A 71,383-nucleotide genomic window follows, 5' to 3' on the forward strand; every position below is an offset into this window, starting at 1 on the left:
CCACATTTCTTTACCGGTTCATAAGTCTGAACTTCGTTCCTATGGTTCTGTATCAGATTTTAAGGTTAACTTCCAAAAATCAGAAGCCTTAAATATTAACCTTCAACTGCGAGGACTGGCTCTTCTCAGTTCGAACTTCCCATTCAGATGGGCAGACCGGACTATCCGCTACCTGGGGACTGAAATACAGGCTAATATGATCTAATAGCTTGGCAAAACTTAGCAATATCTTGGTTCAGTAGATGCAATGTCCTAAAAATGAATGTAATGCCTCGCCTCTTGTACCTCTTGCAAGCCCTACTAGTTAAAATACCTTGAGCGTTCTTTCGTTAACTCCGATCAGCGTTTATCAGATACGTCTGGCAACACCTGCGCCTCAAACACTCATTCCTGCAGCTCCCCAAACTTGATGGAGGTGTTGGTCTCTCTGATCCTGCAAGATACTGTACAGCAGCACATATGACCAGAGTGGTTGACTGGTGTAGACGTGCTCCCCATAAATTATGGGTATCTCTAGAACAGGAGACAGTGGCAGCTCCACTAGTGGGCCTTCCCTGTGCAGGAACCTCACATACCCGATGGGTTCCCCCCTCATTTCTTAGTTGATACCACCTTAGCAGAAGTAACCAGGTACTTCAGGATAGCGGCGACGACCAAATTCACCTCCCCAATTACCCCGATCATAGGCCATCCAGATTTTGCCCCAGGACTCTCTGATAAGACTTTTACGCTTTCATACTGACGCGAATATCGTAAGGGCCTCACACTTTTTCAGCCCATCTGGCTGGCGAAAACCTTTGGAGATAATCCAATCATTTAACTCTTCAATACTGGGACACTGGAAATCATTCCAGCGCTCCTGCTTTCTCAGATCCCTTCCCGATCACTCCAAATTCCAAAGACAGTTAACACCGTTTGAAGACCTCTGCCTAGGTGAGGGAACGATCCAAAAATCACTTTCAATCTCATACTCCAAACTTCTCTAAACAACCAACCACCATGACCCTTCGTTCCTCCTTAAATGAGAAAGAGATCTAAATACCAAATTCACAAAGGATCAAAAAAAACAAGATACTTTTCTTTGCCCATAAATCCTCTCTTTGTAGCAAGTATCAATAAACCTCATATAAAATTCTGACATGATGGTATCGTACCCCCGTAGTCCTATGTTCCATCTTTCCAGGACATAACACTCTTTGTTGGCGTTGCAGTTTGCATGCTGGTACTCTTTTACATCACATATTGTACAAAAACTCTCAGAATAGTCTTTACTAGACGACCCTGCTGCTGTTCTCCTTAATTTGACACCCATGTCAAGCAAGAGGTGCCGTAAATCGCTACTGAAATACTTGCTGAACGCAGCCGGGGCCTGTATACCTAGCATGTGGAAACAGCGAACACCCCCTTTTTTTCTCAATGGTTTACCAGGGTGAATGATAATACAGCAAATGGAACATCTTACAGCAACTCTCAGGGATAGGACAGTGAACACAAAGGATGCTGGATTCATTGGGATCTGTTTCACTTGTCAGACTACTACCTGCCCTACTCTTAACCAGTTTGCTGGCGCGTAGGGGGGATGGAGCGGACCCCCACTTTACACCTTTCTATCTTTCTTTCTCTCCCTTCCCCCTCTCTTTTTTCCTTTTTTTTTCTCTTTCTCTTTCCTCCCTCAATCTCTCCCCTCTCCCCCCCCCCCCGCTCTCTTACCCTCTCTTTCATCTCTTCCCCCTCTTCCCTGCCTCAGGGCATTATAACTGCCCTTTCCCTCATATTAAGTTACAAAATCCCACTAGATGTGCTCCAAACGAAGGGTGGGAGGCTGGCCAGGAAGTCCTCCCCATTCCAAAACAAGAGCAAGAGGTCTGGTGGGCCCCCTTCCCAGCCAAATGATAGATGCCGGCAGGGATTCCTACCCCTCTTCGCCTGAATGGGTTGCAATGGACTACCTCCTACACAAAATCTCCTACAAGACAAAACCGCACATATATGCACAAAATCTCCTACAAGACAAAACCGCACATATATGACAAAGCACTGGAATAAAAACGACAAATGGGTCTAGGTTGCACTGAGAGTTTATGCTTTGTGATCTTTTGTCTTACACCATGTTGTTATTCGTACTGTATGACCATACTTAATGTCGCTACCTTACAGCTACTTTGTATTGTTATTGCCATTTTTACAAGGCATACCTTTAAATAAAGAATTTTTTAAAAAAAAGAAGAGCTTCAGTCAGGTTTCCAAAAAATAAAAGACATCAGCTATAAATACTGTAGCTTCTGACATTTATGAAACAGACACTTACCTGTTCAGGGATCCAGCATTGTTCTCACCTGGGCCTGTGATGGCGCTGAAACTTTTGCTTCGATTACCTAGGCGGTTGGAGTGGAAGTGGAAACGGGTACCTGTCAAAACTAGGTACCTGCTTCCCCCAAATATGAGTGGAGGAGAGGGTGGAGGAAGAAAAGCGGAACTTCTAGTTCCATTTTAAGGCCTAATGCACATAGATTTCAAAATACATGTGTTCAGGTGCATTTGGAGCTCATTTCTAAATGCATCTAGAAGCATGTGATGCTTTGTCTAGTTGCATTGCTTAGTTGCATTTACGTAAGCAAGAAATTTGTGAGTCCAGGAACCATTTAGCCTGTTTTTTGCATCTAAAAGCATGTAAATGCAGGCAAATTCAAATACATTAAAAGCAGAATAAATGCATCCGAGAAGTGTAAAATTTGATTATAATTACTGGAACAATTTTTCCTGGGTTAAATGTAGGAAACTGATGTGCATTAGACCTTAAGTTGGGCACCCAAAGATTCAAATAGTGCATTATTCCTGAAAAAACTCTGCTTGTAGCTAGTGCTGATTCAGTGTCTTAGGACAAACATACTACTTCATAAATAGAATGCTATGACAGTGATTGAAAGCTTACCCTGAGGACAATTTGTTTTCATGTGGGAGTCTGCTGACCATGTTTTCTATATAGGAATTGAGCGGTCATGAACGAGCCCAATCTGTTTTCACAGTTTCCTTCACCCAATGACAGGAAGTAGACAAAGGATTAATGTGTCTTACCCAGGCCTTCACATGCACAGCTGTTTTTTACTTTATGATTATTTTGGTGTGGAATGATAATTTTAGGGTTAATAGTTCATATTTATTTTTACAATTTCTCTAAAAAATAGGAAATAGGACGAAAATAGTAGTAGGTTTCATACAATATATGGGAAGAGCCACAAAGACAAACTTAACTACCTGACCTCTGGAAGATTTACCCTCGTTCATTACCAGGTAATTTTTTGCGATACGGCACTGCGTTATTTTAACTGACAATTGCGTGGTCCTGCGATGCTGTACTTAAATAAAATGTATGTTCTTTTTTCCCCACAACTAGAGCTTTCTTTTGGTGGTATTTGATTACCTCTGTGTTTTTTAATTTTTTTCCGCTATAAACAAAAAAGACCAACAATTATGGAAAAAAAAAAAAACTAAATGTTTTACTTTCGGCTATAAAACCTATCCAACAAAAATATTTTTAAAAAATCAAATTTCTTCATAAATTTAGGCTAATTCTGCTACATATTTATGGTAAAAAAAAATCCCAATAAGCTTATATTGATTTGTTTGTGCAAAAGTTATAGCGTTTACAAACTATTGGATATTTTTTTTTTTTTTTTTGCTTTTACTACTAATGGCGACGATCACTGTTTGGGGACCAGTGACACTAATATAGTGATCAGTGCTAAAAATATGCACTGTCACTATACTAATGCTACTGGCTGGGAAGGAGTTAACATCAGGGGCGATAAAGGGTTAACTTTGTGCCTAGCCAGTGTTTTACTATACTGTGTTAGGTGCTTTTACTAGGGGAAGAGATGGAATTTATTCCCTGCTTTGCAGGGACACAAATTCCATCCCTACCCTCCTGTCAGAACAGCGATCTGCCTTGTTTACATAGGCAGATCGCTGTTCTTTCTCTCTGCCTGATGATCGGTGGGTGCAATCGGAACCCACCGATCAGCTCCCTCGGTGTGAAATCCCAGCGGGATTGCACCCCCTACCTGGAAGAGTCAGATCACGTATATGTCTGGCACAGAGGTGCCGCCCTGTAGCAGTAAAATTGCTATAGGGCAGACCTTAAGTGGTTAAAGTGGTTCTAAAAGGTTTACCTTAATACATTCTCTGCATTAAGGTAAAAAACACTCAATTATCTTTCCTACCCCCCCCCCCCCCCAAACGCCTGGCTCCTGTAACTGTTCCAGCGATGTCTTGGCTGCAGCACCGCTTCCCTCACTTCTTGGTCTCACAGGAGACACTGAGGGCAGTGGGAGCCATAGGCTCTTACTGTTGTCAGTCAAGATGTGAGGAGGTAGCAGGTTTACCAATGCTGTGTGTTGCACACATCCAGCTCAGGAGCACGTACGCATCAGTGCCTCCATAGTGTGAAGAAGGTGACTTCTCCAGCAGGGCCTGCCAGAAAAGCAGAAAACTGTGCTTTCTGTGCAATATAATTGCACAGAGCAGGTAAGTATGACTTTTTTTTTTTATTAAAAAAAAGACCTTTTGATTATTTTAAAGGCAATCTGTCATAACTGATATAGGGGCCGCCCTTGCAGCCAAAATAAAAAACACAAAAATCAGCACAAGGGACATCATTTATAATGCACAGGATCTGTCCTGTGCTGTTGCCTCTTCTTTTAAGGTCAAACCTCTTCTGTCAATGCCCCCCCCATGCCCCCCCCAATCCTCATTGCTGTAATCTTGTGGTGCAGAGAGGGTTAATAGAACTGTGGTAGCTGTCACATGCTCTCGTCACATGCTATGTCACATGATCCCATCCTCAATTCGGAGAGCCCGGGGGATGCCGGGTGATTACCCTATTATCCACAGGGGACTCACAATACTCATCTTCCAAAGGGGCATATCTGTTATAAATAGGTATCCCCCCATTACGATTGGGCATATGGATGGAGCCCTGAAAGTTCCTGTTACTGGAGGGTCCCTGAGAATTCCAATTATTGGAAGGTGGAGCTCTCGACCATCCATACTGGTTGTTCTGAGGGTAGGGATGTTTGAATGTTCCACCCCCCTTCTTTGGAGGGTTAGAAGTTTCTGTTGATTTTACTTGATTAAGGGTATGCTAAGATGAATTTTGCATTATGTTTGATTGCCATTTGAATACAAGATTATTTTTATAACCATTGACATCGCTATTAAACATTTTTTTCTTGGCCCTTTGTTTGGCAACTTCCTTCTCAAGATGTTTTTTTGAAGATTTCCGATCTTTTTTAATAATCCTCATTATCCTTGTGTTCCAACAAAGAATTTTTGAGGGTACTAATTTCTGAGTCAATTTTAGTCAATTTGTTCCTTTTTTTAATAATGAGGAACTGTAAAAACTTGACCCCTGCCTCATTAAAATATAAGAACCAATCCTCCAAGTCTTGTTCATCACTCTTAGGGGTTAACTTCCCAACTTTGACTTCTGGATACCATCTTATCAGTAACATAGCATTCCAAAAAGGCTATGTCCCAATTCGCATGGACCTCCAAAGTCATAAGATTTTCTAATCGCATAAAGCAACTTGCTATATCATCAACTAATATAGGATGTGGTGTTTAGGGACCTTGTTCTTAATGATTTAGACCACATTAAAATCAGTCAATCTCCCAAGAATGACGTTTTTCAAGCAGGCTTACAACAGTTATGCGGTAAAAAAGATATAGTCATCCGCCCCATGGATAAAGGAGGTGAAATTGTTGTAATGGATAAAAAGGACTATACTATTGAGATGAATAACAACTTGGGCGACAGAAAGACATATAAAATTTTGAATGGAAAAACTATATTTAAATTCAAAAAAGCACTCCAGATTTTGATTAATAAAGCCTATGATGATGGTATTTTGAATAAAAAAGATAAAACATACCTCGTCCCCTCAGCCCCCCGTTTACCTGTTATTTACTTTCTCCCGAAAGTGTAAAAAAACCCGGTTAAGCCCCCTGGACGCCCCATCATTAGTGGCATCGACTCCCTTTGTTCACGTATTGGCAAATACGTTGATGAATTCTTGCAGCCTTTGTTATCAAAAATGCCATAATTTTTTAAAGATACCACTCACATGATTTACCATCCTGCCTATTCTACTTTCACCACTAGATGGCGTTATTTAAGTCAGCCGTTAGTATTTATTTTATCAATTATTTTTCCTTTTTTAGTTGCTATTTCCCCCTTTATGAAACCAGCAAGTGTAGACACTGACTTTGACTGGGGAGTTAAACAATCTCCTTGTTACTGTTATAACCCAGCATCTTGGGTATAACTCGGTATTCTGGTTTCCCCTCCTGTGATGCTGGTGTTGACATCACTTCCACCCTTCTTCCTGTATACACGATGCAGCACTTCCGCCCTCACTCTGATGCAGATGGGCGGCGTTACAGTCCGCCCTTCATTTCGCTTTGGGGATATAAATATGGTGTGGGGCACATCTGGTAGCCACGCTCCTGACGACGTCAATCCTATGAGGAAACACCGCGTCGGGCGGTACCAGACGTGTCGTGACCACGCCCCAGAGCCAGCTTTTATACGATTGAATGCTGCAGCCTGTGTTTTTCTCCACCGTGTATTTAAAGCAGAGTTCTAGCCACAGAATCGTTTTTTTTTTTATCAATACTTCCCAAACTGTCAACCCCCCCCCCCCCTTCATACATCAACTAATCTGTTTTTTTACAGTATAGTAATCGATTGGCAATTATAAAATCTTACTTTATAAAATGTGTCCTGAGCGCCGCCATCTTTGTCTGGGTTCCCCTGAAGCCGCTGTGTGTAAATGGATGCCCTGCTTCCTAGTTCGAGATGGAGGGGGGCCGGTGAATGCAGCGCGAAATCTCGCGCATGCCCAGTACTATGCGATCGGCATAGTATAGGGATGCCTATCATTGCGTTATTTCCTGTTTGCAAATAACGCGATGAGAGGAGCGGCCAGCCGCCTACGTCACTGCCCATTGCATCCTGGGAGTGATGAGTAAGAGCTCCCAGGGCACATTGTGGGACAGGAAGTGACGGTGCAGGCCGCGGCCGCAGAGGGAGGAAGTGGAAGGAGAGGTGAGTATATTTTCTTCAATAATAAGGTAAGTAAAAAAAAAAAAAATTGTAACTACCCATTTGTTTTTCAGGTAACAAATAGCAAGCGGATGGCCCCAAAATCGATTAGGTCGATTTTGTGGCCGGAACTCCGCTTTAAGATATGCCTGCTTGTCTCTACGAACATGTGAGTGTAATAACTTTTAATAAATTACCTTTGTTTTAAACTGTATCACGCTATGTGCCCTGTGTTCCCTTTTTACATCTATGTGGTTCCCATGTGTCTTCCTGAGAGTACATTTTGAAGGTCTTCTCTGATGATCTGCACCTGATGGGTTTAACCCCTTTATGCATATTTGGCTTTTCCATTAGTTTGGAAGCCAACATCATCTGGTAAGAAGCCATTTGTCTCTTTGCTTCACTGGAGGCTCCTATTTAATATTCAAAAGAATATCAATAAGCATTGGACCATTCATTTGCAAAATCCAAATGAAAGACAATACTTCCTGTTAGACCAGAAACAGTGTTTTGGAAAGCAAAGATTATCCTTTAAAAATCACAATTTGCCCCCAGTACAATGTCAGGCTTGCCCCCCCAGGTGACTTGGAATCATAATGTTTCCTGCCATTTTCTGACTAATCACAGTGAATATACACCTGTTTTAGTACTGTTTGCAATTAACACACTTGTATAAAGTACTCGAAACCCATACTTGAGTAAAAAGTACAAGTGCTCGATCAAAAAGTGACTTGAGTAGAAGTGGAAGTGCTCTATCGAAAAGTGACTTGAGTAGAAGTACTAAAGTATTCAACATTTTTTGTACTTGCAAGTAGTTTTTTTTTTTACATTTTGCTACTCAAGTCCTGAAAGTAAAAGTACCAGTAGTTTTAAAAAAAAATTGCTACTCAAGTACTGAAAGTAAAAGTACAAGTACTGTGTTATGTAGTTATTAAAGAAGGAAGTCAAAAGTTTGAACATCATATTGTTTTTTATTATTTCAAATGATTAAGTGCCGGTTCACACTTCCGCGTGTGCGGTGATCGCATGTAATATCGGAGCGCACTGCTCCTTCATTACATGCGATCGGATGTGCAGTGCGAATTCAGCCATACACTTTGTATGGCTAAATTCGCACTGCACCCGCACAAAAGTCGCACATGAGGCATTTTTTCAGCCGCATCAGGATCGGATCGTACAGTGGTTCACACTTGTGCGATCCGATCCTGTGCGAACTGTCAGATCGCACTGCGATATGCAATCAAACTGGGGGTGTCGTTAACATTTCATTGACACCCCCAGTGTATCGCATATGGCAGTGTGAACTGCCAGATGTGCGTTTGCGATGCGGGAACAGGCTGCGAATTCGCAGCTTTCCTGCATCTTACAAGTGTGACCCGGCACTAACCTAAAGGACAATCACAATTCCTTTGGCTGTAACTTTTTGTAAACAAAAACAGATAAAGTATGTCCCTCCCTTTCCCCTTTAAAGCATCCATCCTTCTCTTCCCTGCATGTTTTTTTTTTTCTCCACAGCTTATTGGTGCGCAAAATCATATATAAACCAATGTGATATTCAACAATATATTCCAATAATGAAATAAAAGAAGAGTGTATGAAATCAAAGTCAATAAAAAGTCCATATATATATATATATATATATATATATATATATAATGCCATAATACCATAATACCATATATATGTGACAAAACAAGATGAATATATTTTCAACAGTGCAGGAATCAAACAGGTGCTATTCCAAATAATAGGTGCAGACTCCCACCATCTTGTGGATTTCCCCCTTAACCGGCGGATGAAGGTAAGTGCAAAATAATATCCAAATAGACTCTTCCAGTGAAACAAAACTGCAAAACCTATGCTCTCAACTTCCAGTGAAAAAAGCAAAATCAGCCTCATACCAGAAAAAAGGTCTATGTACGCTTGTGACTCTCCTTGGTTGGGGGAGGTTCTCTTTCCCCTTAACAGCAGATATGTAGACCATTTTATTTATACATACAGTAGCATTTATTTTAGTATGCACTGATTTACACATGACATTATACACATTTTTTTGAACTTCATGAAACCTGCCATCTACTGTTCTGGCAGTGGTAATTTTTATAATTGTAACGAGTAACTATGCAGCACAAAAAAAAAATATCGGAGTAGAAGTATTGAAATCATCGAAAAAATGTAGTGAAGTAAAAGTGGAAGTAGGATAAAAAATATTTGACTCCAGGAAAGTACAGTTACCGCCTTTCGCTACTTAAGTACAGTAGTTAGGCAGTTCTACTTAGTTACTATACATCTCTGGCAATTAAAGCCATACCTGAAAATACCCCACATTATGAAAAGTTTGCAAAATTGTATTAATCTGAGACATATTGTATCTTTTCCTAAGATAGTATGGCCCCTAAGGCCATGAAGAACTGGAGACCTGTGCCTTCAGTTAGGCTCCTACTCTTTTAGGCCCCTTGCACGCTGCATGAGCGTCGCGTATTCTTCAGTAAGAACAAAATACAAAAATCTGCATTTTTGGACAGTAATTTACGCCTAATGCGCGCATTTGCTCGCAAATACATGCAAATACGCGCAAATGCGATCAAATGAACGCACATGATCACATACTGTTGATGTGAAAAAAATTTGCATATTCAGAGGCGCGAATTTGCGCGAATGCGCGCATTTCAATAAGACAAAAATTACGGCTGAAAAAGGAGATGCTCAAACAGGAGTATGGTGTGCAAGAGGCCTTAGAAATATATATATATATATATATATATAAAAAAAAGATAACTGATGGATGCTAATGCTGCTCCAGAAAAAAAGAGATAACATAGACAAGATACATGTACTCTGTTGCCATCTTTTGACACTTTCTTGATATAACATCTTGTGTGGTAATCACTGTGTGAATGCAGTTTTCCTGCATCAGGGATGATCTATTGTGTTTGTGTATGCAAATATAACTACACATTCGGATACGTACCTTCCATTTATATCATATATATACCTGAATACATATTTTTAAATGACATTGATAACCTCTTTTTATGAATACTAGATGATTCTTATAAACGTGATTATATTTAGTACACTACATCCAGACTTATATTGAATGTAGTGTTTTCTAATTCAGTTCTAATACATTTTTAGCTACATGCACTGAAATTAAAAAGTAGTTCATGAAATATTTAAGCACTGCATTTAAATAGACACTTATAGTACAGCATACATAGCTTGACAAAGGAAGAGTTTCCCCCAAACAGTACTGCCTGCTTAAAGCGGAGTTCCACCCTGGATTTTTTTTTTTTTTTTTTAATACCCCCGGGACAGTCAGGGCTAGTGCATTCCACAATGGCTAGCCTCTGATCTGTCCCGGGTTGCACTTACCTGTTAGGACAAATACTTACCTTGCAAACGTCTTGCCCAGCGCTGCCATCTCAGATGTGGGCAGCTTGAAGCCAGCGCGTCCTCTTCGGCGTCTTCTTCCGCCTTCTTTGGTCCCACGATGCTCTGCGCCGGCCCCGACGTCACTTCCGGGTCGCGCGCGTCATCCCTCCACAGCTTCTGGGCATGCCCAGAAGCTGTTTAGAAGGGGATGACGCGCGCGACCCGGAACTGACGTCGGGGCCGGTGCAGGCGCAATGATTCCTGGGAGCTATGACGTCCAGCTCCCAGGAATCATTGCAGAGCCAGGAAGTGACGACGGGCCGCGGCCGAGGAAGGAGGAAGAAGGAAGTAAGGTAAGTATATTTTCTTCGCTACGAGGTAAGTAAAAAAAAAAAAAATATGCGATTATCCATTTCTTTTTCAGGTGACCCGGAGCGAGAAGATGGAGGTAAGTATAAAAATAGGGTGGAACTCCACTTTAACATGACTTAGAAGGAATGGGTGTGTATGCCAACTGACATTGGATCTGAGCCCTGTGTGCACCAAGTTATCCTGATCTGGGACTCTCATACTTACCCTGGCCGATGAAGAGGCTCACTGAGGACAGCTCCAACTAGTGACACTACTGGCCATAGTTCTGACTTTGATGTTCTCTGTATAGTAAGGCTGTAAACAAGCCTACTAACCTCCTACTCCATGTGAGTGTATGTAACGCTATTTCCGTTGGAGTCACTAGAAAATTTGCCCAGGTTCTTCCCCAGTGGATTGCCCCACAGCCTGGCACATAAAACACAGTCACTCTTCTCCTCAATAACCATTCTAGGGGTGTTGTTTTTAATTTTGGAGAACTTGGATAGGAATGAAGGAATTGAGTGGGATACTCCAAAAACAGAAACGATGTACAATTTGAGAACAGTGAAATCCTTTCTGAAATGCTGAAACAGAAGTCCTTGCATATATCAAAATTAGATCACACCCCTTTAGCACCTGATAGTTTAAATACATATGTACAAGCTATTAGGATTTGAGCACAGGTATATCTTTTCTCTGTTGTAATGCAGGTCAGTGACAAGATCTGAACCTAGTTGCTCTCCCCCACCTTGGGTATTTATGCCCCATGTTGGCATGGTGTCCACCGTAGCATTTGCAGTGGCAAGGCAGTGTAGGATTGGCCAGAAGAAGGATTACTTTGACGCAGTTGGTCAGCGTAAACATGTATTGCAATATATGTGAACTAAATATCCCTGTTCTTCATTGCATAGTTTGCAGTGTGCATCCAGAATTTGTAGCCCCTCTTTCAGCTCTCCGTAACTTCAGCATCCAGGCCCTCAGGTCTCACCTGAAGCCTCACAAACAGCAAGCACATTGCAGCACTGCCCTGGAGGGCAGTAAGACCTCCTGGCTGGACTAAGCTTCTACAGTGAGCTCAGAGAATATATACAGTTACCCAGCATGCCACCAGGGCCCTCAGATTGGCCAGGGATGTATAAATATTCATGATGCTATCTGCATAGCTCCACACCTATGATCCAGAAGGTTCTCACAGATTTTCTAGAAAGCAGAGAGAGTAAACAGACTAGCAGGAGCTGAGAACACTGAGCAGACCTAAGTAGTCAAAGGCAGCTGCACTGAGTACAGCGAACAACTAAATTTACCTAACATAGCAATTGTAGCCACACCGCCTACAGTGAGAAAGCCTCAATTTACCTATCAAAAACACAGCTCAACAAAACACACTAAATCTATTTATCTAATCCTAGCACCTATCTAGGAGAGTTCTATATGTACGGTATATTATTGTTTTTAAAGAATAAACTATTGATAATGTGTTAAAGGTGCACTCTCTTTTCTATTTTGTGCAGTACTGCAGTAGTGAACAATCCCTATGTCTACCATGTCCAGAAACGTAATTATGGGAGTGGGTAGAAGAACTAATGGGCCAGGAGGATGTATTTCTATCATATAACTAAACTAATACTATAAATAAAAACAAACACAAATTAATTTTTTGGCATAAATAAATGGCCGCGCACTTTATTGGTTATAAATAAATTAAATAATTATTTATTCAAAATTCCATCAAATAAATTTCAAATCCAACAAAATTATAAAACATAAATCTGTATCGCTCGGTCCCAGAACTCGAGCGAAAATAAACATATTTAAAACCACCAAAGTCCCCCCTTGATCCAAGGGTGACTCTACCACATAAAGTGCCAGCGACGGGTGGGGGGGAGGGGAGCTCGCCAGGCAGTCACTTCCCAACTGAGGGGCTTACCTCAGGGACCCCCTATATAAAGCCTTGGGTCAGAATGTTCTAGAGGGGCGAGCGCTGCTGTGAAGCCCGCCAAAACTATGAGGGGCTACTTTATTACATTTAAAGGGCCAGTGTCCTATAAATTAAATAAATTCTGACACAAAATTTTTTTTTTTTTTTTAAAACATCCCCTGTCCCATGTGCGAGGGCACCTATTACTTGTGCCCTCTTACCATGGGCCAGGAGGATGTATTTCTATCATATAACTAAACTAATACTATAAATAAAAACAAACACAAATTAATTTTTTGGCATAAATAAATGGCCGCGGCACTTTATTGGTTATAAATAAATTAAATAATTATTTATTCAAAATTCCATCAAATAAATTTCAAATCCAACAAAATTATAAAACATAAATCTGTATCGCTCAGTCCCAGAACTCGAGCGAAAATAAACATATTTAAAACCACCAAAGTCCCCCAAACGCCGGGACTAGTTGCAAACTTGTGCCGGCCCCCCCCCCCACCACCGCGGCCATTTCCATGCTATTTTGAAACCCTAAATTGAGGATATCTAGGCCTATATCAGATAAATGGATTTCATCCTGCCTGTAAAGGCCAGGGAAACCACCTTCAAGGTCCACGTGTCGGAAAGCAAAACCACCTACCAATGGCATAAATTTTGCCATTGCGTGATTTACTCTCCTCCTGGTCCTTTCCAAAGGCTTAAATTCCATTGAGGACAACCATTTTAAACGAGGAACAATTTCCGAAAACACCATTGTACAATTCGGAAAAAGTAATTTGAAATTATATAAATCTTTTTTAATCTTAAATAATAAATCTAGTGACTTCAAAACTCCCACATCATTACCTCCCAAATGGAATATCAATATGGATGGTGCTGGCCAAACTTCCTTTAATCTATAAATTAAGTCACACAAATTAACCCAACTCAGACCTCTCACTCCTTTCCAAAATATATGCAAGTGATCAACATTAAAAGACAAATTTTCAGTATAACACCGGTGTGCAGCTCTTTTTCGTGCCCAATGAACAAAGGAGTGTCCAATGATCCATACAGAAACTTTGGCACCTATGGAATTAAACAGATAAATTAGGTCTGATATATAAATTAGGTCTGATATATAAATTAAAACTCTTCGATTCCCATCTTCCCAACTTTTTTATTATGGACTCATCTAATCCCATCCTAGCTGCTTCCGTGGCAGCTCCTATCCTAAACGAATGTGCAGTAATTCTAAGCTTATCCATACCTAAATACTTTAAACATTTTTTTAAAACGGCTGAAAATTGATATTTAGTGACTACTGAACCATCTAGATGTATAAAGAAATTATTTGAAAAGGGGAGGCCTAACATCCAAATACCTGCTAAGAACCGCACAACGACATATACCCTGATCACTACAGGCTGCCAGATCTAGCCAATGGCCTTTTCCAAACTGATCAGTTTTTGATTGGCTAATGAAAATATTAACCTTATCCTTTCCCACAATGACTTCATTAACTTTAAGGCCTGATTGGCCCGCCCTATTGTCTGAGACCAATTCGGAAACACGAAGCGCAGCGAAAAAACAAAGCACAAAGGCTGCTGAAAAAAGCTTTTCTTCATATTCTGAAAAACAGACAACAGGGGAGGCCAAGCACAATCTTCTAAGTAAATCAATTGATATAGGTCTGCGCGTGTCAGGGGTGAACATTCTCTTTTTATAACCTTTGAGGGCTTGTCTTACTGAGAAAAAACTCATAAACCCCCCGAAATTCTTCAATTTCAGAAAAAATGAAACCCCCGCTAAGATCTTGTTAATGTGACTATATGATAGCTGCTGATTCATCAATGCGCATAAGAAAGCTAGCATATCACCCTCCAAAGGTGGCCCAGTTGGAATACCCATCTCTTTACTAAATAATAACCATCTCTGTCAAGCAGAACAATACTCCGACCAAGTGTGAGGTGCCACCAAGCACTTTATCGCATCAAAGACCAGATCTAGATCAAGGTCCACAGGTGATCCGGGCAATGAAATCCCACTGGATCGGCATTCGGATGAAGTTCCCTGAAACGAGAGAACTGAAAACGGGATAGGGAATCAGCTATGCAATTTGACACTCCAGGAATATATTTGACCTTTATCCAGATGTTTAACTTCAAGCATAAGAAAACAAGATAGCGGAGAAGTTTTAATACCAATGTAGATTTTGATGACAAAGCATTTATTGCATACAAAACTCCTCTGTTATCTGAGTGTACCAAAATTCTCCTATCTCTAAAATTAGACCCCCAAAGTTCCAGGGCAACCAAAATCGAGAATAATTTTAATAAAACTATATTATTAGTAAACTTACTTTCCACCCATGAGGTAGGCCAAGACCCGCAACACCAATGCGTGTCCCAGACGGCCGCAAACCCTAAAGATCCTGCTGAGTCCGTAAATAACTTGAGGTCAGCAGCAAAAATCCAGTCCTTTTGAAAAAATGAACGGCCATTATAGTCATTTAAAAAATGTGACCAAACGCGCAGATCATCTTTTAAATCCACTGTTAGCCAGTGTGCCAAAGGAGACTTAAAACCAGACATTGCTAAAGCCAAACGTCTCGAACAAATTCTACCTACCGGCATAATACGTGAAGCGAAGGCTAACAGGCCTAGCAGAGACTGAAGCTCTTTTAAGAGAACTTTCTTCCGCCTCAAAAATTCACTTATTGTAGTCTGCATCCTAGAAATTTTTTCCCTCGGGAGCTGACACTCACCTATGACTGTATTAATAGAAATAGCCAGGAATTCAATCGAAGTGCTAGGTAAAACCATTTTATCCTCAGCCAATGGTATCCCAAAATGTTTACAAATAAGGGAAAATAGTTTCAGAAGTAACAGGCAGATGTTAGAGTCAGGGGGTCCCACAAAAAGGAAATCATCCAAATAATGTAAGATCCCCTGACAACCCGATTCATGAACCATCACCCATTGAAGAAAAGTCGCAAAGGATTCAAAATAGGCACAGGACAAGGAGCATCCCATAGGCAAGCAGCGGTCAAAAAAGAAATAGCCTTCAAAATAGAAACCTAAGGAATTGAAGGCTTCCGGAGCAATAGGTAATAATCTGAATGCAGATTGAACATCCGCCTTAGCCAATAGTGCACTAGGGCCATATTGCTTAATCATATCAACCGCCTCATCAAATGTAGTATATGAAACCGATGATATAATAGGGTCTATTTCGTCATTTAAAGAATCTCCTCTAGGAAATGACAGGTGATGTATTACTCGAAAGGAGTTGGGCTCCTTTTTAGGGACCAAACCTAGAGGAGATATGCGAAAATTCTTAAAAGGCGGGTCAGAGAATGGGCCTGCTACCTGTCCGGCCTCAATTTCTTTGCGAATCTTATCCCTGGCTATATCTATAAATTGATCCGTTGACTTTAAATTTCTTTCCACTTTACAACCCAATCCTTTAAAAGATGGAAGCTTAAAACCTGATTCAAAACCATTAATTAATAATTGGGCCTTCTCCTTGTTTGGATATGCCTGCAGCCACGGGAGCATTTTTTCCAGCCTCACTGAAGTGCAGGCTTTTCTGAAAAATATCCCTAGATGCCTGAGTTTGCTGACTTGCCCTCTTAAAACACTTCATTGCTGGGTGATTGCCTGTACAAAATGAGCACTCATGCTTAAATTTGCACGCTGCTGCCCACTTACACTGCGTTTCATTGTACGCATAACAAATTCCCTTCCTATATGGGGATACAATAGGCGCAGCACCTGCCTGTTTTGTTGGCGTAAACTTCTGAGGAATAATTAAATTTAACCAAAGGCCTATGTCCTTCATGCCCCATTTGAGGCTGGGATAAACTGATAATTTCTGTCGGAATGACTCGTCGTAATAGAACCATCCCAGGCCACCAAAATTTTTGTACGCTTCCAGGATATGCTCTACATGCTGGAATAACCCACTGCAATTTTCTGGAAATTTTTCCCCCAGGACCGAAGAATAAATGCAAAAGGCTTGAAGCCAATTGTTAAATGACCTATAAACCGGACGCCTCCTGTTTTCTTCCTGCCCATCCTCCGATTTTCTCTCATTCTTAAAAGCAAAATCCTTTGCTGAAGGCAACAATGAGAGCAAATCGATAAATTCGCCCTTCCAAATTTTTTCTTTGGTCCCTGCTGTGAGATGATAACCAAGCGGCGACATATCGCATGGCATCACCTCCTTTAGACACGTCTCAGGAACCGTGTGTGCCAATTGACTAACTCTGGTACCACCATCTGACACAGGTGTGAGCGGAACACTACTTACCACATTAGCCGCTTGATTCGTATTGTTGACTGGGGACCATACATTACCAGGACCTTGTATGTTTAAACTAGGAACATTAACAGCAGGAACAGGTGTAACATTTAACAAACTCGCAAATTTAGATAAAGATTCTAAAATAACATTTAAATTGTTCAATTGCGGCAACTCACCAACTCCTGTCAGCAGCGTAGCTGATTGGCTAACAGGAGGCACCGTATGCTGTACTTCTGTACTGCTTGCATTCACCTGTGGACGTAAAGCCTGGCTAAGAAAAACATCTTCAGCTGGTACCTGACTGGAACTATTTTCCCTGGGTTGCCTAGCAACCCTCTCCTCAGATGCTCTCTCCATTCTGCTCCTGTGAGGCCGGGTGTTATCCCGCCTTTCACCACTGGGTGGCGGTGATGGTGAAGAAAACCTCCTTCTCTTCGGGCCTCTTCGGCTTCTCCTCAGCCCTCCCGCAGCTTCCGACTGTTCAACAGCTGTGCTGTCTGACACTTGCCTGGAGGATGCTGGCCGCTCCGGAGGACGGCTCCGCTGTCCCTGTCTTGCCACTGCCTTCCCCGCTGCTGGCGCCTGAGGTGAGGGAGATACACTCTTCCTTACGGCCGTCTCCTCTGCCCTCACTACCGCCGCAGGTACCGCCATTACGCTCACCTCCTCCCTTACTTGCTCAGATTCCACTCCTCTCATGAGACAGTTCCGCAGCCATTCTTCTCCCCCTTCTGAAGCTGCTCTTTCTAATACTTGGCGAACAAGAGACTTCATTATAGGAAGGAGAGCCAGCGAGTGCAGCAACAACAGCCGAGGAGAGGAGAGCTCGCCAGGCAGTCACTTCCCAACTGAGGGGCTTACCTCAGGGACTCCCTATATAAAGCCTTGGGTCAGAATGTTCTAGAGGGGCGCGCGCTGCTGTGAAGCCCGCCAAAACTATGAGGGGCTACTTTATTACATTTAAAGGGCCAGTGTCCTATAAATTAAATAAATTCTGACACAAATTTTTTTTTTTTTTAAACATCCCCTGTCCCATGTGCGAGGGCACCTATTACTTGTGCCCTCTTACCATTCTACGTTTGATTTACCGATACAGTTCTATTATTTCTGTTGAAGAAACATTTTAGACATTTTTTTTTTTCTATTAGCAAATAGTATGTAAATCTTTCCATGTAGGTTTTTTGTTTCCTAGGATTTTGCTGCCCCTGGTTTTATTTCTCCTGATTGATTACCATTGTGGCTTTCTTCTTGGGAAAGAGATAACCTAAGGTACAATATCCATTGCCTCATCAAAGAAAACATTTTAAGATTTGCCAATACAGTTCCATTATTTCTGTTGATGAACATTTTATGAATTTGTTTTTCTGTAGTAAACAGTATGTAAACCTTTCCATGTAGGTTTTTTGTTTCATGGATGTTTTACTTCCTCTAAATGACTACCATTGTGGCTTTCCTCCTGGAAGAAGCTAACCCAAAATGTACAACATCTATTGCCTCGACAAAGAATACATAAAAAAAAAAAAATGGTGACTATGGGGGTGTAGCCTGAACATGGTGGAAGAACAGAAGGAATCTCAGCTCCATCTTGATCTCCCTTATCTTGCAACTGTACTCAACATTTTGAGCATGCAGACTCACAGTCAAAATGGGCAAGAGGAACAACAAACCCAACAATTTCAAAACTCCTGAATATCAAATGTTACCTTGGAGCAAATTCCTGCTCAAGATATCAGGCGACATGCACACAACAGTCACACCATGATGACATGAAGAAATCAGGTCGAGACACTCACAGCGTAGCCCGTCTATATTCCCATCTTTTTTGGAAAAGTCAGTGGATGTAGATTTTAACTCCTACATGTCCATGTACTCTCCCCACTAAATCCAAACTCTCCAATATGTTAATGTGGATAACGCAGATGGTGAAATCAGAGATCTCATCCCTTAAAGGGGAACTTATTCATGACCTTAAGAGAGTTTAAGAAGTAGAGGACTGCACTGGCTATGGCTATCATACCAAAACAAGGACAAGAAATGCAGTTTATGAAAGATGACCGGCCTGGCGCTTTGCAAGGTAGAGGAACACTAAAATCACAGCCAGCATAATAACCTACAAATCCAAGGCCTACCAAAAGCCACTAAAGATGCAGATCTCCTCAACACACTATGCAGCATCTTTAATTCTATCCTTGGCAGGGAAGGTACATCTCTGATCATATTTAACAGAGTGTAGCAAGCCCTCAAGCCTGAGAACATATTTAATGGTTCCCCCAGGGACATTTATATAGGTTTCACAATTTTGAGGAGAAGCAAAAAGTTTTACTTAAATTGCACAATGTGTCTAGAGGGAATTTTAGCAGTGTTACTATGCAAATCTTCCCGATTTACGTAGGTAACAGAAGCTTTTGCAGGAGTGTTTGGAAACCTTGATTGACTTTGCAACAATGTTTCTTACCATAGTGGCTTTACCGTATGCTTGATGGACCAAAAGAATGGAAAGTTAGTTATCCTACTCTTCTCAAAGGAGTTGGAAGCCTTTTGCACCAAAATGTGAGTGATTCTCCAGATAGTCTACTAATACAGAGTTCAGGGGTCAGGGGAGCAGTAAAAAGTGCCTCTCAGTTTCACATTTCAGTTAAAAATGTCTCCCCTTCACAGCTTACCTCTGGTCTCATTCTCTCAGGATCCATCACTGTTCTGCAGTTACAGGTCTCTTCGTCCACTTTCCTTGTCCAGTAGATGGAGCTAAACCATAGTCAATCACAGCAATGCTACAGGGGCTTTCCCCACCTATACATTCCCCAACAGGGAACATAAACAAATGGGTCTGAGACACTTTCTCTTTGTCCCCAGTTCCCATTTACGTGGCAAACCAGCAAACTACTGCTTTTACAATGCTAATTATCTCTGTATCTTAAATAAGATTAACTCTTAACCACTTAAGCCCCGGAGGATTTGGCTGTTAAAAGACCAGGGTTTTTTTTGCGATTTTTCACTACATGACTTTAACGGACAATTGCGCGGTCGTGCGACGCTGTACCTAAACGAATTTGATGTCCTTTTTTTCCCACAAACAGAGCTTTCTTTTGGTGGTATTTGATCACCTGTGCGATTTTTTGATCATGCGCTATAAACAAAAAAAGAGCGTAAATTTTGCAAAAATAACAATATTTTTCACATGTTTTTATATGAAATTCCCCCCCAAAAAAAATGTAAAAATCAAAATTTTTTAACATTTTTGGCCAATTTGTTTTATGCTACATATGTTTGGTAAAAAAAATCGCAAAAAGCGTATTTTGATTGGTTTGCGCAAAAGTTATCGCGTTTACTAACAAAGGGAAAGATTTTTGTCATTTTTGGTGTTTTTTTTTACCGCGTAATGGCGGCGATCTGCGATTTTTTTTTCGGTACTGCGACATTGCGGCGGACAGATCGGACCCTTGACTGACATTTTTGACACTTTTGGGGTTATCAGTGACATTACTGCAGTAATCAGTGCTCTACATATGCACTGTTACTGCAAAAATGACACTGGCAGGGAAGGGGTTAACTGTATTGGACAGGGAGGGGTTAAGTGTGTCCTAGGGGCGTGATTCTAACTGTATAGGGACATTGTTATTGGTGTAAAAACAAAGATCAACGGTCCTACATAGTAGAACCGTCTGATCTTCATTTTTACACCAGGGAGAATGACGGGCGGCTTGTTTACATAAGCCGCTCTGCCTTTCTCCCTTCACCGGAGCGATCGTAGTGTGACCGGCGGACATCGGGTCCGCCGGTCACACGCACTGACTTGTCAGTGAACAAGCCGCGGCGGGTGCGCGCCCGCCCGCCCGCAATTGGCTCTCAAATCAGTGACAGGCGAGTGACGTATCCATACGTATATAGTCGTGCGGCGGTCGGCAACCGGTTAACCAGTGGAATAACTTACCTATGTTGTGGTTGGGCCAGATTATTGTGATTAAGATGACCATCTTCCCCATAGCCCTATTTATTTTTCAAATGATTCCAATGGCAATACCACCCACTTTAGAAACTATCAATCTTTGGATAACAAATTATATGGAGTAGACCAAGAACAAGGATCTCCCACAGGGTCTTAATCAGATGCAAAAGAAACAGGAGGACTGACTCTTACAGATGTCTGTAAATATTTTGTTGCATTAGCATTGATTAGAGTGTTGGACTAAGCATTTGATACAACCCAAAAAAGTTGGGTACAACTGGAACTGACTAAAAGTAACCCCTCAATCTTTATCTGTATAACTCTCAGCATCCACAAGAACTTTTTACCCTTCCATTCCCCCCTCTTCTGCTCCACACCTATGATATGGAACTACACACATAAATGAAAACCCTTTTTCCAACCTGGGAAAGATGTTCCCTCCTACCTTCATGGAACAAATGACCAAGTCCTGAGGCTGAAGGATGTTCTCAAGGATGCCACTCTATGAACTCTTCCAGTTCTTACATCACAGTGGGGCACACTTTCCATAGGGACTTATGGAATCATAGGTAGCTGGCCCACCTTATAGCCAAACTGCCAAGACCATTACTGTCTTCTTTGGCAACTACTCCAACTTAATCCCTCCCCTATATCTACAAAATACTTCTCACTATGGATACTCCATCATTTCCTTTTTAACTTACAAAAGTGGGAACAAAAGTTGTGTCAATCGACAGATTCTCAAAAACTCTACAATTTTATTGGGGACCCACACAACCTCCATTGATTTAAGAATAGCAGAAACAAACTTTTAGCCCCTAGCTCGGTGGTAAAATATTCCTCCTAGATTACATGATATTTACCCATCTTGGTCACCAAACTACTGGACAGGCTGAACTAACCCAGACATACTGTATAATTCCATTTTTGGGGGCATTGTCTTGCTTTTCAAATCTTCTGAACAGAAGTCAATAATTACGTCAAACAGATATGCAGGGTTGAGGAACCCATTGACCTACAGAACAAACTTTTTCATCTGACACAACCCCTTCCATATGCCTGCCATTTTAGCTCACCATCTGCCATAATGTTATGTCATGCTTTCATGTAACATCTTGTATTATGTTTTGTTACTTTACCGCATTTCTCATTTTCTGTTTGTACTTTATCATTGAAAAATAACTAAAAAGTAAATAATCACAAAAAATGGTGACTTAAAAAATTATATATTATTTTCCAATATTATCATCAGATTAAAAAAAGAACATATTTTAAAGTTAAACACACTGTCGCAAAGTATGGTGGCTTATGTTTTTATTTTCACAGCCTATTTTAAATTGAAATGTATTATTTTCACGTTTTAGATTGAAAAACATGCTTTACTGTATTAAAAAATTAGAAACGTGTGAAAATTTTAAATGATAAGACCAAAAATATGGATGCATTGGAAACCATGCATACATATTTAATGTTTTTATTGATGCTGGAATGATAAAGCTTTAAAATGTGAGAAAGTTGCTGAGGAACAAAATGTCAGAATTGTAAAGAAAAAGAGAGGAAGGTATCTGAGTTATTCCTAAAGCTTGCATCTTTATTAACTCAAGTTAGCCAATGAAGGGTATCACTATGAAGTCACAATGAAGAGTATAACTCCAAACTTTCTGAATTTTTCAGATTTCACTTTTCTTTTTTACAATCGGATTTTATTTAGAATTTTTTTGTAACAAATAATTAGACAAACAAACCAAACGCAAAAAGGAAAGAAAAAATAATCAATTTAGCACATAAAACAAATTAATGTCAACAGTGCTCCCCAAATCATCAAGGACTGTGGAAACCTCACACTGGACCTCATGCAACTTGGATTCTGTGCCTCCTTACTCTTTTTCCAGACTTTGGGACCTTAATTTCCAAAATAAATGCAAAATTTTCCAGTCTATGATGATTTGGGGAGCCATGTCATCTGCTGAGGTTGGTCCACTGTGTTTTATCAAGTCCAAAGTCAGCGCAGCCCTCTACCAGAAAATTCTAGAGCACTTCATGTTTCCCTCTGCTGACCAGCTTTATGGAGATGCTGATTTCATTTTCCAGCAGGAGTTGGCACTGGCCCACGCTACCAAAAATACCAATACCTGGTTAATGATCATGGTCTCCCTGTGCTTGATTGGCCAGCAAACTCACCTGACCCAAACCCCATAGAGTATATGTGGGGTATTGTCAAGAGGAAGATGAGAGACACTAGAACCAACAATGCAGAAGAGCTGAAGGCCGCTCTCAAAGCAACCTGGGCTTAAATAACACCTCAGCACTGCCACAGGCTGATGGCCTCCATGCCATGCCCGATTGATGCACTAATGATGCACTCATGCAAATGGAGCCCCAAACAAGAAGTGGGTGCATACTATACTGTACATGGACATACTTTTCAGTAAGTCAAAGTTTCTATATTAAAAAACCCTTTTTTTTTTTTGGTCTTATGTAATAGGTTTCACTTTTTGAATTGAATTATTGAAATAAATTAACTTTTTAAGGATTTTCTAATTTTATGAGATGCACCTGTATTTCTCAAACATTAAATAATTGTCCATTTTCCAGATCCTGTCTCCAAGAGTAAGAGTAGGAGGGTTGGGTGAAACCCATCAAGAGGATATTAACTTCCGAGCTAAAACAGCATTCTCACAATGACCACTACCTCATCGTATTCCAGGTTATTGGAATTTATATACCCAAGGAGACGTAAGGCAGGATCTGGAGCTATCACACAGTAGTACCATTTATAGAGTTTATCACATCTATCACACACTGCGAAAACCAATGTCGTTTTGGGCACCTCCAGAACAAGTTTATAAAGGAACCAGGAGATTTGGAACATCTTACACATTCAGGATTTTCTCCCCTGCCTACTCTATACAGTAACTCCGAAGTATGGTACTCCCTGTATGGAATAAAAAGTTGGGTCACTCTATGTGTTGGAGATATCAAAACAAGTGGCACATTACATTTCACTTTTCAGAGGTTTTTCAGATTTCTACTGAATATTGAATTTGTATTTACAGTGATACTTCGGTTCACGAACTTAATTCGTGAACTGACTCTGGTCGCGAACCGAATTGGTTGTGAACCGAGGCACATTTTCCCATAGGGTTCAATGTAAATCCGGTTAATCCGTTCTGACCTTTTTTTTGGGGTTTTTGAAGCACAAAAATATGAAACAAATTACAATACACATTAGTACAGTATAGTAATGTATAAAGAGAGAACACTAACCTTGCTTGAGATGACTTCTGGCATGGAGGAAGGCAGGTGGGAGGCTGTGAAATACAATACAGTAAGTACAGTATTGTACACAAGTACTGTACAGTATTGTACAGTACAGTAGTACAGTACTGTATGTGCAAAAAAGCACACTAAAAAGCAAAAAGTGTCTTCACAGTACTCACAGTACTTCTTTCTGTGTCTCTTCTTCTCTCCACGATCTGCCTACAGGAAGTCAAGACCATGTGACAGCCTGGAAATAGCATTAAAATGGCCACGGCTCCTGTTCGTGAACCGAAGTGGAGTTCGTGAACCGGAGCATATTTTTATGAACTTTTCTGTTCGTGAACCGAGTTGTTCGTGAACAGAAGTGTTCGTGAACCGAGGTATCACTGTATATTGGTTATTGAGCTAGCCCTTTAGTGTGTTGGTTCACCCCTCTGAGGAATATAAGCTATACTATTTTTTATTTCACATTTCAGGTTTTTTCTTCTTCTTATTCACTTTACTTTAATACCTTGATCACTCTATATGTTAACTCCTTCCTTCCCAGTGTCATTAGTACAGCAACAGTGCATATTAGCACTAATTACTGTAACAATGGTACTGTTGATATCCGTGGCAATTAGTTAGTTCCCTCCAGCATCAGTTAGTGTCAGATTGACCGCTGCAGTATTGCAGTTCTGTTGTAAGTCCCTGATCGCCACCATTACTAGTATAAAAAAAATAAATAATAATAAAAATTCCAGTATATATACCATATATAGATGCTATATAGATGCTATAACTTTCAAACACAACAATCAATATACATTTATTGGGATTTTTTTTTACCAAACGTGTAGCAGAATACATTTTGCACAAAATTCATTAAGAGATTTGATTTTTGTTATGGGATATGTTTTATAGCAAAAAGTTAAAAATATTGTTTTTTTTTTTTCATAATTGTCTGTCTTTTTTCTTTTATATAATAAAAAACCCAGAGGTGATCAAATATCACCAAAAGAAAGCTCTATTTGTGTGAAAAAATATGTACATTTAATTTGTGTACAGCGTTGCATGACTCCGCAATTGTCAGTTAAAATAGCGCAACCTCACACAGCAAAAAATGGCCTGGTCATGAAGGGGGGTATGTAAATCTTGTAGGGGTGAAGTGGATAAGATACAAGAAGGTTAGAAGGGCACTACTTGTAAAAGCTTGCAATCTATTTGGGTGGGGTAAGTGGTATAAATGGTTATATCTGTGGGGGATGATTCTGGATTTGTTGGGCAATCGAAAGCCAGTGGAGGGATTGGCAGAGGGGGTGGCAGACACTGAGTGGCTGGTAAGGTAGATGAGTCTGGCAGCAGTCTTCATGATAGACTGAAGAGGTGATAGCCTATAGAGTGGTAGGCCTATGAGGAGGGAGTTGCAATAGTCAAGGCCAGAGATAACAAGGGAGTGAAGGAGTAGCTTGATGGTTTCATTACTTAAAAAGAGGTGAATTTTAGAGATGTTACAGAAGTGAAGTCTACAAGCTTTTGACAGCGACTGGATTTGGGGCCAAAAGGACAGGTCAGAGTCTAGGATTACCCCTAGCACCCTGGTGTGAAGTGAGGGACTGATAGTTGTATTACTGATCTTGATGGAAAGGTCAGGGAGGAGGGCATAAGCGGGGTGAATATTACCAGCTCGGTTTTTGAAAGACTGAGTTTGACGAAGTGGTGTGACATCCACTTTGATATGTCAGTTAGTTAGTAATTCCAGAGAAGACTCAAGGAGTGAGGTAAGCAGTTAGACTTGGGTGTAATCAGCGTAGAGATTATACTAGAAGCCGTGGGAGTTTATCAAGTGACCGACGAGGAGGTGAAGATAAAGAAGAGAAGGGGTCCAAGAACAGAGCCTTGGGGGACTTCTACAGAAAGAGGAAATGGAGAGGAGTAGCCAGAGTTATAGGTAACACTGAAGGAGCGCTGTGATAGATAGGAAGAGAACCAGGAAAGAGCAGAATCTTGGAGGTGAATGGAGTGAAGTTTATTGAGAAAGGAGCAGGTGGTCTTCAGCATCAAAGGCTGCAGAGAGGTCTAGTAGAAAAAGTATGGAGTAGTGGCTGTTGGTTTTAGCAGATCGTAAATCATTAGTTTCAGTAGGGCAGTTTCTTGGAGTGCTGAGAGTAAGCCAGACTGTAAGAGGTCAAACAGGGTGTTTTCAGTGAGTTAGGAGTTCAGACAGTTGTAGAATAGGCGTTCTAAATGTTTAGAGGTGAATGGGAGCAAGGGGGTAGGTCTTAATCTGTTAAGGATGGTGGTGTCCAGTTTTTAATCATGGGAATAGTTGGTGCATGTTTTAGAGAGGAGGGGAAGGTGCCAGTAGATAGGGAGAGTTTGAAGATGTGAGTAAAGGCCCGTACATACGTACCGATCGTCAGCCGACAGAACGTCCTACAAATGTTCACGGCTGGCGTGTTTGTTGTTTGTCTGTTGAAAAGTGCTCAAAACTTGCCCAGGACATTTGTCTGCCGACAGAAAATGACGTCACTACGTTCCACGCACGTTCGCCGCTACAAAAGAGGAAGTGAGTGTTTGGCCGGGACCCTTCTGGGCATCTCGCGCTGATTTCGGTAGCATTTGTTTGGTTAACGACATTTCGCTATTTTCCGAGACATCGTTCGAGAATTTATTATGGCGACCGTGAATTCGTCCGTTGCTGTCGTTAGTGTTGGAGTTTTGGCTCTGAGACGACGTACGAGCAATAGGAAGAAGAAGCGGACCTCCTGGACAAAAAATTGGTTGCTTAACCGTGATCAATTTTCTCATATGTCCTTGCTGAGGGAGCTCCAGGAAAATAATCCTGATGACTTCAGGAATTATTTGAGGATGACGGATCCCATCTTTTACCGTCTTCTTGCCCTTTTGTCCCCCTATATTCTGAAGCAGGATACTTGTATGCGGCTTTCAATTACTCCTGAGCAAAGGTTAATTGCGACGTTGAGGTATCTTGCAACAGGGAGAAGCCTGCAGGATCTGAAGTTCACCACAGGCATCTCCCCCCAAGCACTTGGAGTCATCATCCCTGAGACCTGCTCTGCCATCATCAAGGTCTTGCAGAAGGACTATATCAAGGTATGTTTGATTTTTTACATTACATGTATTAGTTTTTTCACCAGAATTATTAGGTTTTTGGATGTACAGCAATTGACACAGGCCATTATTTTGTAACTACCCTCTGTCCGCATGTAAGATTCTGGTACCTCCGGTACCCTTAATGACCACATCTGTAATGCGTCCCACCTTTCTCTTCAGGTGGTACGCATATACCTTTAAGAACGATGATGTCACTGCTGAGCGCCGCAGAGCGGCTATTTCAACCGCCGGCGGTCTCACTCACATTGTTCGTTCAACCTGCCTTGTTATCCACATGCTTTCAAGCCTGTCTCTCGATCGGAACCTCCAGCTATTCCCTTTACCTGGAGCAGACCGGAACCTCGCTACTGATCCCTGTATTTCGCTACCGGATCATTCCTTATCTACTGGACCTCTCTAAACTACTAACATTACAAGTGATAAGTACCCCGCAGGGGAACCCTCCATAACCTTATTGCACTATCTACCTATGCACATTAAGGACTGTTACTACCTATCCATACTATCCTATCATCTGCACTGTTACATAGATTGCTAGCTCTTGAGCCTACTACCATCTATCATCTGCACTGCTGCATAGATTGCTAGCTCTCCTGTCTACTACTATCTATCCTTGCACTGGGTTAGTCTATCCTGTATTTGTCATCTGCTGTCCTCACCACCTGTTAGCATACTCGATACTAACCTATCTGCATTCTTAAATACCATCTTGAACTCTCCTATACAAACCTATCAAGTGATTACCATCCTTGTCACTGTTCACACCTGTCCCTTCAGCACATCACCTTCATACTATCATATACATCCTATCACTCCAGGAACATCTCATTGAGTGTGTATATATCTGTATGTTGAAGCTGACAGGCCCACGGTGATGAGTCCTGGAGAGTTGGATCTGGTATTCAACACATCTCTACATGACTACTGAGTGGAGATTTTGCAGCTGCAAATCCAGCCTATACTAAAAACGCAGGAGCGTTACAGATTGAACGAAACTTAAAAATGGATTCAGCAGAATTACCCACTCAAGTGACACAATTAACACAACAAGTAAAAGCGTTAATACTTGCTCTGACTGACGTACAAGAAAAGAATCAGACTCTAACACAGCAGGTAACCCAGCTCTCACGGCTTACTGCTGTTCAGCCTCCTGAACCTAAAATAAACCCTCCTCTAGTGTTTACAGGTGATCGGAAAAAATTTCGTGAATTCAAAAACGCATGTCAATTGCTTTTTTTGTTAAAACCTCGTACATACCCCACTGATCAAATAAAAGTCTGTACCGTTATTTCTTACTTGACGGGTGATCCACGGGCCTGGGCAGACTCTCTCTTTGAGAATAATGATCAGATTCTCAACACCTATTCCTTATTCCTAGCGGAACTCGCTAGTTTATACGATGACCCCAATAGGCAGAGTACTGCTGATATTCAGTTGAGGGCCTTAAAACAAGGAAGGAGACCTGTAGAAGACTTTGTATCTGAGTTCAAAAGATGGACCCTTGATTCAGGGTGGAATGACACATCTTTGCGAACTCAATTCAGACTCGGGTTATCGGAAGCTGTTAAAGACGAGCTCGCCCGAGCGGATTTACCTGGCACCTTGGAGGCCTTGATACAACTTAGTATCAACATCGACAGACGACTGCGAGAAAGAAGGGCTGAAAAGATGGGAATGCCATTGTCTAGTCCTTCTCAGATTACGGCCGTTGACCCTACTCCCATGGATGTAGGAACCATATGCCCACCTTTAACGACTACTGAACGAGCTAGAAGAACATCCAGAAATCTCTGCATGTACTGCGCATCCTCGGATAATTTGATAAGCACCTGTCCCCTTGTCCGCAAAAAAGAGGGTGAGTGTTCACATGTCTTGCTGGGAGGATTAACGACTTCCTATCTTTTTGTTCATTTAATATTACAGTGGGACCAAACTAGGATCACCACCAAGGCTATGGTCGACACTGGATCTTGTGGAAACTATATTGATACACGCTTTGTTACCTTAAATAAAATACCTATTATTTCAAAATCTAAGCCTGTTTCTGTTAGTTTCATTAATGGTATTCCACTGTCTTCTGGTCCAATCACCAACCAGACACAGGCACTCCTTGCCACTACCAACGAATCACATGTGGAGACCATCACCTTTGACATACTATCCTCACCCCATTTTCCTATTATTTTGGGACTTCCCTGGTTACACACACACCAACCAATCATAGATTGGAAAAAACGGACTTTGGTTTTCCCTTCTCACTATTGTGAGAATACGTGTAACCTCCCATTTTATGGGAAGATTCTGTCTGTGGTGTCAGATGAAATTGCACCACTATGCTATCAGGATCTGTCCGAAGTGTTCCTTGAGAAAAATGCTCAAGTGTTGCCTCCCCATAGGGATTACGATTGCACTATCGATCTACTCCCTAACAGCAAATTGCCTTTCGGTCATGTTTATCCCCTTTCACAGGATGAACTTTCTCATCTCAAGGAATACTTGGATGAGAATTTGACAAAAGGGTTCATTAGACCCTCTACTTCTTCCACTGCTGCAGGACTTTTCTTTGTCCGCAATAAAGATTCCAGTCTCAGGCCTATTATCGATTATAGGCAATTAAACACGATTACGATAAAGGATCGCTATCCTTTGCCGCTCATCCCTGAACTTATTGAACAGGTGCGTGGGGCTACTTATTTCACCAAATTAGACCTGAAAGGGGCATACAACCTAATCCGAATCCGTGACGGGGATGAGTGGAAAACAGCATTCAGAACCAGATACGGACTATTCGAATACCTTGTGATGCCATTCGGGCTATGTAATGCTCCCGCAGCTTTCCAAAGATTCATAAACGACATCTTTAGAGACTTACTTGATGTCTGTGTTGTAGTATACCTAGACGATATACTTATTTATTCTCGATCTATGCCTGAACACATAAAACATGTAAGACTTGTGTTGTCCAGACTGCTCTCACACAGACTATATGTGAAATTAAAAAAATGTCTATTTCATAAAGAAGAAATATTATTTCTAGGATACTTCATATCCAAAACTGGAATTAAGATGGATATGAGTAAGATATCCTGTATTCTAGACTGGCCTATACCAACAACTCGTAAGGCCCTACAGCGATTCCTTGGATTCTCGAACTTCTATAGGAAGTTCATCAAGAACTTTTCCGCTATTGTGAGACCTCTCACACAACTGACAAGTATAAAAAAAACATTCAAATGGTCAGAAGAAGCAAATCAAGCTTTCTGCTTGTTAAAATCAAGCTTTACTTCTGCTCCCATACTACGCCATCCAGACCCATCCCTCCAATATATTCTAGAGGTAGATGCATCAAATATGGCAGTAGGAGCAGTTCTCTCCCAACGACCAACAAACACTTCATCACTCCACCCAGTTGCTTTCTTTTCAAAATCACTAAGCAGCCCAGAGGTGAATTACCCAGTGGGTGAAAAGGAGTTGCTTGCCATAAAACTGGCACTGGAGAATTGGCGACATCTGCTCGAAGGTACCCAGTTACCAATACTCATATATACAGATCATAAAAACCTTCAATACCTCCAGACTAACAAGACTCTCTTCCACCGGCAGGTACAATGGTCATTATTCTTTTTAAGATTTAATTTCCTAGTGACCTACACGCCTGCAGACAAAAATAAAAAAGCGGATGCGCTATCACGATTAACCGAAGATAACTGCGCCGAAATCCCTTCCATTCCCATAATACCCTATGAACGCATTATTGGTGTTGTCCGTTCCTTGAAGGAAGAGATTTTGCACAGTATAAGAATGGATTCACCTCCACCACAACTAAGTACTGATGCAGAAGGCTTCCTCTATTACAATGACAAACTCTACATACCCCCTACTATGCGCACCAAGATCTTGGAGTTATCGCATGATGTGCCCATGGCAGGACATATGGGTATAACGAAAACCTTTAATTTGCTCACCAGGCAGTTTTGGTGGCCTGATATGAAGACGTCTGTACAAAAATTTGTTTCTTCATGTGACATCTGTGCAAGGTCCAAAATTGACACTACAAAACCATCTGGACTACTTTGTAGTCTACCAATACCCCAGGTTCCATGGGAAGTTGTGTCCTTAGATTTCATAGTAGAACTACCACCTTCTAAAGGATTTAATACCATCCTAGTGTCAGTGGACCACTTGACAAAGATGGCACATTTCATTGCTATCCGTAGACTACCTTCATCTAAACAAAAAGCAGAACTACTGATGAAACATGTGTTTAAGTTGCATGGAATTCCAAAAACTCTTTTGTCCGACCGTGGTTCACAATTCATCTCTAAATTTTGGCAAGCACTTTGTCAAATTTTACGCATTGAGCGAAAGCTCACTTCTCCCTACCATCCTCAGACCAACGGACAGACTGAAAGAGTCAACCAGTGCATTGAGCAATATCTACGTTGCTACACATCATACTTGCAGGATGATTGGGTGGATCTCCTTCCTCTAGCAGAATTTGCTTACAACAACGCAACCCACAGTACTACGAAGCAAAGTCCGTTCTACTTGAACTATGGGTTTCATCCCACTCTTCTTCCACCACGCATCCTGCCATCGAGTAACCCAGTAGCCTCGGATTACCTTACCCAAATAAAAGACTCTTTGGGTTTACTCAATACCACTATATCACACGCTCACAGTCAACAAAAAAAGTACTACGACCTTCGTAGAAGACCTTCTCCTCAGTATGCTATTGGGGACCTTGTTTGGCTATCTACAAAGAACTTAAGATTAAAAATCCCTAGCAAGAAGCTTGGACCTTTATTTTTGGGACCCTTCCCAATTAAAAAACTTATCGGAAAAGCTGCAGTACAGCTCACCCTACCAGCAGATCTCAAGATCCATCCCAACTTCCATGTGTCACTACTGAAGCCCCATGTTCCTAACCAAGGAATAAGGCCTACCATCTTGCCTCCACCTCCAATACAAGTTGAAGGCGGAGAAGAGTATGAGATCAAGGAAATTTTGGATTCTCGCATCCATAGAGGAAGACTCCAGTATCTCATAAGATGGAAGAACTATGGACCCCAAGACAACACCTGGCTAGATACCTCTGATATTCATGCGCCTAGACTTATACGGAACTTTCACTCGAAACACCCAGAGAAACCTGTCCTATAGGCCTTCCGGAGCCGGCCTTAAGGGGGGGGGTACTGTAAGATTCTGGTACCTCCGGTACCCTTAATCACCACTTTCTCTGTAATGCGTCCCACCTTTCTCTTCAGGTGGTACGCATATACCTTTAAGAACGATGATGTCACTGCTGAGCGCCGCAGAGCAGCTATTTCAACCGCCGGCGGTCTCACTCACATTGTTCGTTCAACCTGCCTTGTTATCCACATGCTTTCAAGCCTGTCTCTCGATCGGAACCTCCAGCTATTCCCTTTACCTGGAGCAGACCGGAACCTCGCTACTGATCCCTGTATCTCGCTACCGGATCATTCCTTATCTACTGGACCTCTCTAAACTACTAACATTACAAGTGATAAGTACCCGCAGGGGAACCCTCCATAACCTTATTGCACTATCTACCTATGCACATTAAGGACTGTTACTACCTATCCATACTATCCTATCATCTGCACTGTTACATAGATTGCTAGCTCTTGAGCCTACTACCATCTATCATCTGCACTGCTGCATAGATTGCTAGCTCTCCTGTCTACTACTATCTATCCTTGCACTGGGTTAGTCTATCCTGTATTTGTCATCTGCTGTCCTCACCACCTGTTAGCATACTCGATACTAACCTATCTGCATTCCTAAATACCATCTTGAACTCTCCTATACAAACCTATCAAGTGATTACCATCCTTGTCACTGTTCACACCTGTCCCTTCAGCACATCACCTTCATACTATCATATACATCCTATCACTCCAGGAACATCTCATTGAGTGTGTATATATCTGTATGTTGAAGCTGACAGGCCCACGGTGATGAGTCCTGGAGAGTTGGATCTGGTATTCAACACATCTCTACATGACTACTGAGTGGAGATTTTGCAGCTGCAAATCCAGCCTATACTAAAAACGCAGGAGCGTTACACCGCATGCACATAGTAGTAAAGATGTAGATTATCTTAACCATTTGTAAAATTACCCACTAACCACCCCAGCATTTTCTCCTATGTGTCCCTAAACGCATTGCCTGTTAACAGTATTTTTAATTTGGGTCATTTTATTACTTTTTCTCAAACAATTATTCCTTGGCCAATGTTTTATTACCTAGTTTATGATTTATCTAAAATACATCAGTCCATCCATTCCCACCTATGATTGTGTATGTTTATGTAATGAGGTTAAAACCTTCACTGACCACAAGCCCTTATTGATGTATAAATGCCCAGTTTTACTTACCCATCCCCCACCCACATGCTAAATCTCAAAGTCAGCATATACCAAAGCTCAAGCTCTGAGGTCTTCAAACTACGGCCCTCCAGTTGTTCAGGAACTACAATTTCCATCATGCCTAGTCATGTCTGTGAATGTCATAGAATTACAAGGCCTCATGGGATGTGTAGTTCTGCAACAGCTGGAGGGCCATAGTTTGTAAATCTCTGCTCTAGCTGGTGAGTAAAATGGGCCATATACACTATAAGATTGTCAGAACAATTTATCCTTCCAATTTACCTAAACCAAATAATATGAGGTCCAACAAACACTTTCAAATCCTATGCAATCTGGTAGGCCCTTGCACTACATAGAAAAGGTAAATCTGCAGGAAAAAGTCTTCAGAGAATCTTATAGTGTGTATGGCCCTTTACAATATAAGAACAATAGGAGGTTGAAAATAAATGTATGTATATGTTACTGTAACGCTCCTGCGTTTCTTATATGGTGTGGATTTTCAGCTGCAGAAATAGTTCCACGTCAGTAGTCATGTAAGAGATATGCTGAGATACCATTCCCAACCTCAATGACTCGTCATGTGTGGAAGGTCTTATTTCAGCCAGTAAATACACACAATTAGCAAGCTGGTTCCTAGAATGACTTTATGTATGTGGTAACACAATGATGAAGGTTGAGGGATAGGTTGAGTGGAGGTGGTAGGTGATAGACACTTGAAGGTGAGATAGTAGCAGATGGATGCAGGAAGGTTTAGCAATGTTGTATGGTAGCAGATGACAGAATAGCAGGTGGACATACAAAAGAGATCAACCCAGTGCAGAAAAGTAGCAGTAGTCTCAAGAGCTAGCAATCTAGTTATGCAGATGTGATAAACAGTCTTTACTATGCAGAGCTAGATAGTGTAAGCTTAGTATAAGTTTATAGAGAATTCCCCTGCGGGGTACTTAGCACTATTAGGGATACAGCCGAAGGGTGGTTCAGGAGAGGCGGATGATCCAGTAGCGGGATACAGGGATCAGCGCGGCGAGGTTCCATCAGCGAGGTAAGCTTGCAAGCATGGAAGCTTCAAGCAAGGTTAGCATCCAGGTAAGGGTGTTTGAACGAACACATGTGAGTGAGAACCGGCGCTTTAAATAGCCATCTAGTCCGGCGCTGGGTGATGACAGCTCCAGTCTTAAAGGTGTATGCGCACCTTTTCCAAAAGTAAATGGTGGGGCGCATACACTTGTAGAAAGTGTAATTTAGGGTACCAAAGGTACCGGAACATTACAGTTACATCCCCTAATCCAAACGTTTGCCTTCCTGTTGTTTATATTTTTAACAAGTTGCATAAGCATTTAACAGACAACTGTGTGTGTAATTAATAATGTGATGTGCTCAAGCACTAATTTTTATTTTTTTTTTGTTTCCCCACAGTTTCCTTCAAACGCAGAGCAATGGCTGGAGATTTCTGCTCAATTTCTGGAGAAGTGGAATTTTCCCAATTGTGGGGGTGCTATTGATGGGAAGCACGTCCGCATTGTCCCCCCTCCGAATTCCGGCACATTTTATTATAATTATAAAGGTTTTTTTAGTATAGTCATGCTAGCCATAGTTAATGCAAACTATGAGTTTATTTATTTGGATATTGGCAAAAATGGCCGCAATTCGGATGGGGGAGTTATTGAGCAGACGGAGTTCGCTCGTCGTCTAAAGAACGGCACTCTGAACCTGCCATCCAGGGAGCAAACTGTTGAGGGGATGAGCTTTGTGTTTATCGCAGATGATGCTTTTGCGCTTGGGGAGCATCTCATGAAGCCCTACCCTCAGAGGAACCTCACCCCCGACCAAAGGATTTACAACTACCGGTTGTCCAGAGCTCGCAGAGTTTTGGAGAATGCCTTCGGGATAATGGCCAACCGGTTCCGGATATTCCTGACGTCCATACACCTGGCACTGTACAAAGTGGATAATGTGGTCTTGTGTTGCTGCATTTTGCACAACTTCCTACGCAGGAATGTACACAATTATGTTTTGCAGCAACTGGATACAGACCCTGCTATGCCAGGTACAAGTGGAGAGGCCCAACCTCCAGACCAAGTGGAGTCCATGACGTCAATGCAAGTTGGACGGTCAGGATTGGCATCACACAGGGCCCGTCAGATCCACCAGGAATATCTGGACTATTTCTTGGGGAGAGGAGCTGTGTCATGGCAGCAATCAATGTCACACACACATTAATGTTGTTAAAGATTTGACACACAAGATAAATGTCAGCGATCTATTATTTTAGAACACATTAAACAAAAATTGCTATGATTCTGTATTGTGGATTCTAATAATTTGGGCACATATGGCCAACATAATTTTTGGTGTAAATCATGTGTTATATATGTGTGACTTTGGAAGGGTTAATACATTCATCATTGGGTTTCTTTGCTGTAGTCTCTCACCAGCTGATCCAAAGTGATGATGGCCATGTGTTATTTTTTAGCCAGTGGTGTAAATACAAGGGCCTTCTGCACCCCATAAAATTTCAACAAACCCTCTCACATTGAGAACTAGGTCACACCCAAGGTTCATCTAATGTCATCTTACATTGGTGGTCATTGTCCAGAAGGTGCCCATACTATATATTTCATATAATACATTAGGGTATTAACAACGTACCTACACCTGTTATGTTGTGTTCATTTATGACATCCTTCTCACTGCCCACCAATGTTAGGATATTTCAGTGTTATGTGAAACTTGATCATTGTTCATCTCAAAGTGTTATATATATATAGGTAATGGAAAGTGAACTAGAGCAACGAACAAGCAATACACTATAGATTACACTGATCTCCCTACACTGATTGCTACTGGCAATATCAATGCCATATTGAATCCTAGGACTGCTAGTACCTTGAGTGTTGAGTCACACTTATGCGATGTGGGAAGTCTGCGACTTTGCAGCCTTCCAGCATTGCATAAGGGTGACCCGCCACCTACTTTTTGCACAGGATTGTATTCCACAAGTGTTAAGCACTGTGCGATCCAATCCAGATACATCCGAAATAATGGGTCATGTGCGACTTGTATGCGTGTTCATTGCGAATGTAGCCATACAAAGTGTATATGTCTCAATTCACACTGCACATCTGATGGCATGTAATACTGCTCCTTTATTACATGCGATCAGATGTTCATGCGAAAATCATCTATACAGTTTGTATGGCTCAATTCGCACTGCACTCGCACAAAAGTCGCACATGATGCATTTATTCAGCCGCATCAGGATAGGATCGCACAGTCGTTCAAACTTGTGTGATCCGATCCTGTGTGAAATGTCAGATCGCACTGTGATATGCGTTAAAACTGGGGGTATCTTTAACATTTCATTGACACCTCCAGAAACTCGCATATGGCAGTGTCCAAAATGCTTTCATTAACATGTAAATATGGGAATAGGACAGCCATCATACATTTAGTGCTTCTTTACACAGCTTTAGACCTCGACCCCCCAACGAAAGTCTAATAAAGAATTGAACACACATTGTTGAATGTAAAAATGTTTTAGTATCAAACATTCACAGGGTTAGGGTTAGGGTGTTGTAAAGTGCTTTTCCCAAACTTGGGTACACTCTTTAACATCTGAGTGTCATAAAACTGGCATAAAAGATTATATAAAATTTTGAACATCAGGAACATCCCAATACAAACATTAAAAACTTTTAAAAAATTTTTTTTAGAATTTGCCAAGCATGTCCACAAAATCACGCATTTTGGTTTGCAAAGCCGTTGCAGTCTCCTTTATTTGCTCTAGGTCTGAGCAGCATTGAAGAGCCTCACGGGTCAATTTGGCCAAAGTGCAACTATGTAATACATGATCTGGAAAATAAAATACAACGGAGTCAATGTGAATCACCTACATGAGGTCATAATAGAGAAACATTTGGTGTGCAGGTAATCTTAAAATCCTCTTGAGTTAATACCTACCCTGTTCTTATGCTCTTTTGCCCTAGGCTCTTCTTCTTCCTCCTGTCCTCCTCCAATGCTGTTGCTGATGATTCTGACGGTCTCCTGAGCTTACTATATTTTCATTAGGGGTGTGAACGCATGATGACGTCATTGTGAGGGCATGGTCGTAATGTATATATATTAAGATGCAGAGACCAGAGACGGGCAGAATGCACGGCAACAGCATCGGAGGAGGACAGGAGGAAGAAGAAGAGCCTAGGGCAAAAGAGCAGACAACATAAGAGCAGAAGATTGGACAGCAGAAGACTGGAGAGGAGAAGATCCAAAGAGCAGAGTGGAGAAGACCGGATGAAGATCTTTAAGAACATTTCATAAACGTCTCCTGTCGTTATTTGCATACACTTCCATTTATGTGGTTAATGTGTAGGGGTACTATGTACCCCATACCCATTCACATAGTGATTGGGGTCTGGGATCTGGGGGCCACCCTTTGTTAAAGGTTGCTTCCAAAGTCCTAGGAACCCCCTGGACGCATGACCCCCCAAAACCACCAGACAGGGTTGTGGGGATGAGGCCCTTGTCCTCCTCTACATGGGAGCAAGGTGCTTTTGGGTGTGCGGTGCAGAGGCCCCCTGGCCCAAAGCAATAAAACCCCCCCATGTTGAGGGCATGTGTCCTGCTGTGGTCCAGGGGGTGTTTGGTCCGCTTTCTCGTTCTCTTTCCTGGCCTGACAAGCTGCATGCTTGGATAAGGGTCTGGTAGGGGTTTTGGGGGTAACCCACGCTGTCTTTTTGTTGTGGGCATACCCTCAAACTCAATACCACACACCAAAGGCCTGGTTGTGAACTTGGGGGGGACACCCACGGTGGGTTATTCAATTTGTCTGTGTAGTTCCCCCAAATCTTCACAGCGCAAGTTGCCCCGCAAGTCAGAACATCCTGATCCGACTTACGGTGCCACTTCCATTCAAATAAAGAGGCTCCCATAGGGAACTAGTGTTGACAATTGGAGGCTACAAATAACACTGATAAAAATCATTATGAAAAAACCTACGTGGGCACACAACTGGCTCTCTGACACTTGGTCCTGGATCCTCCACAGTTTCGGAAGTGGCTTCCACGCTGCTTGCCAAGTTGCCAGGAGATCGGGGTTCTGACATTTTCTGGGGATGCCACATCCTGGCATGACGCAACATCTGCAATGTAAATTTGTAAGGGAATACAAGAATATAAGGTTAAACAATCATTGCAAATACACATATTTCTATGATCCCACTACACAAAAATCTGTGCCTACCAACCTTCTTGTTGCTCTGGTGTCTGGTCACTTGTTGGCTCCACCAGGATTATTTCCGGAATAATGTCTTCATCTACATAATACAAAAAAGTTGCCATATCATAAAAGTCACAAGAGGTACATTTGTTAGGACATGGTGCCCTGCTTGATAGCTCTTTTAGTAACAAATATGAAGACATGTACATGGTTATCTACGAAAAATATGGTACATTAATGTTTGACTGTGCATAGGAACCAATTACCTTTAGTGGAATCTGTGCCACCATCTGGGCCCATGTCCTCATCTTCTTCCACAACTGCCGATGGAGCTGCCAAACCTCTCCTCCTCCTTTCCCATAGTTTGGCACGGAGTTTTCGTTTTTCTCCTATTTAAAGGTTTGATTAATAATCTGTGATTAATAGGAATGTTTGCAGAGAAGATTCGTGCAGGAAAGAACGTTCGTTGCAACACAATACATATATTTTTAACTATGGCTTCCTGACTTTTAATGTCATATACTAAAACATCAACAATAGATCGATCTAATCACGACATGACAACTAAAATGAGTAATCTAACTTTTTACATAGACATTATAATCTAGACATGTTAATACAACATACACAAAATTATAAAAAACATATTGCATGTTTAAAAAAATAAATAAAAAATAAAACTTACTTTTTTTCAAAATCCGATGGATTTGGCCCAGCTGATCCTGCTCACGGTGTTTCAGGTCGGACCACCGTTTCCTAATTTGATCTTTCAATCGCTCCACACCGAATTTTTTTAGCAAACAGGCCACCACCTTATCCATGATGCCATCTTTCCTGGCATTGGGCCGGTCGTAATTTGCCAACTTGCCATCATAGTCCATTTTTTCTAAAATGGAGACCATCTCCACCATTTCTGGCTTTGTCATGGGTGTAGCCCTTGATTTTCTGGTGGCCCAATCACTTCGGCCCCCACTTGATGAACTCTGAGATCTTTCAGACATTCTTCTTGATTAAAAGATTGTTCCACTGCTTCAGGTGTGAGTGTCGCATGTAGGCCTGATCTTCAGCACGTACACACCCCTGCACAAGCCCGCCACTGGAGGAGGAGTTGACGCATGCTCTGTATTTAAAGGACGCCAGATCTTTCGGCCGACGATTCGCTAGCGGACATATCGAGGGTTGGAGCACGATCGAGCGGCGAATCACGACTTTTCCCCACAAACAAAGGTACGACTATTTTAATAGAAAGTGTGTGTTTTGGGCCCTATACAGCTTTTACTATGAATATCTTTATTATGTCCCAAAATACATGCTATTTTAATATGTTTTATGTTGTGTTGTGTCTTGCAGGCATATACTGTCCTGCAAAATGGTGGACAATTACACCACACACAACTTTCTCATCAGTTTCATTGATGAGTTCAGGCAACTGCCCTGTTTGTGGAAAGTCAAGTCGGCAGAATATAAAAATAAGAAACTAAAACAACAGGCCATTGAACACCTAGTGGCCTTCTACAAGCCCGTCTGTCCTGGGGCAAATGTGGAGTATGTACGGCGAAAAATTAACAGCATTCGCAGTGCCTACAGGCGGGAGGTTAAGAAAATTGAGGATACCACCAAGTCTGGAGCAGGTGCACAGAATGTACATGTACCACGGCTGTGGTACTTTGATAACCTGCGATTCCTGGCAGACACCTTGGAATCGAGGCCATCCATCTCAACACTGCCTTCGCCTTCGGCAGAGGGCTCAGTGTCAGTTGATCCAAGCCAGGATGAAGATATCCTGGAGGAGAGTTTTACTCAGGTATGGCATTTCACTATATATTGTCTGCTAAAATTTAATCATGTAACAAAATTATAAGCTAAAGCATAATTGACCCTTTATGTAAACTGGCATAGCAAGGGGTTGGCATGACAGGCAACCGCCAGGGGCGCAGGCCAAGGGGGGTGGGTCGCAAAAACATTGGCATTGTTTTAATGATTTTTTGAACAATCCACTTTGCAGGCGGATTCATGCAGGTGTAAAACATTGAGAGCTGCTTCATGCAGGTGTAAAACATTGAGAGCTGCTTCATGCAGGTGTAAAACATTGAGAGCAGCTGAGCCAAAAGACCAGGAGACTGAGACTGCCTCTCACTGCATCCCCAGCACACCTCTGGTCTTACAAACACTGCTGCATCCCCAGCACACCTCTGGTCCTAACAAACACTGCTGTAGCCTCAGCATTCCTCCGGCTCAACCTTTTTAAAACAAAACTAACAAACTAACAGCTCCTGCAAATGATACATCCATCCTTGCTTCCATGTCTCTGGTCTCTCACTGTGGGTCAGCAAGGCAGGTGGCTCCCTTATTCATGTTTTCCTGCAACGCTTCACCGTTAATGCCCTACATCAAGCCCTCTGCAAGTTCAGGCCCCTCTCTCTCTGCAACCCCCCTCCTCTCTCTCTCACACCCCCTCTTTCTCTCCCTCTCTCTATCTCTCACCCCTCTCTTTCTTGTTTTTCACACCTGAGACAATGATTGCCCACTAGAGAGCTCTACACTGGGCAAACAAGGGACAAATGAAAAACATTTAATGCCCTTTTATATTTTTTGGGGGGGGGGGGGGTTACATTTTTACATTGATCTTGGGGGGGGGGGTTGTTGCCAAACACAGCTCCTCAACAAGGGCACTGGAGACCCTAGATACGCCACTGTATGTAAAGTCTGCTATTTGTTCACAATAATATAACAAACATGCATTTTTATATACACTATAACATTTTAAACAATTGTTCATTTCATCAACAGGGAAGTGTCACCGAGGAGGAGGCAGGTTGCAGCCAGGAGCCTGGGGAGCCTGCGGAGCCTGAGGAGCCTGTGGAACTCTTTCCACCACCACCTCCTCCTGCCAAACGGAGGCAAAAGAGGAAACACATCGACGACATCACCGATGAATTTATACAGGAGGCCACCATAGCCCTACGTCGCAAACCGGAGGCCAATGAGTCCTTCGGCAACATGACGGGCAAAATTTTAGATAAGGTGGACCTCAGGCAGTGTCAGTATGCCAGAAAAATTATTCTGGATGTGCTGCAAAACGCTGAAAACGGCATCCTTAATGAGCACAGCCATGCATGCCAGGAGCACCCATGCCCTCCACCTCCACCTCCACAACAGCCACCACCTCGCCAAATGCCACGTGGCCAGTGGCAATATGGCCAGCAGGATCCAAACCTGCCCTCGTGGCAACCTGATTACAGTTACCAGCAACTTTAATTTTTGTAACCCCCTATTATTTATTTTACCCCTGTTTGGCAGTTTCTAATTTAATTTAGTCCAAATGGACCTTTTTTATGTTTTTTTTTTTTTTTATACGGAGAGTATTGATGTTTTCATTTGTTTTTTCAGAGATCCAAAAAATAAAGAAAATTGTAACTAAAAAATGGCCTATCTGAATTTGTTAACATGTTTAATATTGTGCATAACCTGAAAAATATATTTTATACATTAATTCATAAAAGAATAAAGGGTCATATCAATAGTTAGATCTTTGCTGTTAAAAAAAAAAAAAAATGGTGAAGAGTTCAAATTATTTAATTATAAAATTTGATAGAACAGATAGAATATACAAACATTATCTTCATCATAACAGAACACATGCCTTTTTATTAGAAAAGTATGGCATTATGAGCAGCATCTTCCTTCTTCTCACATTTATCAAGATGAGCATGTGCTCCGCATTTCACCTATTTCTTGGACTGCCGCGAGCCGAAAGTTCTTTCTGGATAAAATGTTGAGTTTACTAGAGAAAATTCTTCCGGGACCTCATTTGGTTTGATCATGCGTGTTGGGATTTGTAGCTGTGTGTCGGCTGATTTCTGTACTGACTGGCGAACAATCTGCCGTTCTGGTGTCGGCATACAAAGATTTCAAAGCTTGCAAGACAGATTCTTGTCCGCAGAATGTGCACTGACGGCTGTCGGAGGCACCATACTAACAAGCGTACAATCGGCAGATCTTATGTCCGCCGACGTTTGTATGCCGACGATCGGTACGTGTGTACGGGCCTTAAGAAAGCATAGAATAGAAGAAAAGGGTGACTGTAGTAGTTGCAAGGAAACAGGGTTCAGGAGACAATTGCTTAAGCGGGCGTGTGAGAAAAGTTTAATAACCTCTGCAGTGGTTGTCAGTTCAAATGAGGAACATGATGAATGTGCATTAAGTTCTTCTGCCCTCAATAAAAAGGCAAATCCCAGTGTTTTTGTGAATCTCCACCACCAACAGGGACCTATTGTCATGCCTTGGCTGGGAATTGATCTTGTGGTCTGCTGTGTTCTGGATCGTTTCCCAGCTGACTGAGCCACTGGGTGATTCCTATTCTGGGCTTGTTTCTCACTATCTCCTACCTTTTGGTATGAGACTCTTGCACCACCCAGTGGCCAGCTGTAATCTGTTATCTTATTCCCTGACCTATATATACCCTCTTCTACTTCCTGCTAGTGCCTGAGCATAGGTTTTACTTCCTGTTGTCTGCTGTGTATGTTTTGCTTTTGTTGCTGACATTGGCTTACCTGGACCTCTCTTTGGATTACCCCTTCTGGACTGTACCGGCTCTGGCTATTGCTCTCGGCTCGCTCTTGACCTCTTTTCAGATTACCCCTTTTGGACTGTACCAGCTCTTGCTAACAAACTTTGCTTTTTCCTGACTACTCTTCTGGACTTCGCTCCTTTGGGGTCTGGCTCCCAACCTACTCCAAACCGTGAGTGTTTTCTTATTTGTTGTTCCCTAAGTTTGCTGGTTGCACTTTCATTTGTGGTCCCGATATTTTGGCTGCAGGACCCTTTCCGCTCCTCCACCTGATACCGGGATAACAAGACTACTGGTCAGGAAACTGGAGGAGCGGTAGGGGTCTCTGGCAGGCCTAACACCTATGGACCTTCATATTGTGAAAGGTCCTATAGCACTTTTTGCCTTTTATTAAGGTGGGATCAGCTACAGTAATGGCTTACTGGCTCTTCTCTTTTAGCTGGCCAAATAAACCAGAATAACTATAGCCATAATGTTCTCCTTATAAGCATTAATTTATTAAGTTAAAATCACACTTACAAAACACTTCCAACCAAAAGAGGGATATATCCCCTGCAGCTCACTGCTCTCTACAAAGTCTGGATGACAGCTCCAGCTGTACAACTAGATTGGGCTGTGACTAAGGACAAGATCTCTGCTGTGCTGGCTGTATGTCTTGTAGTGCACCGTCCAACACGTTATTGACATAATGAATGTCAATAATGACTTCATCAAGGGGCCCCTTGATAAAGTACCTATTGGCGTAATGAGTATGCTTGGATGGATTTTGATTTCACTGTAAATGAATCCTACTTTAAATATACAGTATATAATCTGGTCTCAGTCTCCTGAGTGTAGCCACACAGATCTGGCCATCCCTGCTGCTGATTCTGGATAGGATTAATGCTTATATACGTAGAAGACTATTTTCTGTATTTTATATCCTATATTATGTCTGGACTTATCATTCTGGAGTTTACCAGTTGAAAGAGAAGAGCCAGTAAACCACTATTGTAACTTATCACAGCTTGAAGGGAACAAGCGCTGTAAGACCTTTCACAATCTGAAAGCCAATATTAGAAGGTGAGAGTTTTTCCATAGGTCCCTACTGGTGGTGGAGATTCACACACACTGAAATTTGGTATTGAGGGCAGAAGCATTTCACATTTTTGGCATGGATTGTCAATTAAATTTTGGTACGGACTGATAACAATATTTATTTATAGTCTTATACACATATTTATCGTGGCACTGTATATTTTATGAATATCACAGCATATTATTACAATATCCCTATTATACGTATTGTAGGTGAGTGCAAAGAATTTATTGTATACATATCCTGAATGGCTTCGAAGTGCAACCTCTGCAGGTTTGAAAGAACCAGGTTAGGATCCCAGGGAGTTACAGGGGAACCTACAGGGGAGCAATATGCAAGACACTGCTCAAGGAATGAGAGGCCATCAATCTCTGAAACAGAAGAACTAAGGAGGGAATTTCCCCCTAAATAATAACTGGAGGCCAGATGATGGTCCAGACCAGATCGAAGGAAGGACAGGATGTATTCCGTGGAGTACTTCCTAGGACAGAATTGCGATGACCAAATCTCTTGCATCGAGAGGGCATTCAGGACCATTTCACAGCCTGTCAGGCTGGCATCTATTGCAGGCTTTCCACATCTTCGGGTAAAAGATGGTGATGTGTAAGTAAGCATCCTTGATGTCTACAGGGGCCAGAAGGTCCCTTGATAGAAGAGAGTCAAAGATAGACCTGGCCAATTCTATGTGGAACTGTTGAACTCACAGAAACAAGTGCGTCCATTTGCCTTGGTTACAAGGTACTACAGTTGGGTAGGCATTATCGCTGCTGAAACCCAAGAAACATACTAGGATTGCTTTGCTGTACAGAGACAACTGAGAGCCATTTTGCCAGTTGAGGAATAAAATGGCACGTGCTTGTGCAGTCGAGCTGGGGAGACTGATGCTGCACAGGTGCAATGGCGGCCCATGTAACAGATCTTCAACAGGAGGCAGAAAAGGGCTTCAAAATTCCTATTATAGCAGATGTTTTCATAAATTGAAGCAGGATGCTGGGGACAAGTCCTATCCTCGCTTTCCCCCATAATTGGGCATACCCCTGAAGGGGTCTGAAAGGAAAGATCCCCACTGCAGATCACTCATGTCCTGGAATCTGCAGCTAACACTTCGGGATGCAGCATGTGCCAACATGAGCACCCATGTAGGATCCAGCATGGTACATCTCCCCCCCCCCCCCTCTTCAAGGCTCATCTGAGGAAAGCTGCAGGGTCCAGAGAGGATCCACAGTGGGTATAGCACAGCTAGAAATCCTGGTAAGTTCCTTCAAAAAAATTTGAATTCAAAGGTAAGCTTTTCTGAGTAGAGAAGACATCAATCACCTAATGACGCTAAAAAAGAGAAGAAACTGAGCACCTAAAGGTAGCTGCATAAGGACCATGGTTAAGATTAAAGATCCAATGTCCTGTGCTCTACGATTAGGAAAATACACATTCTCGCAAAGCGCCTGGTAACAACTGTCACCAGGATAGGAAGTTAATGTGAATCTTCCCTGTGGGGTAACAACAATATGACCCTATCACATGAAAACTTTCCTAACTCTATCTAAAAGCGAAATATTTCCTGAAGTTCTACTTTAACGAAAACCTGTATAAATATATTCCATTACTGGCACTGGCATTCCTCTGAAACAAATAATTGCCTGGCTCTCCTTGGCTTTAATTCTTTCCAAGTCACTGACTCAGAAAAAGTATGTAGCAAGTAATGCCAGAATGCTGATCTACATATTTGGCTCTATGAAGCCGGTGATTACGACTAGCCTTTTCAAAGGAGTCAGTATCCTGCATTTTTCTCTCTGGAAGATCAAAATCAGAATATGAACTTGCAATCTATGAACTCAGAGGTCTGGTATGTTCTTATTTAACTTGAAAAACATAAAAAAAATAAGGGGCAAGCGTTTGTATTGTTCCATGAAGGAAACACAAGTTTGAAATGAATGGTTTATAACTAACTGGCTGACAGCAAAAACAATACATTTAAGTTCTAAACTCAGTTGTTTTTTTGGGGTTTTTTTTAACACCTTAATTAATTCACTGAACCCCCACCCTACTTGCCTGACTGCTCTCATTGATCTCCTCTGCAGTACTGCTCCTCCACTTCCTGGTCTCACAGAAGACTTGGACAGCATAAAGAGCCATGTGTTCTTGCTACTGTCAGTCAAATATTGGGGGAGAGAATTTTCTGCAATTCCTGCCTCCAGACTGATCGAGTCCTACTAGTTTTCTGCATGGGAAAGTTGAGCGGTACTGTTATGCAGGGTACTTCTGTTTAACGGTTACTTGGTATGTTCCTATGGTCTTCATTGTTAATTTCTAGTTCTACTGAGAAGAACACTGCTCAGGTGTGTTTTCACAAGCTTATGTCAGTCTTTTGTATTGATAATGATTACGTTTTGCAATGTTGTGCTAGAGCAGCCTCTGGTAAATGCACAATACTAAGGCTTCTTTCACACGGCCGCTCCGTATGTCCGCAAATCATCCTATTTTTTTGCGGATAATTTACGGACATAATGTAAGTCTATGGCATTGCGGATGTCAGCGGAATACCATCCGCTGACATCCGATTTTCTTCCTTTCAGTTCTGTTCCGTTTTTTGGAACGGAACAGAACCCTATTTTTTCATCCGTTCAAAAAACGGAAAGGAAGCAAAATCGGATGTCACGGTGTCATCCGCTGACATCCGCAATGCCATAGACTTACATTATCAAACGGGATGGGATGATATGCGGACATACGGAGCGGATGACACAAGTGTCATCCGCTCCGTGAAAAAAAAAAAAAAAAAAGTCCCGCAGCGGAGAATAAATCCGGAGCGGCCGTGTGAAAGAAGTTTGTATAGGCTCAGCTTTATTTTATTATTTTTTAAATAAACATGTAATACTTACCTGCTCTGTGCTCAAGCATGCATACCTCCATACTGCAGCTGTTCCCTGCCAACTCCAAGCCTAAGAAGCGATCACATGGTTGCTATTTGCCAAGTTCTTGGCCAGCTCTCTGCAGAGCAAGAACTGTTAGTCACCATTCCCGCCCCTCCAGCACTGACTGAAGCACTGAAGAGGTGGCAGGTGCAGCTGGTTTTGACTCTCAATTGAGCCCAGAGCCAGCTGTCAATCAGACAGCTGGTGGATCCTGGCAATACAGTCAGGATCCTTCCAAAACCTAGATCGGCTCTGTGATGTTAACTGCCAGCTGGCTTTAGCTCGCTAATAGCTGACTCTGGGTCACAGCAGAGCAAAAGTGAACTCCTGTGACCCAGAAGAGAAGCTTGGCTAAAAAAAAGCCTTGGCCATACTTCTCTTTTAAATAAAAGCAAAAAATGTTTCAATAATGAATGCAAGATGATTGCAGATCAGCCTGCAGGGCAACATGCAGATGTAATTTTTAGTGAAAGACCGGAAAGTCCACCTTAATAAGATAAGGGTAAGTGGCAACAAATTTGTAAGCAGTGCTATCTAGAGGTAAAAGTGTTAATTTCCTGGTATCAGAGAGAGTACTCAAATCCAAAACAAATAAGACAATAAGTATTTATGAACAAAATATAACATGAAAGAAGATAAATCTGCTTCAATTTGCTCTGCCCTATTTCAACCAATCTGATTCTCCCATACGGAAAAGCATACCTGCAAAGGCATGATTTCAATTATTGTGGTTGTGTCTAAATGCCAGGCTGTTTTGACAGGTTGAGGTAGAGTTAGAGCTTGTCACTACCTCTTGCCCCCCATTATTCTTACTAGCCCACTACTAACCTCCCTTAAAATACGGATATACAAGATACAGGGAATCAGAGGCTGCTGCAGGTATATTTTGTTTTCCTAAAGTGTATCTATGAAGGAGTAGTGTTGTCACACTAGGCTGCTTGCTCCTGATTTGGTCTACAGGACACTTCCCTCTCTCCTCATCCACAGGACACAGCAGATGTGGATCCTGGTGATCATGTAACCGCTGTGCAATCACATGACTACAATGTCAACAAAGTTGTTATGAATGAATTAATTTATAACAGCTGTGTTGACTATGCTGTGATTGGCCCACAGCTATCACAGGGTGCCTGGGCAGATCACAGCACCCTGTACAATGTGATTAGCCGTAGCCAAAAAAATTAAAAAAAATGGAATAAAAGGTTTTATTTATTTTCATACATGTCACCAGTGTCCCCGATTACCACCAGATAAGTCGTATGAAGACGATGTACTGCACTAATGACAGCATGTTAAAACAAAAAAAAAAGTTTTATTCATTTTCAAAAATAATTGTGACAAAAATAGAAAAGTAAAAAAACTCACCATTGTTCTTGCGTGACATTTTTACTGTTCCAAGAAGTGTGTTACATAAGATGTATCTGTATGTTTACCGTTACTGTATGTTATTCTCTTATCTTTAATAAAATTTTATTGAAAAAAAAAACAAAAAAAAACTCACCATGCCTCAAACTGTCTACTTTTCGAAAAGGGGTAATTTGAGTGGATCTTTTACTGTCCTGCATTTTTGGGCCTCTAGAAATGAGATAGGCAGTCAGCACATCAGGATTGATCAGATTTTCGAATATGTATCCCATAGCTTGTAGACGCTGCAACAACTTTAATGCAAACCAATTAATATACGCTTATTGTGATTTTTTTTTTTTTTACTAAAGACTTGTAGCAGAATACATTTTGGCCTAAACTTATGCCAAAATTTGATTTTACTGGATATGCTTCTTGACAGAAAGTAGAAAATATTTTTTAAATTGTCGGTCTTTTTTTTGTTTATCGCAAAAAAAAAGAAAAAAACCCAGTGGTGGTCAAATACCATCAAATAAACTCTATTTGTGTGAAAAAAAGATAGAAATGTTCATTTTCATACAGTATTGCATGCCACTTAATTGCCAGTTAAAGTAGAGCAGTGCTGAATAGCACAAAATGCCCTGGTCATGAAGGGGGGGAGGGTAAAACGTTCCAGAGCTCAAGTGGTAGTTGGCTGCATGCTTCTTCCAGGTCAGATCCTCTAAGTATTAGAGACCATGACAGTCAACAAACTAGCATTTCAAGTGATGAGCAATTGAAGACCACAAATTTCTGTTACAGGCTACAAATGTTACAAATACATGGCACAGTTTAGTTTAACATTTACTAAATATGCTTTTCCTATGGTTATCCGATGTTTTATTTGTTTAGCGACTTCAGCCATAGTATACTACTTAGCCACCACCAACTGTTTGAAACTGAGCAAAGTTAAAACAGCACAGATTAATACTGCTTCAAAACTACCACTAACCTCAACAGATAAAATAATAGCTGCTTGTACACAAGTTACCAGAATCCTTTGCTGAGAGAAGTAAGAAAGCCTCTACTATTAGGCCTCATGCACACAGGGCGTTTACCCAACTCTCCTAGATGCCTTTCCTCCAGGCAGCAGCAATTTTTCAGAAAAATGCCTAAAGCAGAAATATGGTGCACTCCAAGCGGTCTTTGTAACCTTCCTCTGAGTGTTGTGGTGACATTCCGTGGATGATCCCAAAGCAAAATCATAACCGGAATATACAGCCATGGCCAAACATATTGACAGCCCGCATTTGTCATATAATGCACCACTTCGCACAGAGAATTTTTGCAATTACAAATGTTTAGGCATTCTTGTGTTTCTTTTGTTTGTATTGGTATGACACAAAAAAGTGGAGAAACAAAAAGCCAAATTTGAGACATTCCATGCTAAACTTGCCACCTTCTCAAAGTTGTAAGAAATAATTGCATTCCAAGTTTGTGATGCTCCTGTAATTTGTAATTAAACTCCCCTGTATCAATTAACAGGTTCTGACAATATAAAAATCACACTGGCACCCAGGTAAAATGTTGAGAAATCGACTCAACCTTTCTGTTTGTCTCTTTGTGCCACAAGGAACATGGAGAAGAGAGAGCCGGAAAGAATTGTCTGAGGATTTTAGAACAAAAATTGTGGAAAAGCATGGACAATCTCAAGGTTACAAGTCCATCTCCAGAGATCGTAATGTTGCTGTGTTCACTGTGTGCAACATTGTCAAGAAGTTTGCAGCCCATGGCACTTGAGCTAATCTCCCTGGACATGGACGAGAGAAAAATGGATTAAAGAGTTTGCCAGAACTTACCTGAAGAAGCCAAAATGCTTTTGGGAGAATGTGCTGTGGACAGACGAAACAAAATTACAGCTTTTTGGTAAAGCCCATGATTCTACTAAAATGAGGCTTTTAACCAGTCTTGGACCGCCCCACACAGATATACTGCAGTAGGGCGGCCCTTCTGTGCAAAATTACGTTCCTGTACAGCATTTTGTGCACTGGGTCTTGGGCGTGTGCCGCCGGAGACCCACTCCCACTGTGAATGGACACAGGGGGAGTCTATCAGTGGGTCTGGCAGACCCGATGTTCACCGGCACTGTGCGATCGTTCATGAGAGAGAACCTATGCCTATGTATTCTGTGAGAGGGGAAAATAGGGATCTTGTGTTTCTGGTAAGCAGGAGCATGGATCTCTGTCTTCCCCCAGTCAAAGCATCCCCCCCACCATTAGAAAGCACTATCAGGGAACACATTTAACGCTTTGATTGTCCCTGATGTTAACCCCTTCCCTGTCAGTGTCATTAGTACGTTGACAGTGCATTTTTTTTAGCAGCGATTACAGTATTGGTGTCACTGGTCCCCAAAAAGTGTGACTTAGTGTAAGATTTGTCAGCCGCAATTTCGCAGTCCCACAAAAAATTGCTGATTGATGCCATTACTAATTTAAAAAAACTTTAAAAAAAATAAAAATTCCCTAAATCGATTCCATAGTTTGTAGATGCTATAACATTTGTGCAAACTAATCAATATATGCTAATTGTGATTTTTTTTTTTTTACCAAAAACATGTAGCAGAATACATATTGGCCTAAATTAATGAAGAAATGTAAATTGCATTTTTTATTGGATAGGTTTTATAGCAAAAAGTAAAAAATATTGTTTTTTTTTCTTCAAAATTGTCGCTCTTTTTTTTTTTTTTGTTTATAGCGCAAAAAATAAAAACCACAGAGGTGATCAAATACCACCAAAAGAAAGCTAGATTTGTGGGAAAAAAGGACATAAATTTTATTTGTGTACAGCATGGCACAACTGTGCAATTGTCAGTTACAATAACGCAGTGCCGTATCGCAATAAAATGGCCTGGTCATGAAGGGGAGTAAACCTTCCGGGGCTGAAGTGGTTAAAGAAAACAATACAGTCCCTACATTCAAACGTGGTGAAGATTCACTGATGTTTTGGGGTTGCTTTGCTAATTCACTCTCTGGATGTCTTGACCATGTCCATGGCAATATGAAATCTGAAGACTACCAAAGAATTCTGGGGTGCAATGTAGGACCCAGTGTCAGAGGCCATGGGTCTTACAGCAGTATAATGACCCAAAGCACATGTCTAAAAGCACCCAGAAATAGTTTAAGGCAAAGTGCTGGAGAGCACTGTACTGGCCAGCAATGAGTCCAGATCTAAATCTCAAAGAGAAAGCATATGATCTGAAGCATACACAGTGACGTGCCTCCATCCCTAAATGTGCATACAAACATAGAACAGTGGACATGGGACATTGAGTGAGGCAGGTCACTTACTGAATTACAGATTGGATAAAATCAAAGTTGTAATTTATTGCATAATCCATGATTGACACAAATATATAAAATCAATTTCAAGATATGATCCTGACATATATAAAGAGAGCTGACCTAAAAAGATTCAAATACAAATACAGTTCGTGTTTTAATGGTTAAGTAATATTTCAATAAAAAAATACATGATCGATCTCTAATACATGATCAATCCACTCATCAGGAGCTTGATGTAAAAAGATATCTGTAAATGTAGGTTTGCATTAGAATTCAAAAATCGCATATATATATGCAGTATCTCACAAAAGTGAGTACACCCCTCACATTTTTGTAAATATTTTATTATATCTTTTCATGTGACAACACTGAAGAAATGACACTTTGCTACAATGTAAAGTAGTGAGTGTACAGCTTGTATAACAGTGTACATTTTCTGTCCCCTTAAAACAACTCAATACACAGCCAATATTGTCTAAACCGCTGGCAACAAAAGTGAGTACAACCTAATTGAAAATATCAAGATTGGGCCCAATTAGCCATTTTTCTTCCCTGTGTCATGTGACTCGTTAGTGTTACAATGTCTTAGGTGTGAATGGGGAACAGGTCTGTTAAATTTGGTGATATCGCTCATACTGATCACTCTCTCATACTGGTCACTGGAAGTTCAACATGGCACCTCATGGCAAAGAACTCTCTGAGGATCTGAAAAAAAGAATTGTTGCTCTACATAAAGATGGCCTAGGCTATAAGAAGATTGCCAATACCCTGAAACTGTGCTGCAGCACGGTGGCTAAGACCATACAGCAGTTTAACAGGTCAGGTTACCCTCAGAACAGGCCTCGCCATGGTCGTCCAAAGTAGTTGAGTGCACGTGCTCAGCGTCATATCCAGAGGTTCTATTTGGGAAATAGAGGTATGAGTGCTGCCAGCATTGCTGCAGAGTTTGAAGGGGTGGGGGGGGGTCAGCCTGTCAGTGCTCAGACCATACGCCGCACACTGCATCTTGCCTACAGTCAAGTATGGTCGTGGGAGTGTTATGTTCTGGGGCTGCTTGAGTGCTGCTGGCACTGGGGAGATACAGTTCATTGAGGGAACCATGAATGCCAACATGTACTGTGACATACTGAAGCAGAGCATGATCCCCTCCCTTCGGAGACTTGGCCACATGGCAGTATTCCAACATGATAACAACCCAAACACAACTCCAAGATGACTACTGTCTTGCTAAAGAAGCTGAGGGTAAAGGTGATGGACTGGCCAAGCATGTCTCCAAACTTAAACCCTATTGAACATCTGTGGTGCATCCTCAAACGGAAGGTGAAGTAGCACAAGGTCTCTAACAGCCACCAGCTCTGTGATGTTGTCATGGAGGAGTAGAAGAGGACTCCAGTGGCAACCTGTGAAGCTCTGGTTAACTCCATGCCTAAGAGTGTTAAGGAAGTGCTGGAAAATAATGGGGGCCACACAAAATATTGACACATTGGCCCAATTTGGACATTTTCACTCAGGGGTGTACTCACTTTTGTTGCCAGCAGTTTAGACATTATTGACTGTGTGTTGAGTTATTTTGAGGGGACAGAAAATGTTCACTGTTATACAAGCTGTACGCCCACTACTTTAAATTGTAGCAAAGTGTCATTTCTTCAGTGTTGTCACATGAAAAGGTATCATAAAATATTTACAAAAATGTGAGGGGTGTACTCACTTTACTGTATATTAAGGAGAGTATAACAAATTACTCCCCACAAATAAGAGTGGGAAGAAAGGAAAAAAATCCAAAAAGATGGCCTTGTTACTTACATGTCAGTACCAAAGATACACCCAGTATCTAAGAGGGAAGTGGGAGCGCCAAAGCAACCATCTATCCTTGGGCTGTGATAAGCCGATCAACAGAGACTGAATGGAGAATTTCCTTCATAGAAGATGATTTCTCCCCCTTTCCTAGTCAGCTGTATGCTGCAGGGAAACACATTTCTTTCTGGTTCCAAAAGGCAGATGATCTTAAAAACTGCCTTAGGATAAACAATATCAGAATTGTGAGACTCCCTGAAAAGGCAGAGAATCAAAACCCTGGGGATTTTGTAGAAGCTTGGATTAAAAACACCTTTCCTGATGCTAACTTCCTTTTTGCTGTTGAAAGAGCCCATAGAGACCCAGCAAAACCCCCTATACCTGGAGCAGCCCCTAGGCCTAGATCCTTGTTTGTCAGAATGCTAAATTGTAAAGATTGTGATCGTATTCTTCACAAGGCCCGACAGAAAGGCAAGATTCTCTTTGAAAATGTTTCCTGATTTCTTGGTGGAACTACAGAAACTGAGAGCCACATTCACAGATATTAAAGAGGAAGATGAGAGAGAATGGGATCGTTTATTCTATTTCCTTTCCTGCTCGGCTGGGAGCGATCGTTGGCAGTCGTGTTCTCTTCCTTACCACCCCAGATGCGGCCCAAGAGTGGTTGAATGCGAAAGGTCATCTGCCATATTCTATGGGATGAAACTACAGTTGGAGTCCTACTTACCTTTCTTGTTTTCATCCCACTTTATATCAAGTGCCTGATAGAGATACTATCATATAATAGTCCTACACTTTCTTCCCCCCCCCCCATTTTTTTTCCCCCTTGTTTTCTTCAAGTGTGTGCCTTTGCTGCATTAGCAGCAAACCTTAGAAGCATTTTATTTCCATTGTTTGGTGCATCGTTCTACTATTCAGCATGGAATCTGAATAACAAATAATTATGTTTTTAAGTTGCTTTCTTTATTCTCATGTTCTCTGAGTTACAGACTTAATATCTTCAAATTTTGTGTGTTGCTACCCTCTTCTGGACATACCTGGAATTCTCCCTTGTGATGCAAGGCTTCTGAATTGACCTTTGAGGTTGAAGATTGAGAAATCTGGTAGTAATCCACACAATCCACTATTGGTACTGTATCTACATAATATCATTTTTAGACTGGAACTGTTTTTCTAGCTACTACTTACAATGTTGGTTATATTTCAATATGAGAGCCCTGGGATGGCTGAAACCACGTATTGCCCTCATACATGCAGGCGCATTGTGTGGGTAATGCCCCGTTGAAAATTCTTTACTATATGATGTCAGTTACTGACAGTTACTTCAGTTACAGTGGGGATCGAAAGTTTGAGCACCCCAGGTAAACATTTGTATTAATGTGCATAAAGAAGCCAAGGAAAGATGGAAAAATCTCTAAAAGGCATCAAATTACAGATTAGACATTCTTATAACATGTCAACAAAAGTTAGATTTTATTTCCATCATTGACACTTTCAAAATTACAGAAAACAAAAAAATGATGTCTGCAAAAGTTTGGGCACCCTGCAGAATTTATAGCATGCACTGCCCCCCTTTGCAAGGCTGAGACCTGCCAGTGTCATGGATTGTTCTCAATCATCGTCTGGGAAGACCAGGTGATGTCAATCTCAAAGGTTTTAAATGCCCAGACTCATCTGACCTTGCCCCAACAATCAGCACCATGGGATCTTCTAAGCAGTTGTCTAGAAAACTAAAACTGAAAATAGTTGACGCTCACAAAGCTGGAGGCTATAAGAAGATAGCAAAGTGTTTTCAGATGTCAATATCCTCTGTCCGGAATGTAATTAAGAAATGGCAGTCATCAGGAACATTGGAAGTTAAAGCAAGATCTGGAAGACCAAGAAAAATATCAGACAGAACAGCTCGCAGGATTGTGAGAAAAACAATTCAAAACCCACGTTTGACTGCACGATCCCTCCAGAAAGATCTGGCAGACACTGGATTTGTGGTACACTATAAAGAGATACTTGTACAAATATGGTCTTCATGGAAGAGTCATCAGAAGAAAACCTCTTCTACGTCCTCACCACAAAAATCAGCGTTTGAACTTTGCAAATGAACATATAGACAAACCTTATGCATTTTGGAAACAAGTTCTGTGGACCGATGAGGTTAAAATTGAACTTTTTGGCCGGAATGAGCAAAGGTACGTTTGGAAAGAAGGGGCACAGAATTTATTGAAAAGAACTTCTGTCCAACTGTTAAGCATGGGGGTGGATCAATCATGCTTTGGGGTTGTATTGCAGCCAGTGGCACAGGGAACATCTCACGAGTAAAAGGAAAAATGGATTCAATAAAATTTCAGCAAATTTTGGATGGTAAACTTGATGCCATCTGTGAAAAAGCTGAAGTTAAAGAGAGGATGGCTTCTACCAATGGATAATGATCCTAAACACACCTCAAAATCCACGGGGGATTACATCAAGAGGCATAAACTGAAGGTTTTGCCATGGCCTTCACAATCTCCTGACCTCAACATAATTGAAAATCTATGGATAGACCTTAAAAGAGCAGTGCGTGACAGACAGCCCAGAAATCTTAAAGAACTGGAAGACTTTTGTAAGGAAGAATGGGCAAAGATACCTCAAACATGATTTGAAAGACTCTTGGCTGGCTGCAAAAACCGTTTACAAGCTGTGATACTTGCCAAAGGGAGTAGTACAAGATATTAACTCTGCAGGGTGCCCAAACTTTTGCAGATGCCATTTTTTTGTTTTCTGTTATTTTGAAAGTGTAAATGATGGAAATAAAATCTAACTTTTGTTGACATATTATAAGAATGTCTAATCTATAATTTGATGCCTTTTGGAGATTTTTTCATCTTTCCTTGGCTTCTTTATGCACATTAATACAAATTTTTACCTGGGGTGCCCAAACTTTCGATCCCCACTGTATACATACTTTGGCAATTGACCAAGAAAATTGGGTCAGTTGTCAGATTTATTTTACTGGTACATACAGTCTCAATGTTATGCATTCTAACACATTGAATTTGATATCTGCTCTACTTCCTGATTTATTGAATGTGTTTAGTCGACTGTATGATGGCTAGTATAAGTAATTTTTGTCATGGAATGTGAGGGGTTTGGGTTCCCCACACAAACGTTCCCAAGTATTCAACACAATCTTAAAATGTAACGCACACCTAATATGTCTGCAGGAAACGCACCTAATTTATGAACACGTAGATTACCTTAAAAAAAAAACAGGTCTGCAGTGGACGGGTCGTTCATGTCACTCCTCCTACTCTAGGGTAGTTTCTGTTTTGGTGCACTTTTTAGTCCCTTGGGAGTGTGTACAGATTAGGACAGATCTCCATGGAAGGTTTGTCTTTATCCGTGCCCAATTGCATGCACTCCCATTTGTTATTTTGGGTATCTATACAGTAATCCCCCTCCTGCTAGCCTGCAAGTGGTTAAGGAGGCGATGGTCTTTGCTGCTATGTACTCGGAAGCCTGTGTTTTATGCTTAGGCAATTTTAACCTTCTTTTTGACCCAGTCATGGATAGACACGGTAAACATCTGGCCTCACAACCTCAGATCCCATCTGCTTTTGGTTCCTTGGTTACAGAATTTGGTTGGAGTGATTTATGGCGAGTTCTCAACCCCCACACTAGGGCATATTCATGGTCCATTCCTAGTAGAGCTTGCCTCTCACGGATTGATTTGGCGCTGGGCAATGATAAATTCCTACCAAATTGTCCTCCATCACATATCTCCCTAGAGGAGTGTCAGATCATTCACCTTTGTCACTTTCAATAGATACTGGTGCTACGGGAATACGCAGACCTTGGCGGGTTGAACCCTTTTGGCTTTCACTGATTGGGCCTGACAGGATACCAGACCAATTACCTGTTTTTCTAGAAGCTCACGGTACTGAGCGAGGTTTATTGTTTGTGGATACTTTGAAGGCGGCCCTTAAGTCCACCATATCATATATTAAACGTTCTACCCGACAAGATGAGGTAGAATTAGAAAATAAATATCAAACGGCTGAAGCAATTTATCTAGAGCCCCTACCACCTCTAATCGTATACACTAGGAATCTATGTCTCGCATATATTCAGATCATATTTCTGCCAATATCGATATCTGGACATTCTTTCCCCCTACTTTACTGCAAATATATTCTATAGCTTTCCAGGAGGGGAGATTGCCAACATCCACGTACTCCGACACTCAGGCCTTATACCTAAACCTAAGGACCCAGCTGACTACGTCTTATCACCCAATTTCTCTAATAAACGTAGACTATAAAAGTCTCGTGAAAGTCCTGGAAAAGCGACTCAATGCAGTAAATCTTAGTAAAATTCATTCAGACCAAACTAGCTTTATGCCAGGAAAGTCCACGTCTATCAATATAGAACACAAATTATTGTACAGCTTAAGGAATTTTTGCCTGAATATTGTGCATTGGCTTCATTAGACACTGCAAAAGCCTTTGACTCGATAGAGTGGCCATTTCTTATGGCTGCGTTACGTTCCTTTGGATTTGGCACTAAGTTTCAAAACTGGGTCTCTATTCTTTATAGGGATCCTACTTCCCTTCTTTTAGTGAATGGTTTATTGTCCCCCATCCATACAACTTTACAGGGGTGCCCCCTTTATTATTTGCGGTAGCTATTAAGACCCTAGCACTGAGATTTTGGCAGTCTCCTCTCCTGAAGGGCTTAACCATGGGTGAAAGGGCTGATATTATAGGTCTATATGCAAATGACCTTATTCTGTATATGCGGGACACATCCACCTCATTAGGAGCAGCAATGCAAATAATTGATGGATTTGGCACCTATTCAGGCCTCAAAATTAATTGTCAGAAGTCGGCATTGATGCCTTATCTCGGGCCCTGCCCTGTAGTGACATGCCAAGCCCCCTTCGGGTAGTGTCCTCGTTCAAATACTTGGGGATTATTAGAACATTATCTCCCTTGGAGGCTTTAAGGCAAATTTGGATCCCTTACTCCAGATGAGTAATCTAAACTCAATGTCTGGGCCAGGCTCTCCTTGTCAGTAGCAGGCAGAATTAACTTCATAAAGATGATTCTTTAACCTAAATGTTTATACAGGACATTTCATATGCCTATCTCAGTGCCTAAATCATTTTTTTTAAAACCCTGGATACATGATTTCTTTTATTTGGGCCAGTAACAGACGTAAACTCAAACTTTCTATTTTAAAATGCCCTAAGGTTGAGGCAAGAATGGCACTGCTGAATTTATATTACTACCTGGCTGGCCAACTGGGCCATTTGACCTACTGGCTGGTACCGGCTACGCCGGCAGTGGTCGAGTCATATCTTGCTTATGTACTTAAACATGGAGGCACCTACAACTGTGCTGAGTAAGCGACATATTCCATTACTGACCTTAGCCCACACGGTGTGGAGGAAAGCCAAAAGAATTGCAGATTTTGGAGACAATAATGTTCTTCCGCACTGACATAACCCAATGTTCCCCCATTTATGGCTGTTTACAGAATACTACTATTGGGAGTGCTCACCCTGGGAGTGCATATGATGGGAATGTTTTTTTCTCTTTTGATGTATTGCAGAGGAAATGTGAACTTCCCAAACTGCTTTCACTGCTTCGCCATGTGATTCAGACTCAGTTTGGTGCCCACGACACTAGCTTTTCTGATTACCCATTGATAGGTGTGTTACGGTCACAAAGACCAAGGGGACTTATTTCGACTTTATACTCACATTTATTGTTTATTACAACTAACAAAACCCCATTGGTAGCTCGCATTAAATGGCAACAACTCATCCCTGATTTGTCCAATGAGGATTGGGAGGAAGCTTGCTCCTCTCATCTCTGTATCTCCAGCTGTTAATAATAAACAAAGTCACCTCTATATGTTGCATCAATCATATCTGACCCCAGTTAGACTGCATGCAATGCATCACTTGCCTACCCCTACACGCACTCTGTGTACTTGTGCGCAGGTGGACTTTGCACATTATGTGGCTGTGTCCCGTCATAGCAGGTCTTATCTGTCCCAGTTCCATGCACCCCACTGATATGTTTGTTGGGAGGTCTTAGACACAAAAAAAAAAAAACAGTGGCCGAGACATACTCAAACAATGTTAATGGAAACATTCTTAGCTCATAAGGCTGTAGCGCTTTAATGGATCGGATCCGATCCACCCCACCACCATACGTATGTGTCTACAATTGGTGAATCAAGTGTTGTCTTATGAAAAACTCATTTTTGGACATAGAGGTTGCCCAACTAAGTACAATAAGGTCTGGGATGTCTGGTGTTCCTCTGCTCTTACCGTAACTAACACCTGAAATAAATCGCTAAGGGTATTGGGTACCATGCCACAAACCTGTTCATGCTCAACTGTCTATATGTATGTTTGTTCTGTTTCTTCTCAGTCTTCATAATTCTAAGTCTATATATTACTGAGCATGTATAGCAGGTCTGTAATAATGTGGAATGCTGCATATTTGCTGCTTTGGAATCCTACTTTTGTACTGTACCTCATTGTTTCCTACGTTAATGTTGAGCGTTTTGTTTACTGTATCAAAGTTTTATATCTTTTTCAATAAAAAGTAAAAAAAAAAAATTATTATATATAGTGATCAAGATAAGAGATATAAAAATGCAGTAAGGGTAGCCATAACCCCTAAAAGATCTTACCTATAGTGTACAGTGTTTGGTGAACCTTATCCTGGTGTCCCGACCAGTTGAAGGCTAAAATCAATGAGGTCCTGGCTGACCTCAATTAAATACCCCAAATGGCTTTGGGTGGATCCCCACCAGTGCCATGTGGACGCCAGAGTAAGGGGTTGTTGAAGAACGATTCAACATCTGGCGCATGCATCGGAAACGGGTCATGTCGACACACCTCTAGCATCAGATGGAAAAGGATTGCCCTGACAATGTAATGCCAGAGAGCACCACGAGCCAGGCATGTGGACATGGAGCTGATGCACCAAGTGACCACCCACACCCACATTCCGCATGTGTACAGAGATGAGGAGGTGGTGTCAAGCCACGCATCGCAACCACGGGATCAACAGGCTCAGCAAACCCCCCCCCCCCCCCTCCCTAGGCTTAAAGTTGGGAAAAAAAAAAAAAGCAGAAATGGGAAAACTCCACAAAAGTTAATTGGAAGTACTTGGATACATTGTAATAATAGCATTGCAGGAGGATAAATGTTATAATCATGATGGTGATATGACAAATCATAGAAGACCAGGGTGTCTTCCACCCAGTTTATACAAAGAGAAAGGATATGATCTGAAGCATACACAGGGACGTGCCTCCATCCCTAAATGTGCATACAAACATAGAACAGTGGTCATGGGACTTTGAGTTAGGCAGGTCACTTACTGAATTACAGATTAGATAAATTCAAAGTTGTAATTTATTGCATATTCCATGATTGACACAAATACATAAAATCAATTTCCAGATACACTATGATCCTAAAATATATAAAGAGTTGCCATAAAAAGATTCATATAGTAATACAGTTCATGTTATAATAGTTAAGTAATATTTCTTTTTTTATGAAATATTACTTAACCATTAGAACATGAACTGTATTACTATATGAATCTTTATGTCAGCTCTCTATATAGGTCTGGATCATATCCGGAAATAGATTATATGTATTTGTGTCAATAGTGGAATATGCAATAAATTACAACTTTGAATTTTTCCAATCTGTAATTCAGTAAGTGACCTGCCTCACTCCATGACCACTGTTCTATGTATGTATGCACATTTAGGGATTGAGGCACGTCCCTGTGTATGCTTCAGATATTATCCTTTCTCTTTGTATAAACTGGGTGGAAGACACCCCGGTCCTCTATGATCTGTCACATCACCATTCTAACATTTATACTCCTTCCATGCCATTATTATAAAGTACTTCCTATTAACTTTTGTGGAGGTTTCCCCTTTTCCATGTCTCTTCATATTTTATTTTTTCAACATCAAGCCCAGGGAGGGGGTGGGGGCTTTGCTGAGCCTGTTGATCCCGGGACTGCAATGCACGGCTTGACACCTCCTCATCTCAGTCTCTGTTCACATCTGGAATGTGGGTGGGGGTGGTCACACAGCACATCAGCACCATGTCCACGTGCCTGGTGGTGCCCTCCGTTGTCAGGGCAACCCTTTTCTATCCTACGCTATGGGTGGGTGGTTATGACCAGTTTCCGGTGCATGCGCTGTATGTAGGATCTTTCTCCACCGTCCCCTTACTCTTGCAACCACATGGCGATGGCGGGGATCCACCCATAGCCATTGGGGTATTTAGCGAAGGTCAGCTAGGTTCTCATTCTGTTTAGCCTTCCTCCCCTGGTGGGATCAATTTCACCAAACACGGTACACTATAGGCAAAATCTTTTAGGGGTTATGGCTACCCTTTTCTGCATTTTATATCTCTAATCTCATCACCATATTATATTTTTGATTTGGCACTTGGTTCATGGCTCGCTCCTTTCCCTTTATTTCCAATTTGTTCACGCATCCACATGTTTTCCTTCATTATTTACTTTCTGATCACTTAGTACCCTCTGGTGTCTATCCCACTAATTTTCTTTAATACCTGGGAATTCTCCTCTGATCTGTTGGACACATACCTAGACACTTCAAAATAGATTTAAATCTTAGTTTCTATTACGTCCTCCGACAGTCGCCGTCGCCTCCAAGTCATCATTGTTGAGTATTGACTTCCGCTCCGCAGGAGTAGCTAGGCATAAAGACTTAGTCAAAAGAACAAAGGCATTTGCATATACACACCCATGGGGGCTGTCCCATCTGGTCAATATCCCCCTGCAGTGACCACTCCCAACTCAGTTTGGTAGCATAGCAGTAGGTAATAAGACAACCCCAAAAGAGGGGCGGGGACGGCGACTGTCGGAGGACTCCGAGAAAGGAATTTTACAGGTAAGATTTTACAAAAATTCAGTTTTCTCTTACGTCCTCCGACAGTCGCCTCTAAGTCATCACTGTTAGGATGTCCCAAAGCAGTATAGACATGAGGGGTGGGAGACGCAACCGTAGAAAAGGCAACGCGGTTCCCACATCAGAGAAAGGAATCTTACATGCACCGTAAGAGAACCTTCTGGGCAACAGAAACAATGCTCAACAGGAGCAACAGCCCAGGAAAGCAAACACCAACAGCCAGGGACCCAGAAAAAAAAAAAAAAAAAAAAAAAAACAAGGGTCCTTCATGGCACGGCCGCACTGAGAACCTTGCGGCCAAAGGAAGCATCAGCTGATGCCAGAACATCTACTTTGTAGAATTTGGAAAAAGTGTGCACCGACGACCAAGTCGCAGCCTTGCACACCTGGGCCACCGAGGCCCGATGCCAATAGGCCCAGGACGCACTCACAGATCTGGTAGAGTGCGCCCTAACAGGGAAGGGTGGAACCCGTTCCTTTAAGGCGTAAGCCTGTTCAATGGTCTGTCTGATCCATTTGGCAATAGTCGCTGCAGATGCAGCCATGCCCTTCCGAGGTCCCTCAGGAAGGACAAAGAGTGAATCAGTCTTCCGAAAGGATTCCGTAGAGGACAGGTAAACCCTGATCGCCCTGACAACATCCAAGGAATGCAGAGCAACCTCCTTAGGATGCTTAGGCTTCGTACAATGCGAAGGCAGGACAATGTCCTCATTAATGTGGAACTCAGAGACCACCTTAGGAAGAAAGGAGGGATGCGGACGCAAGACCACCTTATCCCAGTGAATCACCAAGTACGGAGAACGGCAAGATAACGCTGCCAGTTCTGACACCCTGCGAGCCGAAGTGATCGCCACCAAAAAGGCAACCTTCTTAGACAGCAGAGGCAGCGATATCTCCCGGATGTTTTCAAAGGGAGCACGCTGTAACACGGACAGAACCAAGTTCAAGTCCCACGGAGGTAAGGGCTCCTTCCTGGGAGGAGCCAAATGCCGCACACCTTGAATGAAGGTGCGAACCAGAGAATGAGACGCCACCGGGCGTTGGAAAAGAATAGCCAGTGCGGACACCTGGCCCTTGATCGTAGCCAGCGCCAGGCGCTGGTCCACAACAGCCTGGAGAAAAGCTAACACTCTCGACACTGAGTACGAGCGAGGGGAGAACCCCCTGGACTCACACCAGGCGAAATAAGCCTTCCAGGTATGGTAATAGATTTTTCCAGAGGAGGTTTTCCTAGCCTTGACAAGGGTAGGGATGACCTCAGAGGAGAGACCCCTGTCCCTCAGGACCTGGGTCTCAACAGCCTGGCCGTTAAAGCAGGATGGAAGATCGGACCCTGAGACAGGAGATCTTCCCGCATGGGCAGCCGCCACGGAGGCGCCACTGCCAGGTGAACAATGTCGGCGTACCAGGACCGGCGTGGCCAGTCCGGAGCCACCAGAATCACCAGGTGCGGTTCCGAGGCTAACCTGCGGAGGAACCTGGATAGCAACTGAAAAATCGGAGGAAAAGCATACATCAGCCGATACTGATGCCAAGGGGCCACTAACGCATCCGAGGCGTCTGCCAGCGGATCGCGCGTTCTTGCCACAAACCTTTCCACCTTTTGGTTTAACCGAGATGCGAACAGATCCACGTCCGGGGATCCCCACCTCGCACACAGCATTTGGAAGACCTCCAGGTGTAGGGACCATTCCCCCTGGTCCAGGGTCTGGCGGCTCAGATAGTCGGCCTGCCAATTTTCCACACCCGGAATGTGAACTGCTGAAATCGCCGGGACATGAGTCTCGGCCCAAGACAGAATGTCGGTCACCTCCCGGGCTGCCCGAGCACTCCTGGTGCTCTCTTGGTGGTTGATGTAAGCCACCGCGGTAGCATTGTCCGTCTGTACCCGGACAGGACGGCCCCGAAGTCGGTCCGACCACCAGAAGAGGCAGAGTTTTATCGCTCGCAATTCCAGCACATTTATCGGGAGGGAGGACTCCTCCTCCGACCAAGTGCCCTGGGCAGACAGGATGCCCAGGACTCCACCCCAGCCCAACAGGCTAACATCCGTGGTAATCACCGTCCACACCAACGGACGTAAGGACTTGCCTTCTGCCACAGACGGGGACTGGAGCCACCACAGAAGAGCCAATCGGGTCTGACGACTCAAGGATACACTCAGATCCAGGGACTGAGGCAGTCGGTCCCACCTGGCCAGGATCTCCGTCTGGAGAGCCCGCATGTGAAACTGAGCAAAGGGTATCGCCTCGAAGGCTGATACCATCAACCCCAGGCCCCGCATACAGGTCCTGAGTGACGAGGACGGGTTGTCCCTGAGGGACCTGATCTCGTCCTGCAAGGTCCGGAGCTTGTCCTCCGGCAAAAACACCCTTGCCTGAGCAGAGTCCAGAATCATTCCCAGATAGGGAAGACGAACCGATGGAGAGGTCAATTTCTGAACGTCGATGGTCCATCCGAACTCCTGGAGCGTCTGTACCGTGGTGGACAGATCACGCACCAGGTCCTGGCTGGCACGTGATCTCAGAAGTAGATCATCCAGGTAACCCAAGACCGCAATGCCCTGTGCCCTCAGCAGGCCCAGAACCGGCGCCAACACTTTGGTAAAAACCCGTGGTGCCGAAGCGAGACCGAAAGGTAACGCCACAAACTGGTAGTTGTCCTCTGCGATAGCAAACCAAAGGTACCGCTGATGACCCTCGAAAATGGGGATGTGCAGGTACGCATCTTTTAGATCTATCGAGGCCAGGAATTCTCCTGGACTCAAGGAGGCCACCACCGAACGGAGAGACTCCATACGGAACTTCCGAACACACACGAAGCGGTTCGGCGCTTTCAGGTCCAGAATAGGACGCACTTTGCCATCCTTTCTGGGCACAGTGAACAGATTTGAATAAAACCCCCGAAACCTGTCCCGATGAGGTACCGGGACAATCACCCCCTGAGCAAGAAGGTCCAGTACTTTTTATGAAATATTACTTAATTATACCATGAACTGTATTACTATATGAATCTTTATGTCAGCTCTTTATTTAGGTCTATCATATCTAGAAATTTCTTTTATGTATTTGTGTCAATCATGGAATATGCAATAAAATTACAACTTTGATCTTATACAATCTGTAATTCAGTAAGTGACCTGCCTCACTCAAAGACCCATGACCACTGTCCTTGGTTTTTAAGCTCTAAATCTCATTGATGGTTATAGGAAGCAATTGATTTCAGTTATTTTTCCCAAGGGGTGCATTACCAAATATTAAACTGAGGTTGCCAATAATTTTGTCCAGTCCATTTTTGGAGTTTTGCATGCAATGAGTCAGATTTAGCCCTTTGTTTCTCCACTTTGTGTCATACCAATACAAACAAAAGAAATAAACATGAGAAGGCCTAAACAATTACAACAATTTTCTGGGTAAAGTGGTGCAATATCGAACAGAAAATCAGGGGTGCCATATTTTTGGCCTTGATTGTATATCACCAGATCTACTCCTTCTTGGATTTCTTTATAGCAAAAAAAAAAAAAAAAAAAAAAAAAAAAAAAAAAATCAGTGACATTTCTTAGTTCTACAAGGGCTCCATCAGGCAACAATAATACACTTGTGCTTTCCAATTATGTTAAGTACACATATAGTGTCAGTTTTTTTTCTTCTAGAAAAACACAAAACCTTAATAAAACATGAACATTTTATTGCTTGAAGAATACAGCATGTGGGGGGGGAAACAAAAAAAGTACAGAACTTAAAGAAAAAAAAATATATTACACAAGGATCCAACTATCACATAATCGAGGCAGTGACATTCTTAAAACACTGCACACTGAAAATCAGGTTGTGAAATATTTTTACAGTTGAAGGAAAGAGGCTGTCTGTGTATCAGGGGCATCAACACTGCATGGTGAAACGCATGAGGCTCTGCTAGACAGGAGTATCTTTGGTTATTAACCCATATCACGTCATTAGAAAAGAAATGTATGCCCCACCTTTTGTTAGAGCTGCTAAGTAGCATGCAACTAAAATAGAAGTTTCGAAGTATGGACTAAAACTCACCTTCCTTACAATTCATTATATCTGGTCTTAAAAATAAAAAAAAAAAGTTGGATCAAATGCGACAGTCTGAAATGAGAGTACAACAACTCTGCAGAGGTTAGTCTTGCTTGTGTTCGACTCTGGGCTCACCAATATTCTGGTGAATAATAGATATATTCATAGTATTCTTCTTATTTTAATCTACACTAATAGCATTAAGTTTTCAATAACAATTTGCCTCCATTTCCTACTATGTTGAGTTCTTGAGGTAAAGTAAAACAGTTTAGATCCTGGCAGGGTAATAAACTGGCAGCAAAAGTTAATAAGCAAAGATGCCTGCACACAATTTTATTTCCCTTGTAGCGTGACCCAGTAGCTCATAATGCAAAACCTCCCTTAAGCAGGACAAATGCAGATCAGGAGGTCCACTGCAAGTCAAATGCATCAGTCAGTGAATTCTGATTTTAGATGCATCTCAAGCTGAGGTCATCAACACCGGCACCTAAGATTTCCTTGGAAAATAAATGTAAACACATACACTATATTGTCAAAAGTATTGAGATGCCTGCCTTTACATGCACATGAACTTTAATGGCATTCCAGTCTTAGTCCATAGGGTTCAATATTGAGTTGGCTTTCCCTATAAAACTTGAACAGCTTCAACTGTTCTGGGAAGGCTGGCCACAAGATTTAAGAGTGTGTCTATGGGAATGTTTGATTATTCTTCCAGAAGTGCATTTGTGAGGTCAGGCACTGATGTTGGATGAAAAGGCCTGGCTTGCAGTCTTCACTCTAATTTATCCCAAAAGGTGTTCCATCGGCTTGCTTTGTGCACTGGTCCAAATCATTTGATGGAGAGAGGATTATGGTATGGGTTTCTTTTTTGAAGGGTTGGGCTTGGCCGCTTAGTTCCAGTGAAGCAAACTCTTAAGGCATTAGCATATCAAGAAATTTTGGACAATTTAATACTTCCCACTTTGTGAAAAGAGTTTGGGGATGGCCCCTTCCTGTTCCAACTTGACTGCACACCAGTGCACAAAGCAAGGTCCAATGAGCGAGTTTGGGGTAGAGGAACTTGACTGGCCTGCACGGAGTCCTGACCTTAACCCAATAGAACAATTTTGGGATTAATTAGAGCGAAGATTGTGAGCCAGGCCTCGTCATCCAACATCAGCGCGTGACCTCACAAATGTGCTTCTGGAAGAATGGTTAGCATTCCCATAGACACACTTCTAAACCTTGTGAACAGCCTTCCCAGAAGAGTTGAAGCGGTTATAGCTGCAAAGGATGGGCCAACTCAATATTGAATTCTATGGACCAAGACTGGGATGCTATTAAAGTTTATGTGCTGGTAGAGGCAGGCGTCCCAATACTTTTACCAATATAGTGTTTACCTCCTTAAGCCTTCTGCTGCAGTATACAAACCTGTCAGTAAAAACAGAAAAAAGAAAAAATGGACTACAAAGTTGATGATACTTCTGTTTTATAGCTATTGGACTTGGCTGGTAAAACATGAAACTAAGCAGCACCAATATAAATTATGACACAAAATCCCATGGATTTTCAGGTTGTATAGAGGAAGCATATTTTTGTGCTTTGACTGTGGATAAAAAAAGAAAAAAAAAAAAGAAAAAAGAAGAAAAAAGAAAAAAAAAACAAAAAAAAAAAAAACACAAAGCTGAGAGATGAAAAGATGAGAACTGTATATGAAATTCCAACCAAAACAGGTAAAGTGTGCCGTATTTACATAAAAAGACTCAACTGACAGCACTTTTATCAAATAATCATGCTCTAGAAACAGCTTAGAATACAGTATTTAAACTTTCTTTATGAAGCCTTCATGCAAAATTTCTTTTACTTGCCATATTAAAGCTACATTGCTCTAAAGATTATAATTCTCTGCATTAAAAAAAAGTTTTGTGCACAGGAGCTATAGCAGTTAAGTAGTCTTTTCCCTCTTAGGCTCGGTTCACATATACAAATTGGATGAGTTTTGAACTGCATCCAATTCGCATGGCATGGGAACTTAACTGGGTTTCTATTGAGCAGGTTCACAGACATGTGGGCTGGACGCAGTACGTAAAAAAAAAAGAAATAAAAAAAAAGTCCTGTGCCATTTTTAGTCCGGTTCATGAATGAATTCACGTGCCATACACTTTAAAAATTTGCACCTGAGCCAGTGAACGAAACTGCACCGGACTACTTTTAAAAAAGTCGCAATTAAACCTTGCCCAAACGTATGTGAACCAGTTTCAAATGTTTGCTTGGTAGCAATTACTCTATGCTGTTCTTTCTAAAATATAAATGAGAGAGCAGTTGAATGCAGAGGCAGCACTTGGAAAAATAACAATGTATAAACTCTGGGAGAGTTTAGAATTATCTGTGTAACTGGGAATTCTCCATCTCACTGAGATTTCAACCCTGCTCCAATAAAAGTAGTGTTCTTTACACTCCCATGGCTCTCCAGGCTTTACTTGAATAGGGCACACCCTGAGCCAATTCATCTGAATGGTTGGACTTTAGTCTTAAACCCCACAAACAGCGGGGCCTGCTGTAGTTGACCATAGGGCTGAGGGAAACCTTCAATGTACTACTAAGCAAAGCGGTTACAAGATGACTGGGAGTTCCCTTTTAAACTGAAAATACCTTTAAATAAAACCAATGAGGAATATGGCAAGCGATACCCGGCAAGATATTGAGGTGTCCCATGTATTAACACTGGTTAAAGAAGTCCCATCTATGAAAGAGACTGTAAAAATTAATTTCTAGGACATGAATTCCTATGGTAAACCCAGATAGTACAATACATCTATCGCCATAACTCAGGCAAGAGAAAAGACTTTAGAATAGTTCATCTTGACTTGCATAACACACCCTAGAGAATAGACAAAATGCTCAGTGCAGCAATTTCAAAAAGGTTGCTTATCTGCTGCACTACCGCTCTCTGTGCTCCACTCTGCATCTGGCCAGATGTACTTGTAAGCAAGGCAAACATCTATGGAAATTCCCCCAAAGAGCCAGCTACATTGCACAGGACGGAGTGTGCACTGGGCTCTGCAACTTTTAGGACAATGAAGTGTTACTCGCTGTGCTCCAGTCAAGAGATGTAGCCTGTCTGCCCCATTCCTGGAGTTCTTTATCAACAAGAATGGAACAAGTTTGGAGTTTAGATTTCTATTTACAAAAGAGCTATAGTGAAAACTCAAACCCCTGCCATCCTACCACCATCTAATACCCTAATGCTTACATCTGTATCAAAAAACAGTGCCATGGGCTCACGAGGCAGCTGGTAACGTGACCACATATCTAGGCATTCGGTTTTATCTGAACTGACATTCAGGCAGTGTTGGGTAATCAGCAGCTCTGCATGAACTCTTTGGTTGAGTGCAAGGATGCAAGGTGACCAAGACTGAGTGAGCTTATAACTATAGGTCTGTTATAAGGCCCCCACCCAATACTGTTTAATGCCGAAACAAACAATTATATTAATATTCACATTCTAAACTGCAGTGGAAAAATGACAGTTGAGATCTGCCTGTTTCGTCGTAGGTAAACGATTCATCCAAGGTATATACGTCAGATAAACTAGGACTAAATAGCCTTACTCAATAAACAGTACAAGGTGGAAAGCATTTAATGCAGATCACTGTATCCCATAGCAACCAATCCGACCACCATAAAAGTCTGATTGCCAACTATGCATACCGTACATTGCACTCAAGTCCTCACACTTATTTCTTGGTTAAGTCTGCATGTCTTCCTCAGTTAAGAATCACATTGAACGCCAGCAAGCATAATTGTTTAACATAAACACTATTCAAAATTAGGAATCCAAAACTTAAGCACACTGGCAAGTTTCTTAATAACAGTGGTCCAGCAACACCTTGGAAAGCCCTCGGAACATATCACTGACCACTACATGGATTAAGGCCACTTTCACACTTATGCGACCTAAAAATCATGCAATCTTACTCTGATTTTTTTTAACCACAATTTTGACTGGACTTGAAGAAATGCCTATGTCTATGGACCTCAAAACGCATTTAAATTGGCCCAAAGTAGTGCAGGGAGTGGGACTACTTTGAAGTCGCACAGATAGGAACGGTACTCATTGGAAATCATGGAGTACTACTTGTCATGTGACTTTGCAGTGCCAAATCGCAGGACAAGTCCCATAAGTTTGAAAGGGGCCTTAATTGTTAAGTCAAGGACAAAAGCATTTTAAAAACAAAGTTAACTGTAAATCTAAATCCTAAAAGATGATCGCTGCTGACCCAACAGGACAGTGCATTTCTCTACAATTGCTCGAGTCAACATTGCTGCACACTCACATCAGGGTTTACAGTTCCTCATACAACATTTTGCTTGTAAAATGTAGTACTCAACAGCCCAGGCTGT

The 71,383-nt window shown here is 41.9% G+C and overlaps 1 protein-coding gene across 1 annotated transcript; it reads left to right on the top strand.

Moving 5' to 3' along the window:
• Positions 1-17,461: 17,461 nt before the first annotated feature.
• On the top strand, positions 17,462-60,427 carry LOC309562217 (uncharacterized protein; the record flags this gene model as incomplete). The annotated part of the gene is made up of 3 exons (XM_082266344.1): positions 17,462-17,638; positions 35,184-35,765; positions 60,419-60,427. The coding sequence occupies 3 exons, from the start codon at positions 17,462-17,464 to the stop codon at positions 60,425-60,427; spliced, it is 768 nt and encodes a 255-aa protein (XP_082122470.1).
• Between the last annotated feature and the right edge of the window lie 10,956 nt (positions 60,428-71,383).

Source organism: Pelophylax lessonae (genome assembly GCF_965119305.1).
Source record: "Pelophylax lessonae genome assembly, chromosome: 8".
NCBI classification, from domain to species: Eukaryota; Metazoa; Chordata; class Amphibia; order Anura; family Ranidae; genus Pelophylax; species Pelophylax lessonae.